Consider the following 72089-nt stretch of genomic DNA (forward strand, 5'->3'; position numbering starts at 1 on the left):
CAATCATCTGGAACCATTGGTGGCTCACAGAATATACATACCTTACAATTTACTCATTTGAAGTATACCATTAAATCGATTTTAATATATTCAGAGAACTGTGCATCCCTCACTGCAATCAAATTTAGAACATTTCCATTACCTTCAAAACAAATCCTGTGTCTCTTAGCTATGACTTCAAGTATCCCCATCTCCCCCCAGCTCCTGGCAGCCGCTAATCTATTTTCTTCTCCATAGATTTGCTTATTTTGGATGCTATATATATATATATATATATATATATATATATATAATCACCTATCTTATGACTCCCCCATATATATATATGTGTGTGTGTGTGTGTGTGTGTATACAGAATCAATAGTGTTTTAGTGGAGTTTCAGCGAGAAAACAACTTGCATGAAATAAACCACTGTTCAAGCACCACTACTTTGTGTGGTGCATGAAGGAAATAATCATCAATACTTGCAGGTCTCACTGTCCTATGTGGTTGCAAATCTACCAGTCTCCTTCCTAATACCTGCTTTAGGTTGCTGGGATTGCTGTAATAACGGTCAGCAGAGTGGATAATTTAAATAGTAGGAATTTATTTTCTCACAGTGTTTGAGGCTAGAAGTCTGAGACCAAGATATTAGCAGAGTGGATTCCTTACGAAGGCCATGAATGAAGGATCCGTCCCAGGCTCGTAGATGGCTCTCTTCTTCCCATGTCTTCTCATAATTTTCCCTCTTTAAGTGTCTATGACCATATTTCCTCTTCTTATAAGGAAACCATTCATATTGAATTAGGGCCCACTGTAATGGACCTCATTTTAACTTAATTGCCTCTTCAAAGACCTTGTCTCCAAACAAGGTCACTTTCTGAGGTACTGGTGGTTAGAACTTTAACATATGAATGTTGCAGAGACACAGTTCAGCCCAAAACATTACCTGTATCTGTTGAATTGTGAGAGGACTGGATTCAATAAGATTTTTCTAGCTCAAAAGTAAACTGAAGTCAATTTGAGGTAACAGCAGGCCAGTGCTTGCAATGTGACTGACGGAGTGTTGAAGAACTACCTTCTCACATTTTTATCCATAAGAACACAAGACAAGGTGCCCATATTCATTATACAACTATATATTTGCATTGATCTTTTCATACTTTGAGATTTCTCCCCTGTAAATTCATGGGAAGGAGCTGTGATTATGTAAAGAGGTATTTGTTATTCTTCTACAGACATCAAAACTGGCTGAAGTGTCAATTGACTTGCCTAAGGCTGCAAGGTAGGTCAGTGATTTCCCGAATGCCCTGATTACTTTTATAATGACTGTCATTTACAATCTGATCAGTTTGTTCATTAGGAGCTATATGAAGAGATTAAGAAAAAATTCCACTCTCTTTTCCTTAAATTGTTTTGCAATTGGATCACAGTATTTGCCTTTTTGCTAAGAAACAGTTGCTTAGAAGGTTAATTCAAAGAAAAACTATATTTCTAAGATTAGGGTTTAATTATAATACACTGCTCATCGTCCTGCATTTCCTGGGGCAGGTAAAATAGTGGCACCCCAGAGATGTCTCTGTCCTTGTCCCTGGAAACTGTGAACATGCTACGTTATATGGCAAAGAAGAATTAAGGTCATAGATGGAATTAAGGTTGCTAATCAACTGACTGGAAATAAGCAAATTCTCCTAGGTTATGTGAGTGGACCCAGTATAATCACAGGGTTCTTTCAAAATGGAAGAGAGAGGCAAAAGCAGAGTCAGGAGAATGTGATGGGAGACAGACCCAACCCATTGTTGCTGGCTGTGAAGATTTAGGAGAAGAGCTATAATCTAAGGAAAAGGGATGGTGTCTGCAAACTGGAAAATAAGGAAATGTGTTTCTTCCTCAAGCCTCTAGATGGAAATACAGCCTGACTGACCCCTGGGTTCTAACCCAGTAGGTTTAAACCTCCAATCCACGGAACTATCAGCCAATACAGTTGTATTATTTAAGCCACCAAGTTTGTAATAAATTTTTACAACAGCTATAGAAAAATAATACAGTGAATTAATTTACTCTCTTGTTCCATCTGTGACTACTATTAATTTAATCAATAAAGACCTGATGAAGATCTCCTGTGTACAAAGACTGTTTACAGGCATTGAAGCCCTGTTCTTCTGAATCAGCTTCCTCCTCCCTGCTGCTCAGGCATGACAGACATCAATTTTCCATTATATTTTATGTATATTGCCCTGTTATTCCACATAAAACATTTACTTTCTGGAGCCCCACATTGGTTCCACTGATCCAGATCCATGTCATTTAGATAACCATATGAGGATCTCTTGTTCCAGCTGAAGGGGAGGGAACAGTCCTTTGAAATAACACAACAACAGAAGCAGAAGAGCGAATATTTACTGAACCCTTACATATGCCAGGCATTGTGGTAGCCCTTTATATATATCATATTATCTTTGCAGCAACCTGATGAAATAGGTTGTGATACTATATTTCTTTCACACTTGAGAAAGCTGAAGAGCAGAGAGGTTATGTTACATCTCCAATGCCATGAAAATAATAAGAGATATAGCCTGTTCTCCAAGATGGGCTGTTTAATTCAAGAGCCTTTAGTTAACCACTGTACTCCCTGCCTTGCAAGGTCAACATCACAAACACACTTGAGAAAAAAATGGTATGTAATGACAACATGCTAAGTATGCAAGGGAAGAAAGAGCATACCTGAATAATGGCACACATTGATTTGTTACATTTGATGAAAATCCTAACTATAATAGCATTATTCTCCAGAGTTGCTTAGATTATTTTAAAAAATTCTTCAATCTTATTTAACAGTTTAATTAAGGATGGTCAAGAGGGGTGGATTAATACATGTTCAGTGTTGCAATTTTGAGAAAGACCTGGGTGTTGTATTTAATTTGTGCTAGCTCATTTAAATCAAAAGCACCCTTTTGGTGAAAAAAAAAAATTAAAGTCTTGGCATTTCAAAAATGATTGAAAGCACAACATTGAAATTACAAAACCTGAAGCAAATTGTTCATGTAGTTAGCATCAGAATTAGGTTCAATAATAGGTACCTCTGTCTCCAAAGATCAGAAAGATCCTGCTGTTTACTTTATTACCCTCCCTACCAAGAGACTCTGCTCAATAGCTTCCTGCTGTCCCAGTTCATCCACGTACCACTATTACTGGCTTGATAGAGAAGTGAGATGGTGGTTTATAAACGGATGGGTTAGAAAAACTAAAATGTAAGATACCTCATAATTATTCAGAAAGTATATTTGTATAACTATATAGTTTGTAAATATGTACATAATATATGCTTTTATGATTGTGCATCATATAAACTTTACATATATGTTACATATATGTTAAATACCTATTTAAAGTAAAATATGTTAGTTATAATGGTAAATATATGTTAAATATATGTATACATACATGCTACATATATGTTACACATGTGTTAAAATACACATTTTAAAATAAAATACAAAGAAATTGGAAACTGTGACTACCTTTTAATATCAAGAATCTTGATTATTTCCACACGAGGTGGAAATGAATAGCAGAATGTGGTCTTTTATGTGAATGAATGTCACCCAGACATTCATTTTCATCCTCGAAGTCAAAGCCAAAATGTCACTTCATAAGCTTATGCCTCTTAAGGGCAATTGTTTTATTGACAGCTCTGGGTTGAGTTGAGCTGTCATCCCTCTGTGCTTCTTCTGAACTCATGCTCTCCTGACAATATAGCACCTATCAAAATCAATGAATTTTGTCTCCCTGCTAAATTTGAATCAAGTCGAGGAAAGAAAGGAGACCTAGTAACCTCTATAAGTAAGTCGCTCAATAATGTAGGCCAAAGTATATGCAAATATACCTACATCTGAATATTTTTACCCCTTCACATAATATTACACCTTTGCTCTAAATCTGCCAGTTTCTTCTGAGACCCTGATGCATTAATTTTATACCTTATCCTTTATCTTCACTATTATTTTGTCACCTCTGGCTTTTCATTCCAGCATCTATGTATTGAGGCTTTTGTAGGTTGTTGAGTATCTTTGAAAGCTGTAGGAGGTAATCACAGGTGGTCGGGGTATGCTTTGGAAAAATACTTTAAGGTTATAGACTTTAGATTAAAGGTAGTAATGAAGTGAGTATGCTGCAGGAGGTGAGATGAAACTGAAGTAGTCAGGGGCTATTGCTGTAGCTCAGGTACAAGGTGATGAATCAGCAATGGGAAGTGTTTTCTCAGAAGTGCCTGAATTATGACATGGAACAAGAGCTTGGTAAATGAGAGGTAAGCAAAATGAAATCTAGAATGACTTCTACATCATCAGCCCATGTTAAAGAACTAGGCCCTTTATTAGAAAATGTTTTATTATTAAAACTCTCCAGCAACTCTTAAAGTCTTAAAGAACACTTGATGTTTCTGAAGACTTTCTCTTTCATGTGTGTGTGTGTGTGTGTGTGTGTGTGTGTGTATAAATTAATATGTATCTTTTCCTTGCTATGTCCATTGTCAAGTGAGAATTGAAGTGGCACCAACTTTTTCCTTGCCTGTATCTTCATCCACGTAAATAGAATTTAAAAAATTAAATTCTGGTGTAGTAGTGACCTGATTGTAAAGAGCTCTTTTATGAAATTTCTGAGCTCATTTGAGCTGTTTGTATTTCTGTATTTTCTGTGAAAGTGTCTTGATTTGAGTTTTATTAAATGGTTGTGTCATACAGTATCTGTAATAATTTTGGTTTTGAAAGACTTGATAAAGCATGGTACATTTAAAGAATGATATTATTTCAATTGGGTATTTCCAGCATGGTGATATCTCATGAGGTCAGAGGGAGTTAGTGTGACTTATCTAATATCACTTTGAAAAAAAACTAATTTTTATCTTCTTTTTTAGGAAATGGAATTTTATAGGTAGAGTCCAATAAGATCATCTATCACAATTTACAATTTTATAATGTACTATTTAATTTACATTAAGATGTAAAGTAAAAGATGGATAAATCAATTTGTTCCAATAGCAACATCAGTTCTTTCTGCTATATTAGAACATCCTGGCTTCAGAATGCTAATTCTAGACACTATTTATAAATTGTCAACCTCAAGTGGATTACTTTCCATTACTTTTTTTTAATAGGAGCACATCACACATAAAAGTATGGAGGTATGACCAGCTAATATAAAGGTTAATATCAAGCCTTATCCCTTCATGTTGAAATATGTTTGCACAATTTAAAAAACCCTGGTTCCCTGCATCCCAAATATAGATACAGGACTTGTTGAGTAGAAACATCTATTTTTAAGAATGATAAATGCAAATATTCATGTAATATTTTTCAGACACAGGTCCATATCAGTAAAACATAATGATTAGAAAATAATAATGGATTGGTACAACTTGATAAATAATGGAATAACTAGGCTTTAATTTTTGTTTCCATAGTGATAACTGTTTCATGATCAAGTACAGAATGGTGTCGTAACAGAAAAATACACCATCCTAAATACCTTTGTAGAATAGGGTACTCTTTTTCTCTTTTTCCCTCCCAAGAAAGATTACAGTAATGATGAATAGCATCAAAATTGTATTGTACCTGGGGGTTTCCATAAGAGCTAGCTACTTCTCTTCTCCAAGCAAAAATTTCCACTTTTAGTACCATGAGAGTGGGGTGTGGTGAGAGACATGCCAGAGAACCAGTGAATGGAAGTGCAGTAACACTTAGGAGGTTACATTTACTGCATCAGTTTGTGTAACACTGACTTAGCTCTGAACAATCATTCTTGGTTGGTACTGTATTTTCATGATTGTATAGTTACACAGCTGCACTGTATCGCTCCATGGGGTCCCATGATGACCTCTTTGGAACTAGACTTTTCTTATGCTAGTATGCCTTACTACATGATTAATGGCTTTATTTATTTATTTATTTATTTATTTATTTATTTATTTTTCATTCATTCATTCATTCATTCATTCATCTAAAAACAGATGCTTTATTAAGATGAGTGTTCTTTTTTGTCCCCTAGTGATAGGTCTCCTTTCCAGATTCCATAGTCCTTTAGCCCCTTATAGTTATTATAAACTTATCCTTTCAGTATTTAAAACTCAACTCTATTAATTCTAAGTCTTCCATTTCAAAAGAAGTGTACAGTTGTTCTTGATTTCTGCCCCAACATGTTGGGCATTCGTGAAGTGTTCTGAGATCAATGGACTTCTCCTAATTCTTGTCTCCTGGAAGATTTTAATATGGTCATTATATACGTTAATCATCCTTAATTAACTTAATTTTTAATATACCAATTTGTTGACTTGAATGGCTGTTCATGTGAAAGTTATTATTTATTCTGCCATTGTTTTACTTTTACCTGAGTCATTTAGACATTAATTCTTCCAGTTTATTCCCACTATGCTTTTATTTTTTTTAAATCACTCACCTGATGTATAATAAGTTACCTTTATGTTGATAAATTGCAAATCAAGACTTGGGATGCTCCTTGTTCTTTTATGACTTATACTTCTTTAATTTAAACTTCACTTAAACTTCTTTAAGTTTCCAAACAAAAGGTTGGCAAATGCTATTTAAATCTAAGAATCAAAGTCAAGTGGTAACATGTGGAAAATATCAATTGCTGTACTGAATTCTGAAGACTTAAAAGAGTGTTTACCTAAATGAGAACATTATTAACATTAAAAATATCTAATTTTCATGAACAAGAAGAGAAATGTTATAGAATCCATAAGCAAGAATTAAATGTGGCTTTTAAAAGATTTGCTCCAAAAGTTGGTTAGTCAGAAGCTGTATTATTCTCCCAGTGCTCCAAGGCCACAAGAATCTTGGGCTTTTTTCAGAGAGGCTGCTTTATCATTTGGATTTTAGGTGTGCTTTGCTTCATTTGTCTCTGTTTTACACAACCTCTCAGGTCAAGAGCTCAGCGGTGTGTGTGTGTGTGTGTGTGTGTGTGTGTGTGTGTGTGCATCTGCACGTGTTTTAATTGTAATCCCAAAGCTTGAAGAAGGACAACCCTGTTGGCCCAGTTTATATTACATCTCATCTTCTTTTTTATAGAATTGTACCTGGGAAATGGAATCATTCCTTTTGCTTTCTACATGGCATAGGCTTTTGGAAAAGGATCTATAAAAAGAGGATAGATGTAGGCAAATTATCTAAGAATAGTTTATGTCGAGGGGGAAAATCTGTACGATTGCTAGGACAAATTACTGACATCCATAAAACAAATATTAGTAATCAAAAATTAGAAGGGATATTTCATTTTTGCTTTTTTTAAAAAGCTAAATCATATTATATTTTCAAATCTAAGTTTTTTAGGATTCCCCCTTTTTTAAAACTATGACTCTCATATCCAAATCTTATTACTCTTATTAATCTTATGATAAGTCCATTGACCTCAGTCTATTTAGTTCCACAAATAAGTGTACAGTCATATCTTACTGTGGTAAAAATATTTCCACTCTTACCAAGAGATTATAGATAGTTTTCAGAGCAAAAAAAGTTACTCACAAAAATATTCTTCCAAATCCTACTTTGGGGAAAATGAAGTGGATGCACTTTGCCCTATTATGCCCATAAAATGTAATTAACAATCCTGGACATTACAAATGAAACAAGGAGACTCTTAAAAATGGAGAGGATATGTAAAACATGTTAGGAAACTTGGTTCTGAGTTATGACATGGTGGTGAGTTCCCTGATTTTGCTTTTGCCTTGTCTGTCTCAGTCAGGATATTGGGAAAGCCAGCAAGCCAGAAAGCTCTCAAACAAAAATTGGAGTGGTAATCCTAGACTTCCGTACTCACTGTGCTGTAAAGAGGTACCCCCAAACTCCCAGCAAAGGGGTGGTGTCATTCGCAGTCAACAATACCAAGTCCCCCACCTTGCAGTACAGTGGAGACTATGTTGGAGGCTTGGACTTCAAGTCTTTGATAGTGGTAGCACAATGTCCCTCTCACTCCTCACTGGGGTGGCTTCAGGCAAGGCCTAGTGAAATGTCAGGATGTTGCAACAGCTCATTGGTAACTAAGACACTCCCCCCTTTGCAATGTGAATGGATGCCAAGTGAGGAATAGGAACAAGGTAGTCTTTTCCCTCCTAGTCAGGGAGGTATTAGTGGGGTCTTAGTAGAGTGCATGAACTTCCACTCCCATCCAACAGTATCAAGGATTTCCTTTTTCCTCAGGTGTCAAGAAAAGTCAAAGGGAAAACCTAGAATTCCTTTCCTCGATGACAGTAACTGGGTAGCATCTCCTTCTGCAAAACAGTATTTGAATATACAGCTAAAACAAACAATTTAAGTAAGATCCAGAGTTGTATGACATATTACCCCAAATGTCTAGAGTTCAACCAAAAATCTTGTATCATACAAAGAGCAATGAAGATCTCAACTTGAGTGAGAAAAGACAGTTATCAGAAGACAAAACCGAGATGACACAGATGTTAGAATTATTTGACAAGGATGTAAAGCAACATTATAATAATACTTCAGTGAACAATCACAGGCATATTTAAAACAAACAAAAAAATAAAAGTCTCGGCAAATCAGTAGGAGATATAAAGAAGACACAGATAGTTTAAGACTACGAAGTACAATGGAAAAAATGTCAATGAATGCCTCAACAGTGAATTGAAGAGGACAGGGAAAAAAGTATCAATGGAATTAAATAGAAACAATAGAAAATAGCCAATCTTAACAGGGACAATTAGACTAAGAAAAATTGAGAGTTTTAGACATATGATGAATTGTACTATCACAAGAATTTAACATTCATGTCCTTGAAGTTTCAGAAGCAGATGTATAACCTAAAAGCATTCAAATAATAGTGAAAATTTGGAAGACCTAAAGCAATACATACAAAAATCTGAGGAAACCCCAAGTTGGATATTCAAAAAATACAAGCCAAGATACACCATGGTTAATTTTTTTGAAAATTAAGAGACACAGAAAAAATCTTGAAAGCATCTATGAAGAACCAACACATTACTTATAAGAGAACAATAATTCTAAGTACGGGCATTTCAACAGAGACTATGGAGTCTGGAATAAAATGACACATTTCTCAAGTTCTAGAAGAACTGCCAACCGAGAATTCTATATTCAGGAAAAATATTCCTGAGTAATGGAGGGGAAATCAAGGCATTCTCAAGTGAGCAAAAATGGAGAGAATCTGTTGTTAGTAGACCTACCGAAAATGAGCAGCTGAAAAGCATTCTCTAAAAAAAAAACAAAAAACAAAAAACAAAAAACACTGACAAAGAATCTTGAACATCAGGAAGGAAAAAAAGTAATGGAAGGAGCAAAATTCTGAATAACTGAATTAGACTTTTCTTCTCTTGAGTTTTCTAAATTATACTTGATGGTTGAAGCAAAACTTATAAAATTATCTAATGTAGTTCTCCATATATAAAGAGGAAACATTTGTAAAAATTATATTATGAAAAGGGGGTAAAAGATCATAATGGAAGTAAGGTTTCTGCACTTCACTTAAACTGGTAGTATGGTAACATCAATAGAATGCTTGTTGTAAGCTGTATGTGTATAATAAATTCCTAGAGCAACGACTAAGAAATGCCATACATAGATAACACTGACATATATGATAGATAAATGAATATTGAATTATAAAAATGCTCAAGTAATCTACAGAAAGGCATAAAACAGGAGAGAAGAAATGAAAAAGCGAGAACAAGCAGAAAACAATAAAAAAGTAAATGACAGGGGCGCCTGGGTGGCGCAGTCGGTTAGGCGTCCGACTTCAGCCAGGTCGCGATCTCGCGGTCCGTGGGTTCGAGCCCCGCGTCAGGCTCTGGGCTGATGGCTCGGAGCCTGGAGCCTGTTTCCGATTCTGTGTCTCCCTCTCTCTCTGCCCCTCCCCCGTTCATGCTCTGTCTCTCTCTGTCCCAAAAATAAATAAACGTTGAAAAAAAAATTAAAAAAAAAAAAAGTAAATGACAGACTCCCTACCATACTAATAGTTGCATTATATATGTAAATGGTCAGAATACACCAATTAAAAGATATTGTCAGAGTGGAAACAAAAAAAAAAAAAAAAGAAAAAATACCCAACTATAGGTTTGTTTACAAGAACTTCAATTCACATATAATGAAATACATAAGTAAAAATATGATGAAAAGTTATACCATACAGGCAATCAAGGGAAAAGCAAGACTAACCTCATTAATATCATGTAAAATAAATTTTGGAATAAACAAGGGTATCATAAAAAGGAAACTTCAGTTCCCCAATGGTTTTATTGAAGAATTATTGGAGAATTGGGGCACCTGGGTGGCTCAGTGGGTTGAACGTCCCACTTCGGCTCAGGTCATGATCTCACAGTTCGTGAGTTTGAGCCCCACATAGGGCTCTGTGCTGAAAGCTCAGAGACTGGAGCCTGCTTCACATTCTGTGTGTGTGTGTCTCTCTCTCTGCTCCTTCCTTGCTCACGTGCTGTCTCTCTCTCTCTCTAAAAAAAAAAAAAAAAAAAGAATTATTGGAGAAATATATAATGCATATTTAATAAGGAATTAACACAAAATATTGTAATCTGTCCCAGAAAACAGAAGCAAACACTCCCCAATTCATTTACCTGGCACCTAAACTAGACAAAGGAAGGATTAAAAAAAGGAAACTACAGACCAATGTATTTCAATAACATGAATACGAAAAATATTAATAAAATATTGGCAAACTGAATTCAGCAATATGTAGAAATAATTATGTACCATGACCAATTGGGATTTATCCTAGGAATACAAGCATTACTCAATATTTAAAAAACAGCCAGTGTCATCTGCCATACCAACATGGTAATTAGGTAAATTCATATCAGTTGATCCAGAAAAATCATTTGACAAAATTCAACTTCCATTCATGAGGAAAACTCCAAGGAAAATAGAAATAGAGAGGATATTCCCCAACTTGAAAAATAACATTTATAAAAACCTACAGGTAACACCATAATTAATGGTGAACAACTGAAGGTTTTCTTCTCTAAGATCAGTTAGAAGGCAAAGATCTTTGCTCTAATCACTGATCTTCAGCATAAAACTGGAAGTTCTAATCACTGCAAGCAGAAAAGAAATAAAGACTTACAAATTGGAAAAAAAATAAAACACTTATCATAGGCAGATGATTTAGTAGTTTATGTGGAAAATTCCAATGAAAGCATAAGAAAAAAAACCCTAGAATTTATAAATGATTTCATCAAGGTCATAAAAGATCAATGCACAAGAATTAAATCCATATCAGCATACTAGCAGTGAGTATGCAGAAACCAAATTTAAAAATATGATAGCATTTGTAAATACATCAAATGAAATATGTAGATGTAATCTAACAAAACAAGTATAGGATTTGTATGCTGAAATCTAGAAAATGCTCTTGAAACAATTATCAAAAAGATGTAAATAAATACAGAAATATCCTATCTTAATGGATTAGAAGATTTAGCACAATGAAATGCTAATTATACCAAAATTGATTTACAGATTTAAAAGAAAATTTTTTTAATGTTTATTCATTTTTGAGACAGAGAGACAGAGCATGAGTGGGGGAGGGGCAGAGGGAGAGGAAGACCCAGAATCTGAAGCACTCTTCAGGCTCTGAGCTGTCAGTACTGAACCCACGAACTGTGAGATCATGACCTGAGCCCAAGTCAGAAGCTCAGTTGATTGAGCCACCCAAGCACCCCTGATTTACAGATTTAATGCAATTCTTACCAAAATCTTTTTGAAATTTTTTGAAGAAATAGATGAGTATGCCTTATAGTTTACATAAAAAGGAGAAAACACTAGAATATCTAAAATAATTTTGGAATAGATGAATGTAACAGAGGTAACATCTCCCAAATTCAAGACTTAAACAGCTATAGTACAGTAATTAAGACTGTGTGCTTTTGGCCTAAGGATAAACATATAAGTCAGCAGAGAATAGAGAACCAAAAAACAGAACCAAACAAATCTGCCCAGTTTACTTTAAAAAATGTACAAAGTCGGGGAGCTGGGTGGCTATGTTGGTTAAGTGTCTGACTTCAACTCAGGTCATGATCTCGCGGTTGGTGGGTTGAAGCTCTGCATCAGGCTCTGTGCTGAACAGCTTGGAGCCTGGAGCATGCTTCAGATTCTGTTCCCCGCCCCCCCCCCCCCCGGTCTCTCTCCCCACTCTCTCTGTGTCTCTTTCTCAAAAATAAATAAACATTATATATGTGTGTATATATAATATATATATATTATATATATACACACATGTATATAATATATATACACACATGTGTATATATATGTATATATATTATATATGTATATATAGTGTATATATACACACACACACACAGTCAATTAAATGAAATGATAGATTTTTCAGCAAATGAGGCTGGAATTATACATTTGTAAAAAAATGAACTGAGATGTAAATTTCATATGTTATATAGAAACTAACTGAAAATCAATAATGAAATTATATATTTACTTATGCATGTATTTAAGTATTTATTTGCAGGTAAATGGAATTTTACTGTTGTAAGATTTGTATAATTTATGTGAAGTGTAATAACATTAATTCTAAATGCACTGTATTAAGTGAATGATAGATACGGAAATTTGTAAAACAACATCTAAAAAATAATACAGAGGGATGGTAAAAAGCCAATAGAAGAACTGAAATCATTTTTATCAAACTATCTCCTTTAAAAAAAAAATGTTCCCGTATAATTAACATACAGTTGTATATTAGTTTCCGGTGATCAATATACTCATTCAACAATGCTATACTCAGTGCTTATCATGATAAGTACCATTAACCCCCTTTACCCATCTCCTCTTTAACCACCAATTCTCCATATTTAAGACTCTCTTTTTTTGTTTCTGTTTTTTTCATTTGTTTTGTTTCTTAAGTTCTGCGTATGAGTGAAATCATATGATATTTGTCTTATTTCACTTAGTACTGTACCCTCTAGATCCATCCATGCTGTTGCAAATGGGAAATTTTCATTTTTTAAGCCCAAGTAGTATTCCAATATACATATATTTATATATCACCAAATAGTATTAAATAATATATATTATATATATATATATATAATATATATTATAAATAAAATCGCTTCTTCTTCATCTATCAATGGAGACTTGGGTGGTTGCTTCCATATCTTGGCTACTGTAACAATGCTGCAATAAACATAGGGGTATGAGAATTAAAAGAACAAAAATAATAAACTAAAGGAGTGCTATTTAAAAAATAGGGGTACATATATTTTTTGAATTAGTGTTTTTGTTTTCTTTTGGAAGATACCTAATAGTGGAATTACTGAATCATATGTTAGTTTTATTTTTAATTTTTTGAGGAACCTCCATACTGTTTTCCAGAATGGCTGCACAAGTTGGCATTCCCACAAACAATGCACAAGCATTCTTTACCAACACTTGTTAGTTTTGTGTCTTTACAAACACTTGTGTTTTTGATTTTAGCCATCCCAAGAGCTGTGATGTGATATCTCATTGTGGTTTTGATTTGCATTTTCCTGATTATGAGTGATGTTGAACACCCTTTCACGTGTCTGTTGGTCATCTGTATATGTTCTTTGGAGAAATGTCTGTGCATGTCTTCTGCCTATATTTTAATTGGATTATACATTTCTTTGGTGTTGAGTTGTGTAAGTTCTTTATGTAGCTTGGATATTAACCCCTTATCAGATGTATCATTTGCAAATATCTTCTTCCATCAGTGGGTTGTCTTTTAGCTTTGCTGATGTTTTTCCTTTGCTATGATGAAGTTTTTATTTGATGTAGTCCCAGTAGTTTAGTTTTGCTTCTGTTTCCCTTGATTCTGGAGAAATACCTAGAAAAATGTTGCTCTGCCTGTTGTCAGTGAAATAACTGCTTAGGCTCTCTTCAAAGATTTTATGGTTTCACGTTTTACATTGATATCTTTAATCCATTTTGAGTTTATTTTTGTGTATGGTATAACAAAGTGGTCTGGTTGTATTCTTTTGCATGTTGCTGTCCAGTTTTCCCAACACCATTTTTTGAAGAGACTGTTTCCTATTGCATATACTTCCTGTGTCATAGATTGATTGACCCTATAATTGTGGGTTTGTTTCTAGGGTCTCTATCCTGTTCCACTGAAAAATCACTCATAAATTCAAATGTAAAACTATAAAACTTTTAGAAAAAAATAGGAGACAGTCTTCAGGATATAGAGCTAGATAAAGAGTTCTTAGACTTGACACCAAAAAAACATGGTCCATAAATGGAATGATTAATAAATAAATGACTGGGAATATCATTGCTAATAAAAAGTAAATAATAACTCTGGAGGACATAAAGATGCTTTATATTGAAGTTACTATTATCTGATGAAAACTAATAATCACTTGTAGGAAAAAAATATATTTGCATACCTCAATTTTTCTCAAACACGTGATGTGTATTAACAGAAAAATGCAGCATCTTTCTGTCTAGGATAGTTAACAAACCACAATTGGAATGGAAATATATTCTTTCTTATTAAATTAAAAGCGCTTTTTAAAAAGGTGAGAAGATTAGGAGCTTGACACGGGACTCAATCCCATGACCCCAGGATCATGAGCTGAGTTGAAATCAAGAGTCGGACGCTCAACTGACTGAGCCACCCAAGTGCCCTAAGTCAAAGCAATTTTTAAACAGTAGGCCACAAGGCCACAGAAAATTTACTGCTTTCTTCTTTGCCTTTATAAAATAAACAATTATAGACATGATGGCACTTCTTAAACTTGATGCTTTTTGTGTCCTAATACAACCCTATCTACAAAAAGGATGATGAGTTATCTCTTCCACAGGAAATTTCTTTGGAGTCAGGAATAATGTCTGGAGCTGATATTTTTCTGGTGTCTCACAACTCCCTAAGCGGAGCAGACACACCTGCAAATAAAGGGTGCTATTAGGGTTTTGGAAGCTTTGATAGCATGGTGCCATGAAACGCATCTCCAGTTCTTCCTTAAAGACCACCCATGGCTTCAGGAGAAAATAATTCAATGGCATTAAATAGCTAGGAGACTAATACTGAAGATCAGGGAGCTCATTGCTATAAATCCCAAAAGGAAATAATATATTTATAACATCACACATAAAAGTATGATCTTGACTAGGCCAAGGGAAAAAATGAATCTAGTGCAATGCGTAAGTGACTTTGATCCTTGCATAAGGACATGCACAGCTGCCATTTCATATGCTTACTTCTAAAGAGAGAGTTCTTAGATTCAGTCTTTAATCATTTTGTTTGTTTGTGATATAGCTGTTTCTAGCAGTCTGGTAAAACCTGTGAATCCTTGCTCTCAATAATGTTTTAAAATGCTTCAAATAGGGACACCTGGGTGGCTCAGTTAAGCATCCAACTTCGGCTCAGATCATGATCTCATGGTTCGTGGGTTCAAGCCCCATGTTGGGTTCTGCACTGACAGCTCCAAGCTTGGAGCCTGCTTCAGATTATCTGTCTCCCTCTCTTTCTGTCCCTCCCCCACTTGTGTTCTCTCTCTCTCTCTCTCTCTCTCTCTCTCTCTCTCTTAAAAATAAATAAACATTTACAAAATTATAAAATGCTTCAAATAAAATACATAGGATTATAAAGGAACATAATTGTTAAAATATATTTTAATCCCCAAGTTAAGAGCAACAGGCTTGCTAAGTGAGCCTGAAGATGGATTGAGAAGTGAGGACCCTGTAAAGAGTCACAGAAGGGTTCACACATTATACCTGATTTAGAATCCCAGACCAAGACATTTGAAGTTTATTCTGTGGATAAAAATACTGTGATTTAGAAGAAAAAAGTGACTTTGAAAAAGAACCTAATTTTAGTTGTTTTTTAAAGAAAATTAGAAAACTTAGTATAGCATAGGAAATTTTCATGACAGTTATGCCATTTAAGGAAATTGTGGTTGTTTTGAGTTCCACAGGGTTAAAGAGGAGTTTATGACAAATAAATTAAAATGCTCACATATTTTGGAGAAAGATGCATATCTACACCAAAACCAATTACATATTTTTGATACATAAAATCTCACTTTCTACCTAGTGATCAATTTCTTTTTATGTGACCTAAGATCACTGTAAGATCATCATAAAATGGTACACTTTTTTTTAAACAAAAGTGCATGGAAGTTCTAAAACTCAATTTTTAAGCAATAAACTAAAGAGAGAATTTTGTCACCAGGATAGATTAAAGTTTTTGACTAAATGAATTTTCTTGCCAAAGGGGCTTCTAGTACTTCATAGAATCTATTTTCCTGACAGAATAAATCATTGCATGTGACAAAATGTAGTTCCTCAGAAAGGATTTAGCTCCCCCTTCCCCAAATCCAAATCCATTATTTTTGTAGAAATATATTTTACAAGACAGTAGCAGTTCCGAATGTCAGGTTTCTTGGGGAGAAATGTATTACACTCATCAGTCTAATTGTTTACACGTGGTGAAAAGTTAGTGCCTAGGTTGGGGAAGGGTGAAAGGTACAGATACTAGGTGCTTGTCAGTTTTTATTTTGATCAGCATGTTGTTATTCATAGCTTGAAAAACAATTCTGTAACCTGAATTGTTCCCCTCTCATTAAGTTCTATATTAGGCACAATTTTATTAGTTATTTTATTTAATTAATCAATTATTTTATTTAATGAAGAATTAAAGTGATTATGGCATAGGGCAGAACAGAGCATATGATCAGAAGGAACAATGGATGTTCCTGACTAGAAATCTTGTAAATGTGGCTTCATGTTTTGGGATCCAACACATCTTGTATCAACTGTGTATACTAGTCTTACACACGTATGCACATATTTAGGGAGAGATTCATTATCTTAAATCCTCTTCTCAAAAGGGCTCATGACACAAAATATTAAAATTTAAATCCAGAAACACAGATTAAGACTTTTGGGGTGGGCAGGGGAAGGGATGTGGGAAGAAGAAAATGAGAAATCTTCAAACGTTGGCCAGGTATATCTGTGAGTTTTGTTCAAATGAAGGACATTAACCTCTAATTATATAACGTCATTATAATGGAGACATAAATTTGATAATAATGGTACTTTGGTTCTTGTTAGCAAGATTGAAAGATAAGAAATGTTATATAATACACACAGAAAAATTCTCAGTTAAGCAATTTAATACAAATAGTCTTGATTTAAAGACTATAAATGACAAAGAAAGAAACTTCTAATTTAGAGGCAGTAATTTTTTTTTTCTTCTTGATCCCTTAGTGATGAATGGCTACGTAATTTATGGGACTCATTGCAAAATGAAAATGTGGGACCTCTCGTTCAAAAAAAATTTTTTAAGTTTATTTATTTTGAGAAAGAACATGAGTGGGGGAGGGGTAGAGACAGAGAGAAGGAGAGAGAATTCCAAGCAGGCTTCCACACTGTCAGCACAGAGCTCAATGTGGGACTTAATCTCATGAACCACAAGATCATGACCTGAAGTGAATCAAGAGTCAGATGTTTAACCACCTGAGCCACCCAGGCATCCCTGGTTCAAAAAAACTTTTTAAGAATTTCAAGACTGCAATAGAAGAGCACTGTATCAAGTTTTGTTCTTCCTGAGCACACAGGATTCTGGATAACTGTATGTATGCCATGTCCATGATGCCAAGCCTCTCTATGTTTGAGAAACTTTGAAAGACCTATATAAAGAGAAACAAATATCATGAAGGAAATAAAGAAAAATTGAAGCCTCAATGTTTTCAACAAACCTGCTAGAGTTTACATAGTCAGATTTAGTTATTCTCTTTTTCTTTAGGAGTGTTTTGTCTTTTATATATTCATTATTGAACACCCATATGCAAGATATGATGTGACACTCTTGAGATATAACAGAGCATAGGATGGCCAGAGTGTGCCTGCACAGGGTCTTTAGATTCTGTCTCTTCTCTTGGCATTCAGAATCACATGTTCCTCCCTTATTTTGGAAAACAGTTCCAAATCATATGTCCCAGAAGAGTAATAGAGGATATCAGCCTAATTCTTAAGCAACAATTTGTTTTTCCACCTATAACCTTACTTATATCGTATCTCTGTTCCTTCCATTTTCCCAGGTGAGCAGTGCCCACCTATCCTCCTCCAGCCATGCTCTCCATTCTCATCTCTTCACAGACTTTGCTACTTTAGATAGTCTTCCTTCTCTGAGCTCACCAGTTAATAAAGTTGATAGTTATATCTATCAATCCTATTCACTGTGCAATTTGACTTAACTCATCTCCCTATTCTTGTCATTGGCAGTTTCCCCCTTGAAATCACACACATGTTCATTTTGGTTAAACTGTTCAAAATTCACTTTTATTAAAAAGAAGGGACTATTTTCACACAGTGTAGTTGTCTGTAGTTTTTACACTGTCTACCATACTCACATTCCCTTTTTGTTATTTGTCTTTTGTCTTCACTTTTTAAGTTTTTGTAGAATTTTTACAGAAAAGAAAGAAGTACAAAATCAAAATAGCAATTCCCTGGTCCTTCCCAATCTACTCAGGGTTGACAGCATGGATACGTTTATATTCTTATTTTTGGAATGATAAGACAAAGCAAGATTGAAGGTGGAAGTGGAGGCAACTAAATTGTCAGCTAAATCCTCATGTATAGCTTTCAGTATTTTTGACAGTTGATGGTATGCACTTCAGTATTTCTAAGCAACATCACTGTTATTTCATGCTTTATGAATTCACGTGAGGTACTTTGTTCTTCTAACTTATCCTCTTCCCTTAAAATGCATTCTTTCTCTAAAAGTTCTTATGGAGATAGTAATTTCTGAATCATTCATTTGACTCTAAGTCTGTTTGTTTTTGTACAGGAAAAAACTTTTTTGTTTTTATTGAAGTCAGTCCTTATTTTATTTAATTTCTTAGCTTTCTCTTAGCTTGCACTTATTACAGGTATTCAGAAAAAGAAATTACACTAACATATTCTAAAACTTCTCACATTATTTACTATCTTTATTATGTGGTATTGCAAAATATCCCTTTCTAGCAGCATGTTATATATCTTTCCTGATTTTTTTTTCTTTCACTGACCCGTATATAATATGAAGATACCTGGAAATGGAAAACTAGATGATTTGTAGAATATTTGATTACAAAATACAAACATATAAACATACTTTGTTCTTTGGACATTTACAATTGTACATAGAGTTTTTCTTGAATTTTGAACATTTGCTTTATGACTTGGTATATCATGATCTTCATCATCATTATCATCAAAATTATAAAATGTCTATCAGTTCCAGGCTGTGGCAACATTGACCCAGAGAGAATTATACCCTAATCAGTCTTGTTCCTCAGAAGAATCTAACAGATGAACTATTTTAATATTAAATTAAATATATTTTCCATTAAAAAAATTTAAAAAGGGGCACTGGTGTGGCTCAGTTGGTTGAGTGACCGACTTTTGATTTCAGTTCATGATCTCACAGTTCTTGGGATCCAGGCCCACATCGGGCTTTGTGCAGACAGTGCAGAGTCAGCTTGGGATTCTCCTTCTGTCTCCCTCTTTCTCTGCTCCTCCCCTAGTTGCACTAAATAAATAGATAAATAAGTAAATAAATATTTTAAATATATTTCCCTCAGATTAAAGTCCACTAAAAAGGCACTTAACAGAATGTTTGTTATATCATTGAGATCATTTAATGATGTCAGTATTCCCATATTTATACCTCTTTATGACTTTCCAGAAACTCCTATAGCATGGATATGAAATAAGTCAACCACATTGGGCCATACAACATTTACATGCAGTGGCAAAGTTGCTTATTTCAGACTTATGTCTATACCAGTGTAATGTAACAGAGATGGACCACTGTTAGCAATTGTGTAGTGTGCAGACAAGTAATTTGAATGATGAAAACCAGCAAATTTTTTCTCTACAGAAATAGAATAGGTATTTTTGTTTGTTAGGCTCTGGTGTGTGCAAGTGTGTGTGTGTGTGTGTGTGTGTGTGTGTGTGTATGTGTCTAGGTGTGGGAGTGCATGCATGTGTGTGTGTATTGTGAATCATCCTTGATAAAAGTTTAGTTCTTCCTTTTATACTTCATGGATAATCATAGATAGGAAGATACAGTTCAGAATATCCAGAAGTTTCAAGCATTTTGCTTCTCTTCTCCAGTGGCTGTAGTCTTTCTTCAGTAGAGTTTGGGTGATAAAATTCAATAACTCTATTCCAAAACTCATTCAGTTGGGAATCTCTGAAAATATAAAATTTTAGTATCAATCCAGGCTTACAAATGCATAGTTTTAAATTATTGACTTCTACATATATGGACACATTACCAAAAGATGTTTGAAAGAAGTATATAACAAACATGTATTGTTGGGTATATTTGGTATTCATGATTGTGTTTTGTAAGCCAGATATGTGAGAAGCAGCAGCGATTATCACAAACTATGTGCTTTTACATTCTTGTAGTCAATAGAAGGAGATGATAAATAAGATATTTCCTCAAGCCATCTACTCTTTCTCAAGAGAGGATTCAGCCTGTAGTCAGCACTCCTTGTTGTAATTTTATTCTACCATTAGCTACTTACTTTCTTTTATCCCCTATGTACAACAGACAGAAATGAGGATTTCTACATGAAGACATTAAACTTCTTTCAAATCTGAATTTTAGTTTTAATAGCAGTGATTATTTTTAAGGGTATGCCCTATATATAATAACCTACAAAATAAATTTCTGCATGAGTGTAGCTCTAGGCATAATGAAGTATATACAGAAGATTGTACGATCTGTTTGATAGCAGAAATAAAAACTGAAAACCAGCATACTTACCTTAACATCTAGGATTCTAATCCAAATCTCATCTGAGTTTGAATCTGAAGCCCACATAAAGGACTTATAGGTGTTTACTGCAATGCGTTTAAAATAAGAACTATCCACATGTGGATTTAATAAATGAATGAGATATTTAAATCTCTTACAATAGATTCATAAAGTAATTTAACTGACTCAAAGGATGGATTAATTAGTATTTTAATTTTATGTTAGTCTTGGAAATTTTGTGAAGAGTGAACAAAATTCTTAAAATTTTTTTTTTTATGTTTTTGTTTATTTTTGAGACAGAGAGAGACAGAGCATGAGGAGGGGAGGGGCAGAGAGAGAGGAAGACACAGAATCTGAAGCAGGCTCAAGGCTCTGAGCTGTCAGCACAGAGCCCCCGCAAACCCACAGACTGTGAGATCATAACCTGAGCCAAAGTTGGGATGCTTAACCGACAGCCACCTAGGAGCCCCAAGATTGAACAAGATTCTTAATATATTTCTGTTTTCACCCTTCCTATGGGTAATGGTGAAACTTTACCCATTTAATGTTGCACACTAAATCTTCTTTGTTCTTCAATTAGATGTGCCTAAAGCACCTAATCATCTGCTGATCCCATAAATGCAGTGGCCCCCCTTTATTTGGGAATATGAATAGTCATACCAACTCACTCTTACTCACACATTGAAGGAAGGTTGCTTAGAGTAAGTCAGTGGAAAGTGAATGACTCATTTAGTGCTATCAAAATCTAGTAATCCAGTTTCAATGTTGTATGCCTTCTTCTTCAGATACCAAGATGCTCTCAGTTTTAGAGTTTTGCATATAATTATTAATTTAGTTCTTGCATTAAACTATGATATAGGTAATATTATCATCACAAGTTTACAGAGAAAAAACTGAAGGCGTAGAAAGGTAAAGTAATTTCCAAAGCTTGTTGAGCTAGTAGCCAGATATCATGGCTATAGAGGTCATAGTTTTAATTACTGTACAATTCTATCTCTCTAAAGTTCTGAATTTTAAAAGAATTTGTCACTTTGGAAGTAATTTCTATTCTTTTTGTGACCAGCATTCAACTTTTACAGTAATTATATATTACTTCTTAGAAATCTAATGTATTTAGTACTCCACACCCATTATAATGAAGTTGCTTCAATTCTGATTGAGCATTCTCTCCTCTTTGCTATTGTTATCAAGAACCATGCTGTCCAATAGATTGTCCTGTGATGATGGAGATAACCTGTATCTTCAATGGTTGATACAGTAGATGCTGATTAACTCAATGTGGCTTTTGAGCACTTGAAATGTGTTTTGACTGAGGCAATGAATTTTAATTTAATCTTATTTAATGATAATTAAATTGAGATAGTCACATGTGTCTAGTGACTCTCATATTAGACACCGCTGGCCTTGAACTTTAGTTTTATCTTCTTTGAAGGAAAAAAAAGATAAATATAAATTCATTTTACAGTTAATAGTTAGGAAGTTTCCCTAGTATGTTTTATATATTTCCCCACATGCCAGTACTTCCTTATAGCCCGTTCACCCTCTAGTTCAATTTCTTCTTGCTGTTAGAGAGAGAATGGGAAACAAATAAGCAAACTTTAATTAAAAATAAATGCTCCATATGTTATAAAGTTGTTAAGTTCAAAAGAGAAAGGGAAACAAAGGGCGCCTGTGTGGCTGTCAGTTAAGTGTCCAACTCTTGATTTCAGCTCAGGTCATGATCTCATGGTTCATGGATCAAGCCGGACGTTGATACACTGTTAGTGCACAGCCTGCTTGGGATTCTCTCTCTCCCTCCCTTTCTGCCCCTCACTCACTCATGCACATACACTCTCTCTCAAAATAAATAAATATTTTTCAAGAAGAAAAAATAAGTAAATGAAAACAGAATGGGAGATAGGTAGGATCAGGTTATAAAAGTATATGTGGTTGTCTGGGTAAGACAACGTATGCTGCAAATGACCCCAAAATCACAGGGCCACAATACTGCAGAATTGGTTTGCCACTCAACTACAAGTTGAACAACAATTGGCCCTCTAGGTCTGTGCATCTTTTTTTTTTTTTTTTTTAATTTTTTTTTTCAACGTTGTTATTTATTTTTGGGACAGAGAGAGACAGAGCATGAACGGGGGAGGGGCAGAGAGAGAGGGAGACACAGAATCGGAAACAGGCTCCAGGCTCTGAGCCATCAGCCCAGAGCCTGACGCGGGGCTCGAACTCGCGGACCGCGAGATCGTGACCTGGCTGAAGTCGGACGCTTAACCGACTGCGCCACCCAGGCGCCCCGGTCTGTGCATCTTTATCAAGGATTCAGCCTAGTAGCATATCCTCTTGGACTTCTGCTTCTTTAATTACCATGGCAGTAGACGGAGAGAACACAAGCACAGTAGTGAGAGTGAGGCACATAGCATACCAACTCTTAAAGCATTTGCATGGAATTAACACACAGTATGCCTTCTTTTATATATAGATAGATGGAGAGAGAGAGTCCAGTTGGCACACAATGTTACATTAGTTTCAGAGGTACAGCATAGTGATTCAAGAACTCTACATGTTATGCTATGCTCACCATAAGCATAGCTACCATCTGTCACCCTGCAGTACTATTATAATACCATTGTCTGTATTCCCTGTGGTGTACCTTTTATTCTATGACTTAATTCATTCCGTAACTGGAAGCTTGTATCTCCCACTCCCCTTTACCCATTCTGCCCAACTTTCTATCCCTCTCCTCTCTGGCAGTCGTCAGTTCTCTGTATTTCTGGGTCTGGTTTTGTTTATTTGTTTATTTGTTTATTTTTTTAGATTCTGTGTATAGTTGAAATTATTGAAAGAGAGAATCCCAGGCAGGCTCCTTACTACCAGCAAAGAGCCCAATGCGGGGCTCAAACACAGGAACCATGAGATCATGACCTGAGCTGAAACCAAAAGTTGGACGCTTAACTAACTGAGCCCCCAAAAAGCACCTCATTTGCTTTCTTTTGACCATACTACCTCATACAAGACTTGAATTTTTAGAAAAAAAACTTCATACATTGAACAGAGCCCTAATGGGTGGACACAATGAACATACAAAAGAAATAAAATGATACCTTAGATGATAAGCATGAAAATGGCAGAAAATATAGATGAAATCCCTTATCAACTATTTATCCCTTGCAATGTGTCATGCATTAAGACAAGCAGAAGATACATATACAAGATAGGAAACTCTGATTATATTCATGCAAAGGTATTTATCATGGAGGAAATGGGTGGCCTATGTTTTGAAGGATGATAGTGTTTTATCAAGTAACAAAAATATGAAGGAATGAAGAGGGAATATTTTATTAATATCTGTAGAATGTGTGGTTTATTTTGTAAATGTAGGAAACTGAGTTTAGATAGGAGTAATGAGAAACACACAAAAACAGGAAGAGCATTTTTTTGTCATTCAGAAATTACATTATAGTGGGCTCTTGAATTCATGGAGACAACTCTTATCTCATAGGCCAGTTGGTAAATCCGGCACTGCCAGTGACATGATAGGAAGTCTTACTCCATCTGTGAAGTATTTTGCAAACCTCACTCTCTTCCATGGGATTTAATATCCATTTAAAGTAATCTTTTCCACTGCAATGAATAATTCATTGACCACACAGAGGGTCATTGAGTTACATACCTCCACAGTTGTCCATTTAACAGCCATGTGTTCTCTCAGATAAATGAAACAGAATACCTTATGTTGAACCCCTGGTGATTTTAACAGAAAGCATATTAATTGAATGACTAACATATTATTTGACTTCATTAAATGGTAACAGTAATTATATGGCTTTTAATTCAAAGGACAGGCATCAGTGACTAATCTAATGAGGTACAAATGACCACACACTAATTCTGCATTTGTTTTATAACTAGAAATAGGAGCGGTGTTGTCAAGTGTAGAATTCATTTGAATAAAAAGTTACTATGTTACTGTAAAAAAGAAAAACAAACACTTTGAACATTTTTCTTATACTTTGAAATGAGAATGTTGATGATATTAGTTCAGTTTTTCTTTTTTTATATGCATATGTGTACTTAAAATCATAATGCATTAGGAAAAAAAATCTCTATTCTTTCTCAGTGTGAGTTCTTCTGATGTAACCAATTAAATTACCACGTAGACTTTTGTCTCCCTGACTCACTTTTTCATTTATCACCTAGGAACCCTTGGTGCCCCATACCCATACTTACTTGCAGAAGATCTTGTTTCCTTCTCTTCCCTGTATCCCATCTCAGAGAATCTGTAGTGGTAATTTCCACTTAATGTACAATTATGTTAATGAACTTTCTCTTTCCCTGTAATTGGAACTCTTGTGAATCATCCTGGGAGGTAGTTTCATGACTTACATAGATTTCCCATTCACTCTGATCAGGAAGTTAGAAAGATTCAGGACAAGTATAAGAACCTTTTTGAAGCTCCTTAATATATGTAATGTAATAAAACTGTGTAATACTAATGATTTCTAAATTGCAATAATACTGTTGAAAGAATGAAATACTCAGGAAATATTCCACTTTGAATACAGTTGTTACATATACCAAGATTACTGTAGAAATGTAGTTATCACCTTAGGCAGGGGAAACAAAACAAGACCTTGCCTTCCTATGAGATATAAACATTTTTCAAGTATTTTGGATATCAAGAAAAGAGAACATTTTACCCAAAGAGAAAAGTGATTAGGGAATGCTTTACAAATAAGGGGAAATTTGAGCTAATTCTTCAGTGATGAAATTCAGCAGGCTGGCAAGGAGAGGATAGAAGAGATTTCTGTACCTCAGGACTAACATGTGAAATACCATAGAGTGAAAATCAAGTTTAGAAATTGTGATTCATTCATTATAGCTGAATAGTATGTGATATACAACAGTGGGAGGGAACACTGAAATAATTAGTACATGTTAAAAAGAAATGTTGTAGGACACCAGAGAGGCTCAGTGTGTTAAGCGCCCGACTCTTGATTTGGGCTTAGGTCATAATCTCATGGTTTGTGAGTTCAAGCTCCACTTCTGGCTCTGCACTGACAGTGTGGAGCCTCCTTGGGATTCTCTCTCTCCCCCTTGCTTTCTGCCCCTCCCCCACTCACACTCTCTGTCTCAAAATAAACAAAAAAAGAAATATAAATACCATATCAATACCATGGCAAGATACTTAATATTAATCTCTGTGTGGCAGAGAACAGAGGTTAGCAAGACACTCCACAATAAAAAATTCATTATAGACATAACCTTTTGCAGCACCATTGAAGACAGACTTGAGTAATAAGGCAGAGGTATATAAGTAGATCAGTCAAGAAATGATAGAATTATTTATTTAGCACTACATATTCAATGGGAAGGAAAATATTCAGCTTGTTTTTTTTTTTGTTTGTTTGTTTGTTTTGAAGAAGGGTGTAGAATGCTTTATAGCTGCTGGAAAAAAAGATCAAGTGGACAAAAGAATTTGATATTGCTAAAGAAAATTTCAGAATGTAACGGTTGGAAAAATTTGAAATCCAATAGCTTAAAAATCACACACTTTCTATCAAGCAAGAAAATAAACTTTCATAATCAATATAAATAATCGTTATTCACTACAGTATCTTAATACTCCAGACTTATTAAGATTTTAAAAAATTCTAATAAAGAAGACAAAATTAAGCGTAAAGCAAGCAGAGAAAAAATAATAAAAATTATAAAAGAAATCAATAAAATTAAAACAAGAAATAATAGAGAATATAAAGAAACCAAAACATATTCTGCTGAAAAAATAAATAAAATTGGTCAACCTGTAGGTAGGCTAACCAAGAAAAAAAAAATAAGAGTAAAGTAAAAGAGAGTTCATCACTGCTAAACTCACAGATGCTAAAAGGATAACAAGGATTATTATAAACAACTACAACCAAAATTTGATATCCTATATGAAATAGACCTGTTTCTTTAAAGACAAACTACCAAACTCACACAAAAAGAAATAGTTTGCTTCAGTATTCTATACCTATTTAAGAAATTGAGTCAGTAATTAATGTCCTTTCATTATAAAAAAGGCCCAAGTAATTTCACTTCTACATTGTATCAAACATTTATAAAAAATATGAATTTTCCATAATCTATTCCAGAAATAAGATAAAATACTTCCTAAACCAAAACCAAATGAATAATTCCAAGAAAACTGTCCAATATTACTCATGAACTGTCCAATGTATTCATAGATACAAAACCTCAAAAAAAAGGTAAATGAAATCCAACGATATAGAAGAATTATATACCTCAAGTGGAATTCATTCTAGATATGCAAGTCTTGTTCAATATTCAAATCAGTTACTGAAATCTATGTCTAAAGAAGAAAAATTACATAATCATACCAGTTGATACAAGCAAAAACATATGGCAAAATGCAACATATCTGCATGATAAAAATGATACACAAACTGGAAATTGATGGGGACTTTCTCAACCTCATAAAGAGTAATCTGCAAGATCACCTGCAGTTAACATCATTCTTAATGGTAATAGAGTAGGCAGTTTCCTCCTGAGACAGGGAAAAAGGCACAGAGATCCTCTTTCACCACCAGCATTGTATTGAGTGTGCTACCTAGAAAACAAGAAACATAAAATGTAAACAGATTGATAAAAAAGAAAGAAAATTGTCTTTGTTAATTGCTGACATTTTTTATGTAGAAAATTACAAAGATTCCATAGTAAAACTCCTGGAAACAATGACTTGTCAAGGTCACAGAATAGAAGATCAATATACAAAAGCCAATCACTTTCCTGTTTACTGGCAATAAGCAAGTTGACTTTGAAATTAGAAGCTATGTATCATTTACAGTAGCAGCACAAATTGAAATATGTAGCTATAAATCTAACAAAATACAAACAGGATCCATACGCCAAAATGAAACAAAACAACAAAACGGAAAAAGACTGATGAAATAAATCAAATGAGATCTAAATGGGAGATGTTCTCTGTTCATATATTGGAAGTATTGTTAAGGCATCAATTTTCCAAAATCAATCAATGAGATCAGTGTAATTCCAAGAAGAATTTCAGCCACTTTGTAGAGATCAATAAGTTATTCTAAAAAAAAAAACCTAGACTTAGACAACAGAATACTTGTTAGAAGAAGAAAGCTGGAATAGACACACTAAAAAAATTAAAGTCCAACTATAAAGCTACTGTAATCAAGATAACATTTTATTGATGAAAGAATGCATGCGTGGATGGAACAGAATAGACCCACACATGTATAGTAAACTGATTTGTGACAAAGGCACTCAGGCAGTGCAATAGGTATAGGATAGTCTTTCCAACATACAGTGGTAGAACACTTGGAAAATATACGCAAGAGAAGACCTGGACACAGAGCTTATACCTTCCACAAAAATTAACTCAAAATGGATCCTAGTTCTAAATGTAAAATGCAAACCTATAGAATTTTTATAGAAAAAATTAGAAAATATGTGGCTTTGGGTTTGGTCATAAATTTTACAATATGACAGGAAAACCCAATGCCTAAAACACTGATAAGTTGGACTCTATTAAATACCTGATCTTGAAAAGACAAGAGAATGAAAAGATAAGTCACAGACTGGGAGAAAATATTTGCAAAACATCTGTGTGATGAGGGACTTGTGCCCAAACTATACAAGCTGTTCTTAAAACTGAACAATAAGAAAATAAGAAACTCAATTAAAAAATGGGCATATATCTGAACATTTGCTTAACTAAAGAAGTTAGAAAAATAACTAAGAGTAAGAAAAGATTCTCAGGGTAGCTGAGTGGCTCAGTTGGCTCGACTTGGCTCGACTTCAGCTCAAGTCATGACTTCACAATTCGTGAGTTCAAGCCCCACATCAGGCTCTGCACTGACAGCTTGGAATCTGGAGTCCACTTCAGATTCTCTGTCTTCTTCTCTCTCTGCCTCTCCCCTGTTTGTGTTCTCTCTCTCTCTCTCTCTCTTTCTCCCTTTCTCTCTCTATTTCTGTCTCAAACATTTTAAGAAAAGAAAAACATTCTCAACATCATTTGCAATTTGAGAGATGCAAATTCAAATGAGGTATCAATACCTATTAGAATGGCTAAAATCCTAAAAACTGTAATCTCAATTGCCAAAGATATTGCAGAATAGTAGAAGCCTTATTCATTTGGTGAGGATGTAAAATCATACATCATTTAAGAAGAGGTTTTGGCAATTTCTTGCAAAGCTGAGAATACTCTTATCATATGATCCACCAATCAAGCTCCTAGAAATTCTAGATGTACACACTCCTATCAGTATTCTTTATTTCTCATTCTTGTTAAACATATTCCTGTTCTGTGTTTAATACAGTTGTGGGATACATATTACATAGTTTCATTATTCCTTCAATTTGGTTCCATGCAAACCAATTTAAACTTGCTTCCAGGATGAAGCTACCATCAGAATGAAACATACTGCAGAATGCCAATAGCTGAAGATGAAGATTTGAGAATGATCACAAATTAAAATGTATGGATATTGTGTGTGTGCATGTGTATGTGTGTGTGAATATATTTCCTTTATATAGGAATAAACCCCATTGTATATGACTTCCATTGCATACATGGGCAAAGATAGAACCTTGATTTTAAAATTTTGTCTAGTTTAAATTTTTGCATTGAAAATATAATTACATTCAAAGACTCATCTTCACTTTCCTCCCATGAATTTCTTTTTTTAATTTTTTAATAAATTTATTTATTTATTTATTTTAATTTACATCCTAGTTAGTTAGCATATAGTGCAACAGTTAACTTCAGAAGTAGATTCCAGTGATTGTTCCCCTGTGTATAATACCCAGTGCTCATCTCAACAAGTGTCTTCCTTAATGCCCCTTACCCATTTAGCCCATCCTTCTTCCCATAACCCCTCCAGCAACACTGTTTGTTCTCTATACTTAAGTATCTTATGTTTTGTCCCCCCCCCGTTTTTATATTATTTTTGCTTCCCTTCCCTTATGTTCGTCTGTTTTGTAGCTTAAAATCCTCATATGAGTGAAGTCATATGCTATTTGTCTTTCTCTGACTAATTTCGCTTAGCATAATACCCTCTTGTTCCATCCATGTAGTTGCGAATGGCAAGATTTCATTCTTTTTGATTGCTGAGTAATACCCCATTGTATATATATACACCACATCTTCTTTATCTGTTCATCAGTCGAGGACATTTGGGCTTTTTCCATACTTTGGCTATTGTCGATAGCACTGCTATAAACATTGGAGTGCATGTGTCCCTTCGAAACAGCTCACCTGTATCCCTTGGATAAATACCTAGTAGTGCAATTGCTGGGTCATAGGGTAGTTCTATTTTTAATTTTTTGAGGAAGCTTCATACTATTTTCTGAGTAGCTGCACCAGTTAGCATTCCCACCAGCAGTGCAAAAGAGATCCTCATTCTCCGCATCCTCACCAACATCATTTATTGCCTGAGTTGTTAATTTTAGCCATTCTGACTGCTGTGAGGTGGCAACTTATTGTTTTAATTTGAATTTCCCTGATGATGAGGGATGTTGAGCATTTTTTTCATGTGTCTGTTAGCCATATGAATGTCTTATGTTCATGTCTTTTGCCCATTTCTTCACTGGATTATTTATTTTTTGGGTGCTGAGTTTGATAAATTCTTTATAGATTTGGATACTAACGCTTTCTCTAATATGTCATTTGCAAATATCTTCTCTCATTCCGTCGGTTGCCTTTTAGTTTTGCTGATTGTTCCTTCGCTGTGCAGAAGCTTTTTATTTTGATGAGGTCCAAATAGTTCATTTTTACTTTTGTTTCCCTTTTCTCTGGAGACGTGTTGAGTAAGAAATGGCTGCTTCCGAGGTCAAAGAGGTTTTTGCTTGCTCGCTCCTCTAGAATTTTGATGGCTTCCTGTCTTACATTGAGGTCTTTCATCCATTTTGAGTTTATTTTTGTGAATGGTGTAAGAAAGTGGTCCAGGTCCATTTTTCTGCATGTCGCTGTCCAGTTTTCCCAGCACTATTTGCTAAAGAGATTTTTATTGCATTGGATATTCTCTCCTGCTTTGTCAAAGATTAGTTGGCCATATGTTTGTGGGTCCATTTCTGGGTTCTCTATTCTGTTCCATTGAGACGAGTGTCTGTTTTTGTGCCATTACCATCCTGTCTTGATGAGTATAGCTTTGTAATACGTCTTGAAATCCGGGAGTGTGATGCCTCCAGCTCTGGTTTTCTTTTTCAGGATTTCTTGGACTATTGGGGTGTTTTCTGTTCCATACAAATTTTAGGATTGTTTCTTCTAGCTCTATGAAGAATACTGGCATTAGTTTGATAGGAATTGCATTGACTTTGTAGATTGCATTGTATAGTATCGACATGTTAACAATATTTGTTCTGCCAATCCAGGAATATGGAATCTTTTACCATTTTTTTTGTGTCTTCTTTAATTTATTTCATAAGCTTTCTATAGTTTTCAGTGTATAGATTTTTCACCTCTTTGGTTAGGTTTATTCCTAGGTATTTTGTGGTTTTTGGTGCAATTGTAAATGGGATCGATACCTTGATTTCTCCTGTTGCTTCATTATTTGTGTGTAGGAATGGATGCAACTGATTTCTGTGCATTGATTTTATATCTTGCAACACTGCTGAATTCATGGATCAGTTCTAGCAGTTTTTGGTGGCATATTTCGGGTTTTCCATATAGAGTATCATGTCATCTGCAAACAGTGAAAGTTTGATTACCTCCTGGCTGGTGTGGATGCCTTTTATTCCTTTGTGTTGTCTGACTGCTGAGGCTGAGACTTCCAATCCTATGTTGAATAACAGTGGCGAGAGTGGACATCCTTGTCGTGTTCCTGACCTTAGGGGGAAAGCTGTCAGTTTTTTCCCATTGAGAATATTAGCAGTGGGTCTTTCATGTATGGCTTTTATGATCTTGAGGTATGATCCTTCTGTCCCTACTTTCTTGAGGGTTTTTATCAAGAAAGAATGCTGTGTTTTGTCAAATGCTTTCTCTGCATCTACTGTGAGGATCATGTGGTTCTTGTCCTTTGTTTTATTAATGTGATGTATCACATTGATTGTTTTGCCGATATTGAACCGGCCCTGCATCCCAGGTATAAATCCCACTTGGTTGTGGTGAATAATTGTTTTAATGTATTGTTGGATGTGGTTGGCTAGTATATCTTTGAGGATTTTTGCATCCATGTTCATCAGGGAAATTGGTCTGTAGTTCTCCTTTTTAGTGGGGTCTTTGGTTTTGGAATCAAGCTAATGCTGGCTTCATAGAATGTGTTTGGAAGTTTTCCTTCCATTTCTATTTTTTGGAACAGCTTCAAAAGAATAGGTGTTAACTCTTCCTTAAATGTTGGATAGAATTCCCATGGAAAGCCATCTGGCCTTGGACTCTTATTTTTTGGGAGATTTTTGGTTACTAATTTGATTTCTTTACTGATTATGGGTCTATTCAAATTTTCTATTTGTTCCTGTTTCAGTTTTGGTGGTTTACATGTTTCTAGCAATTTGTCCATTTCTGCCATGTTGCCCAATTTATTGGCATATAATTGCTCATAATATTCTTTTATTATTGTTTGTATTTCTGCTGTGTTGGTTGTGATCTCTCCTCTTTCATTCTTGATTATATTTATTTGGATCTTTTCCTTTTTCTTTTTGATCAAACTGGTAGAGGTTTATCAACTTTGTTAATTCTTTTGACAAACCACCTCCTGGTATTGTTTTTTTGTTTGTTTCAATAGCATTGATTTCTTCTCTGTATTATTTTCTGTCTTCTGCTGGTTTTGGATTTTATTTGCTATTCATTTTCCAGATTTTTAAGTATAAGGTTAGGTTGTGTATCTGAGACTTTTTCTCCTTCTTTAGGAAGGCCTGGGTTGCTATATACTTCCCTCTTATGACTGTTTTGCTGTATCCCAGACGTTTTGGGTTGTGGTGTTATCATTTTCATTGGCTTCTGTGTACTTTTTAATTTCCTCTTTAACTTCTTGGTTAGCCAGTTCATTCTTTAGTAGGATGTTCCTTAGTCTCCAATTATTTGTTACCTTTCCAGTTTTTTTCTTGTGGTTGATTGAGAGTTTCATAGTGTTGTGATCTGAAAATATGCACGGTATGATCTCGATTGTTTTGTACTTGTTGAGGGCTGATTTGTGTGCCAGTATGTGATCTATTCTGGAGAATATTCCTGTGCACTTGGAAGAATGTGTATTCTGCTTTAGGATGAAACGTTCTGAATATATCTGTTAAGTCGATCTGTCTAGTGTGTCATTCCAAGCCATTGTTTCCTTGTTGATTATCTGTTTAGTTGATCTGTCCTTTGCTGTTAGTGGGGTGTTGAAGTCCCTTACTATTATGGTCATATTATCAATGAGTTTCTTTATGTTTGTGATTAATTGATTTATGTATTTGGGACCTCTCACGTTTGGAGCATAAATGTTTACAATTGTTAGATGTTCCTAGTGGATAGACCCCTTAATTATGATATAACGCCCTTCTTCATCTGTTGTTACAGTCTTTATTTTAAAATCTAGTTTGTCTGATAAAAGTATGGCTACTCTGGCTTTCTTTTGGTGACCATTAGCATGATAGATGGTTCTGCATCCCCTTACTTGCAAGTGTGTTTTGGTCTAAAATGGCTCTGTTGTAAACAGCATATAAATAGGTCTTGTTTTCTTATCCATTGTTACCCTATGTCTTTTTATTGGAGCATTTAGTCCATTGACATTTAGAGTCAGTACTTAAAGATATGAATTTATTGCCATTATGTTCCACGTTGAGTTGGAATTTCTGGTGGTGTTCTCTGGTCCCTTCTAGTCTTTCTTGCTTTTGGTGTTTGTTTGTTTGTTTGTTTGTTTTTGTCCTTTCTCCCCTCACAGAGTCCTCCTTAAAATTGCAAGGCTGGTTGAGTAGTCACGAGCTCCTTTAATTTTTGTCTGGGAAATGTTTTATCTCTCCTATTCTGAAAGACTGTCTTCTGGTTAAAGAATTCTTTGCTGCATGTTTTTCCAGTTCAGCACATTGAATATACTCCTTTTAGGCCTGCCAGGTTTCTGTGGATAGGTCTGCTGCGAACATGATCTGTCTTCCCTTGTAGGTTAAGGACTTGTTTTTCCCTTGATGCTTTCATGATTCTTTCCTCACCTGAGGATTTGTGAATTTGACTATAATATGCCTTGTTTATGGGTGCTTTTGTTGAATCTAATGGGAGTTCTCTGTGTTTCCTGGATTTGATGTCTGTGTCTTTCCCAGGTTAGGAAAGTTTTCCGCTGTGATATGCTCACATGAACTTCTACCCTTTTTCCCCTCTCTTCATCTTCTGGGATCCCTATGATTCTGATGTTATTCTTCTTTAACAAGTCACTAAGTTCTCTAATTCTTGTATCATGTTCCTTTGCCTTAGCCTCCCTCTTTTTTTTCTGCTTCATTATTCTCCATAAGCTTGTCCTCTGTATCACTGTTTCGCTGCTCTATTTCATCCATCCTTGCCTCTGTGACATCCATTCAAGATTGCAGCTCAGTTATAGCATTTTTAATTTCATCCTGAGTAGCTTTTACATCTTTTATCTCCACAGAAAGGGAATTTAATCTATTTTCAACCCCAGCTAGTATTCTTTTGGGGTGAATTCCTTCATTTCATCATTTTGAAGGAAGAAAGGAATTAATAAAGTGAAAAAAATTAAAGTTAAAAAATTAAAAACAACACAGAGAAATCAAATAAAGGATGCTAGATCCTAGGTGTGTTTTGGTCTGGTTGTTGAAAGAAGTTTGATCAAATGGAGAAAAAAAGGAAAGAAAAATAAAGGAAGAAAAAAAATGAAAACATTTGAAAATTTGAAAAAAATGAACATAATAAAATTGAATAAAATGAAATGATGAAAGTAAAATAGAATTTAAAAAATGACCATAAAGTAAAGCTATAGTAGAAAAAATTAAATAAAAATATATTTTATATAAATATGGAAAATAAAAGTAATATTTTTTCTCTTTCTGTATTCAAGAATAAAAAAATAAAAGAAAAAAGAAGAAGAAATTGAATAGATGGACCAGCAAATAGAATGAAATATGATTGAAATTACATCCAGTTTCCCCTAGAAGTCAAACTAGGAAGCACTTTATAATCCGTAAATTAAGTAGGAGAAGAGACTTATGGTGTTCATCAAGAGTGCACTTGGCCCACTTGCAGAGTGGCCCATTAGGGCAGAGCCTAATGTAATGGCTGTGTTCTTCACTAGATGGCACTGCTTAGCTTACTGGGGTGGATTGTTGTGGCATGTGTAGGCGTGTATGCACGTGCATGGAAGGGGTGAAAATGGCTTCACCAAGCTACCCAGTCTCTAGTTTCAGAACTCTGTGCTCTCCCGATTAGCACTCAAGCTCCTCTCCTTTGTCTGTGTCTTCTGTCCACTCCCCACTTCTATACCATCTGTGACCAAGCTGTCAGGCTGCCTGGCACATTCCTCTGGAGTTTTATCTGAGATGGGGCTATGTTTCCCAACCCCTCACTTATGAGGGTCTGAGGCCTTGACCCACTCAGACCCTTGGGGGGAGGTTCTCATCGAGCAATGGTCAGGTGCTGGCCCACCCCCAGGAACATTTGCACAACCGTGTAGCTGCTGATGCCCAGAGACTGCAGCTAAGTGCCAGCCTGCCCCAGAAAAAGTTTGCATAATTGTGTAGCATCAGCGTTTCAGGGACCATGGCAAATCACAACACACATCTGTCACCAGGCTTTACCCCAAACGTTCTTGTTCAAACACCAACGAATGTGGCTGATTTCCAGGGTCTTCAGGGACCCTTGCCTGTGTGAAGGCTGCACAGCTTTTACCAAATGTCCTCCAAGCAGGGGGGCTACCTCTCTCCGTGTGGCCCTTAGACCCCTCAGACCTTGGACTCTGCTCTTGGGTATTCTCTCTTTATACCAGAGCTCTGCCAGGTATTGACCTGTGGAGTTTCAGACTCTCCGCTCCCCCTGTTTATAAGAGTCTTAATGGAATTTAAATCCTCTCCTTTCTCCTTTTTCCTTTCTCCCTTTTTTTGTTCAGTCCCTTATGGCTGTTTCCACTCTTCCTCTATGTTTTCAGCTGCTTTTTGGGGGGAGGGGTTGCTTTTCCTATACTCTACCCCCATCTCTGTCCTCTCTCCACAAGCAAAAACAGCTCCCTCCCTCCATGGCTTCTTTCTCCACCAGTTCACCTCTCCATGCTGCATACCTACTGAGTTCTGTGGTTCATGTTGTGCTGATTGTTGTGTTAATCCTCAAATCAGTTTTCTAGGTGTACAAGGTGGTTTGGTGTTGATCTGGCTGCATTTCAGGGATGAGAGATGTGAAATAACTTCCATGCTGTTACCGTCTTGGCCCCCTCCACCTCCCATGAATTTCTTATAGCATAATGAAAATACTCTATGACAATACATTGTAAACCTCTGTCTATTCAGTCAACTATACATATTTATTTATAGCATTATGCAGATGTGTAATTTTGGGGTAAAGAATATTCAAACCAAACCAGCCTAAGGCCTACTTTTATCAAGTTTTTAGTGACCATATGAATCATTTGTGTGAAAGCTAATTTTATGTGTCAGCTTGGCTATCCTGTGGTACTGTTTTTGTTGTTGTTGTTGTTGTTGTTGCTGTGGTTGTTTTCTTTTTGGTCTAACACTTGTCTAAATGTCACTGTGAAAGTATATTTTAGATGTGATTAACACATAAATAGGTAGACTTTGAATAAATTAATCTCCATAACTTGGGTAGATCCATCCAGTCAGTTGGAGGCCTTAACAAAAAATACTGAAGGACCCCAAAAAGTGGTTTAACTTCCAAACTTCCTTGGAGTTAAACCTGCAATATTGACTGCTGGTAGAATTTCTAGCCTGTACTGCAAATTTCAGACTTGTCAGTCCCCCAGTCATGTGATTCAGTTCCTTAAAAGAAATTTATCTCCTAATGTATATCCTATTGGTTCTGTTTTTCTGGAGAACCTTGACTAATATAGACTGTAACATCATGTTAAGCAAAATACTGAAAAAAAAGGGAAAAACTGCAGGTTGTTTCCAGAGATGTGACTGCTTGGTCACATGTAGGTAATGGGTATTACTTAGATTAGAAAGCCCTTTAACTTTGATGCCAGGTAGGGAGGACAGGGCTCTTTTGTAAGCATGGTGTCAAATATTCTAAACCTTTTAGCTTGGATAATAAACACATATGATTAGCTGAGTGAAAGAGGAAATTCTACAATATAGTTTATTTCATCATTTATACAGTATTGTTTTACATACATACATATCTTGTTAGTTCACTTTTTTGAGTATTTATTTCACACAGGCCACATTTTTGCCTATCTGGGAAATACACTTCTGTTGATTTCATACTTGAAAGGGAACATTACTGGATGAGAACTTATTGGCACAAAAACAGTCTTCCTCCATGAATCTGTTGCAGATGCTTAGCTGCTTTCCAACATGGAGTGATAATCAGAAGTGTGATGCCAACTGAGTTTTTACTTCTTTGTAGGCCACTTGTTTTCTTTTTATAATGCCTATAAATCTAAAGGCATTTATCTTTGTAATAATGTCTTTTGAAAGCATAGAGTTATGACAAGATATAGTTCTTTTATTTTCCTTGGATGTGAGCAACTCTTTTTAGTTGATATAGTCAGAAATTTTAGGAAAGGTTTGTAGTAATATTATTGATGATGATGATGATGATGATGATGATGATTTTAATTTGGTTCATTTTTTTTTTTTACCATATCAAGCACGCTCTGATCATTTTCTGGAGAAAAAAAATCATTCAAAAATGAGTCCTAAGTAATTTCAATTACTATTTTCCATTTATTTTGGTGTTTGTAATTCGTTTGCTATTCTTATCTTCCCTATCTTCTTTTCATTTCATCTAGTCGGCTTTTTCTCTCATTTCCAACTTGTGTTTTTCTACAAAGGTGATACCTTCACATGTAGTTTTTCTTCCTCTATATTTTGTAGTCAATTATTTTTAAGTTATTTTTAAATTAAATTCGTTTCACTTTTGTAGTAAATTGTTTTTAGTTATCTACCTCTACTTAGTGTATAGTGACATGCCTTTTTTCTCAGTCTGGCTTGATTTTTAATAAGCCTTATATTGTTAGTTTTTTTTTTTTTGGTGTGTTTCTTCATCATTCAGTAAGAAGAACCTTCTGCATCAATTTTGTCTATAAATAGGCTTTGATTATTGCGCTTCACATACCTCTGATCAGTAAGTACTGATCAGATCTCTTTATTAGATCTAGAGAGATGATAGGCAGATATTTAATGACTTTATACCAGTTCTAAATTCCTGTAGCAGTCTTTGATTCAATATAATTCTGTTGCTTTGAAACATAAGACTTCTCCTGCTTAACTCTGAACACATAAAGAAATAAATAATTAGTGTCACTAATTCTTTGCCAAAATTATCATTATGCTTCCTTTCTGTCTTGTGGCAATTGTAAATGATTATCAATCACCCAGATTGTGATACAGTCCATCTAAATGGACCCATACAAATACTTTCTTACAATTTTCCAGATATTGATATGACTGACTAAGATACATATATGTGAGGAGATAAGGGAGATGGTTTTCTGGTGGCCAAAGGCCATTTGGTCGAGGAATCAATTTCAGGGCTATGGGCATATGTTAAGGCTTTGTCTTTCTGATCCAGGTGGTGGAAGGAGAAAAAAAGTGGAATGGACTACTTCCTAGTGTTTCTTTTTACTTCCTAATTTCTGACAGAGGATTTCACTCAGCTACAGATAGACTATGTACTATATAACCTGCTGAACTTTGATGATAGATTTCTAACTAGTCTTATTTAGACTGGTGATGTGAGTTTTCATCTTCTATACTGTCTCCATATAAAATCTGATGAAAAGTTAGCAAAGAATATGCTGGGGGCTCCTGCCTAGAACCCAAGTGACATTTTTAAATAAAAGTCCAATTTTCATTTATTACATTATTCTACAGTTATTAAATTTTATCTTATATAATTATTTTGTCTTTTTTTAAACCTCTGTTGTCATTTTTAAGTAACTTATTCAATGTGTTTGAATGAAAAGCTATTATGTATAAAAGTTGAGAACAATGTAATACAGATTCTGAAATAATTTTCCTAACAAGGACCTTACAAACTGAACAGATTTGAACTCATATATTAATAAAAAATATGGACAATAAAACAAAGGAAAGATATCTCACATCTAAAATATATTAAGTTTGCATGTAAACATACTTATTTAACTGAATTCATTAAAAGGAAGGTATTATTAAGAGCCTGGATGTACATCGTAATTTACTGTACATTAGGAAACTAGAAAAATCAATATGAACATATGTGTGTGTATGTGTGTGTATATATACATATATATTTATATATATATATATAAATACATATATACGTAGGTTATATATACTTTACATATATACACGTATAATTTTACCAAATATGCACACATATTCATACATAAATTTTACCAGTTGGCTTGCATTTATTATGTTGGAGAATATTATTATAAAGTAAAGGGATGCATAAACTTGATAAGTCCAATGCTTTAAGGATAACAAAACTAAAATTTCTGATGCATAAACATAGTTATAGATCAAGTGCAATGGTCACATTTATTTTCTTAAATAATACTTACTTACAAGAAATCGAAAAGGAGTCTATATCAGCCATTGTTGAGAAATTTGGATGACATTCATTTGACAGTTAATGGTAAAGACCAGTATACATTATTTTCAGACACATTTGCCATCACCTTGATGTTATACAGATTATATATATGATCTGTTATTTTAGATCTTTTTAAATCTCCTTACCCACACCCATCAGTAACAGAAGCTATCATATTGGTCTGAACTTTTTAGGTCTTCAGTAAATAACTTATGGTTGATTAATTGTGTTTGTATATGTGTGTGTGTATATGTGTGTATATGTATATATATATACATATATATGTGTGTGTATATACCACATGTATATACATATGGGGTGTGTGTGTGTGTATACATATATATATATATATATATATATATATATATGTTAAAATTTGTTTTTGCATGTCTTTTAAATATAAAAAGATAAACTGTGGGATAAACCACTCTCATTTACACCTAGTCTTCCTCATCAACTTTTTATTGTATAAATCTTTGTCCATAGAGTCTTCATCTTACAACAGAATGGAGACCTTCAGGTATTTGGCAAGATGCATTGCCAAGTTTTAATAAAATTCTGCTGACAATAGAGTTTAGAGCTACTCCTCTTCTGACTTTCCTAACTATAAATCCTTCAGATTTAGCCATCTTTCAAGCCAAAGCTGCTCAAATTATTCATGCTTGTGATGTTGTTTCAAAACTGAATCTTTCCTACAAATACCTTGCAGAGAAATAAGAAAATAGTTCAAAATAAAAGTCCTGACAAAATCAAGGCAGTATTATTATCATTTGTTTCACTTGTCTGTTTAAAGAGCGGTACACCACTGTAAGATTTTCACTTAACAAGCTCTTACCCACCCCCACCAAAATATAAAAATATCCGTAACTGAATACTACACATTGTGAGATCAAATTTTCAAACTCTAATCTCTTTTTATTTAAAATAAACCAGTGGTACTCCACTAGGGAAAAATTCTCCCAGGGCATGTTTTGCAATGTCTGGAGACATTTTGGTTTATAACAACCTTGTGGGGATTGCCTCTAGAGGGTAGAGACCAAGGATGCTGCTGAGTATCCTACAATACACTGGACTTACCTCAGAAAAAGAATTATACAACCATAATGTCTGTAGTGCTGAGATGGAATCAATTAATTAAACTAAATCTTGTTATTTAAAAAAAAATAATATTCATTTTGAGAGACAGAGCGTGAATGGGGGAAGGGCAGAGACATAGGCAGACACAGAATCCGAAGCAGGATACAGGCCCTGAGCTGTCAGCACAGAACCTGATGTGGGGCTCGAACCCACAAACCTTGAGATCTTGACCTAAGCCGAAGCTGGTTGTTTAACCAACTGAGCCACCCAGGTGCCCCAAAATCTTGTTATTTTTTTAAATTGAATTAAATTAAATTAAATTAAATTATTAGAGAGTGTGCAAGTGTTGGGTAGTGGGGTAGAGGGGCAGAGGGAGAGGGAGAGAATCTTAAGCAGGCTCCATGCTCAACATGCATCCCGACACCTCCATCTCATGACTGTGAGATCATGACCTGAGCTGAAATCAGGGATCAGGTGCTTAATCGACTGAGCCACCCAGGTGCTCCTAAATCTTGCTATTTTTAATAGTACAACTGTCTCAGTGGCTTCAGCTTTTACGAAACTCTGAGATCATGCAGTACCCAGTATTTGAACATCCTCATTACTTGCTTCAAATCTTTTTAAGCTGCTCAGTATAAAATTCACGGACTGGCATTCCCTACACTAGGGAACACAGGACCCTTTGGACTGAGATGTTTATGTATAGGTACGTAGCATTTCAAATTCTAGGAAATGTGAAATTTCTAAACAGATAATGCCTGGCTAGGCGCTACTGGTGAACTTAAACATTTACTAGCTCCTATTTGTTGCATCATCTGTGATATAGTAGGTATTGATGAGAGTCAATGCCTGCTATAAAAGTAGAAAAATGCTTCCTGTCCTCATTCTACAAGCACGGAAGAAGCATGTGCTTGGTACAGTCAAGGCACAGACTCTGAGCTCCAGGTGATGAGAAACAAAGAGAAAGTCAGTGATTGTTTACTTTAACCTAATAGGTTTTAGTAGTGCTCAAGGTGTGGGGTAGGAGAGGGAATTGGGTGAAGCATATTTTTATGTTTTTGTAAATTAATGGTAGGCATATAAATGTTACAAGTTTCAAAAACTGTTGTAGTGAAGCTATTTAAAATTTAAAATTATATAATATTCTAATGATTCTGTTATTGGGGATCTATCCCATAGAAATAAAAAGTATCAATTCCTAATGACATACGTACAAAATGTTTACTATACAAACTTAGTAGAGCCCCCACAATTGGAATACCCATTTAAAGAAGGTAGATTAATAATTTATGGTATGTGGAATATTATGTAGCTATTGGAAAAATAAAGCACTAGAGCTGTATCAGATATGGAAGAAAGGAATTGTTGAGGCATCACGAGTGAGAAAAATACAATAAAGATTATATAATACAATTCCCTTTACAAAATATGATCAGATGTGTGTGTACATGTGCACAGAATGTGCATTGCCCGTGTGTCTGTTTAGGTGTACGTAAGATTGCATAATGGTTTTGTTTCACATACAAGGTAGTTCTAGTGCTTCCTGTTTCTTGGCTTTGCAGGACTACCTTGCCTCCCACCTATTTCCCAATTCTGGTTCTCTAGGCAACTACCCATTCTGTGAGGCTGTGTACAGTCTGTTTATTTAGTTTAAGATAACCAACATAGTTTTAAATGCTTGCAACCAATAACTCTGACAAACACAGGTATATTTCTTTTCTGACTTGTACAATCAGCCCCCAAATTGTCCCTGTTGTGTTTTCTCAGTCTTCGGCCTTAAGTCCTCACTCCCTGTCAGGTTCCAGCTTGTGATGTCTTTTCCTGTCCCTGCATTGAGCCGTATTGCTCATTAGTAGTTCTGTTATATTAGCCACAGAAGAGCCATCTCTTCTTTCTGGAAGGTAGAGAAAAATGCTGTGGTGGGGAAAAAAAATTGGTATGTCAGGTAATTTTAAAATTGGAATAAATCTTAACCTAAATATTACTTTATATGTTGTGATGCTCTACAGCCACAGTGAGAAAAATCTGGAGGAAAAAACATATTTTTTGTCTTCCGATGTGTTTCATCTTTACAGTCTTGAACAGACTGAAGAAGTGTTTAAAGTTTAGGAGCATGTCATTTAAAGAGTGCAATTCTTAAGTCACTCCTAGTCTGGTTCATTAGAGGAAACATGTAAAAATGCTTGGGTATCTTTAAAGGAATGTGTTACCTTGCTGACTACTGTCACTAAATATATCTTTTTCTGACTTGTAATTTATCTTCAGTTTCTTTCATTGCCCCACTACCAGGTAATAGGGATTATCATTTCCTTAGACTCCCATTCAATAATACAAAACATTTTAATTAACTCAGCCATAACAGTGCACTCATTTGCCAGAGATATCTTGAGTTGAACAATTTTCTAGTCCAGACAGCTACATTTTAAGTTGTCATCAAGCCTCAGACAGTGCCTTTGTAACCATGCACATTTAAGAAATTAAAATACCAGCAGGAATGCTCTTGACACAATATAAAGAAAAAATTTAGAGTATCTGTTTTTAATTCTTCCCCTTCTCAGGTATATTGGTTTACCTATATGCCTAATTATTTATCTCATCTTGCATTGTCAAGAATAAATCATTATTTTATTGGTTTTAATAATTAAAAAAATAGATTTGGTGTTAGAGCTACAACCAGATTTCATCACCCTTCATTTGACAAATACCAAAAATTAACCCCAGTAACTTTTCATAATACATACCAGGAACATTGGTATAATTCATAACTTAAGTTTTTTGCTGTTTTCTAACAAGATACTGGTGGGTTTTTTTATTACCCAAAAGTGATGAGTTCCTAAAGAATTAATTTTAGAATTAATTTTAATTAATTTTAGCAAATATTAAACAACATAACCTGTTGTGGACAAATGATACAGTCAAGCCTGATTGGGCTTAGTATTACTTTGCAGTGTGTTTTCAATTAACAGGAATCCAACAATAAATAACAATTTCCTCAAATAGGAAATTAAGTCAATAAAGCATATGGTTTTTCTACTCTTATTATTAAATATATAACAGAGGGGTGAAATCAACTGAGGAAGTTTCAGATCTCTAAAGTGACATGGTGTCCTTGGACCAGACATTTTAATCTAAAAGTGAGGATTCTTAAGTTTTATCTGTGTGATACAGGACTCTATCTTTTTTATGATTAAATGTTTTTAATGGGCAAAAGTAATTTCATGGGTGACTAATTCCACAGATGGAAATAATGCCTACCACCTGTTCAAGATAGATGACAACTGATACAGTTGTCCAAACACCTCGGTTTAAGTCCTTGTTTTTTGGTTTGCTTGCTTTATGACCTTGGGGGGGGGGTGTCAATTGCCTCAGATCAGCCTTCTCGGCAAGAATATGAAAATAATGTGATAATAAGATATCCCCTACCTATTATGGTTTCTGATCTGAAGTTTAACATATAAATCAAACTATTATACAAATAAAGTAATAATAATTTACAGACATTGTCCGCAGACATGAGGCATAGGAGAAACATCACACTGAAATTCTGTTAGCAGCCTTTCTTTTAGAACTACAGACTAAAATTTGAGTTTACCTTCAAATATACAATATATACCTAGCAATAGAAAATACAAATGGCAAACTTTTGTTCAATGTCACCTTCTCAAAATACCGCCAAGGCAATGTGTTGCTAAGTCAAAGCTGGGTTCCTTGAATATTCCAGTAAGGAAAAGTCCTACCTGGACAGAGTTTCAGTATCAGTAGGGGATATTTGTGGGGTTTTGGAGTTTGGCTTAAGGTAGCTGTTTGAGTTCAGGAATTTGATTAAGATTGAGTAAGGAACATAATATATTTTAGAATTCATGGATGTAATAGCAAAGCACTCATTTCAGAAGCTTTGGAGAGTAAACAGTTATTTCATGGTATCTACTGAAAAGTTGAACAGTCTTATGCATATTCAAGTGGATTATTCAGAAAGTCTGTGGAACATACAGTAATGTTATTTACAACCTTTGTCTTGCTGGACAAGAATTTCCTGGAATAGCAAAATCATATTGATGAAGACTGTAGAATTTTATTAGTGAAGAGAGATGAAGAGTAAAATGCTGTTGATGTGGACAATAAACTGAGTGAGTATAGATGGTTATAGTTTCAACTATACAAAATGTTCAAATTAAAAAATGTTTATTATAGACACACTTTATATCTTCCTAATAAAAGAATTCCTATACGTTTGCAGATCTTAACTAAACTCAGTATAAATCCTCTATATTTATCCCTGAAAATGAGGTCAGCCCAATTTTTAGAATAATCCACTGGGAAAATACTAGATTAGTAGAAAGAGATGTTCTGTAGCTTTGGCACTGACTTTGAATTACTTAGAGCTAAATAGAAATGTTATGTTTCTTAGCCCTCCCACATTCTGAGTCTTGGAGGATGACGGGAGCAAGTATCAGGGAAATAGCTTTTTATTTACTTTGATTTTTATTATTGGGCACATATATTACCTTTTCTTAGGGAGAGATTATATTTCTTTAAAATTGTCTAGATATGTCTAGAAATATGATGCTATTTCTCTGTTAATAATACTAATAGTAAAGAAAAAAAGAGCTCCAGCAGACTAGAGTTAAGCTGTAGAAATTTTAAAAAGAGTAAAATTATTGTTTTTTATAAATATCAATATGGGTCAGTAAAGATATGACCCATATACTCCAAATTAATGTCATTATTTATTATATATGCAAGTAATCTAATAGGTATTTTAATTAAATTTACAAATCAATCTAATAAATTACATCTAAAAGATTAAATCTAATATTTATAGTTCAGAAAAGGGCAGAGAGGAGGATTTAGGGACTCGGTGATAGTTTCTTTTTCTTGTAAACATCAGTGAGTCCTGTTATTACTATAGCTTCCTTTCCAGTAATCTGATGTACACTAAGAGGCTAAAGTTATAATTTTGAGAGTATAAGATTTTCAAGGAAAAAAACAATATGCATAAATATTTCACTTTGTACTGTTACTAATTTAATTGTAAGATGTTTATTGCCTAGTCTATATAATCCCAAAATCACATCTATAAATTCCAATTAATAGCTATTTAGTTAGAAAGTATAATATCTTCTACCAAATGAAATGTGACCTAATTAATTTGTTTGAGTAAGCTGTGGCTGAAAAAACTTGTCTTAAGTTCAAAATAATAATAATGATAATAGTGATGATGATGGTGTCTAGCTGCATTTATAAAGAATAATTTTGGCCTAATCAAATGTCTCATCTCTGGTAGTTTCGTTTTAGCTTCAAATTGTCTTGCAGTTGTATCACTTTCAAATGCTAATGTGTTGGATGGCCAGATTCAAATTGTCCAAAGCAAAACTTTACATGCCAAGGATTATCCCAATTTTTCACACTGTATAACTGGATAATTTCATTAAAAATCATTTTTTAAAGAGTAAATATTTAGGGAAACATTTTAAAACAATTTTCTGGTGATGAATGTATAGAAATAGTTCTTTAAAAAAATTTTTTAATATAATTTATTGTCAAATTGGCTAACATACAGTGTATACAGTGTGCTCTTGATTTTGGGGGTAGATTCCTGTGATTCATTGCTTATGTACACCACCCAGTGCTCATCGCAACAAGTGCCCTCATCCATGCCCATCACCCATTTTCCCCTCTCCCCCGACCCCTCCCAATCAACCCTCAGTTTGTTCTCTGTATTTAAGAGTCTGTTATGGTATGCCTCCCTCCCTCTCTGTTTGTAACTATTTTTTCCCCTTCAGTTCCCCTATGGTCTTCTGTTAAGTTTCTCAAGTTCCACGTATGAGTGAAAACATATGATATGTGCCTTTCTCTGACTGACTTATTTCACTTAACACCATACCTTCCAGTTCCATCCACATTGCTGCAAATGGCAGGGTTTCATTCTTTCTCATTGCCAAGTAGTATTCCATTGTATATATAAGCCACGTCTTCTTTATCCATTCATCATTTGATGGACACTTAAGTCTTTACATAACTTGGCTATTGTTGAAAGCACTGCTGTAATTATTGGGGTACACGTGCCCCTATGAATCAGCACTCCTGTATCCTTTGGATAAATTCCTGGTAGTGCTATTGCTGGTTCATAGGGTAGTTCTATTTTTAATTTTTTTGAGGAACCTCCACACTGTTTTTCAGAGTGGCTGCACCAGTTTGTATTCCTACCAACAGTGCAAGAGGGTTCCCGTTATGTATAGAAATAGTTTAAATTAAATATACACACATCATAAATTTTGGCCCAACTATAACACTGCTTTGTAGTTAAAATACACAATATTTATGGTGATAAATACGGTATAACCTTTTACTCTTTTTTTCAAGTTTATTTTTATTTATTTATTTTGAGAGAGAGACAGAGAAAGCAGGGGAGTGGCAGAGAGAGGGAGAGAGAGAATCCCAAGCAGGCTGTGCACTGTCAGCGTGAAGCTTGATGCAGGGCTTGAACTCAGAACTGTAAGATCATGACCTGAGCCCAAACCAAAAGTTGGACGCTTAACTGACTCAGCCACCGGGATGCCCCATGGTATGACCTTTTTTAAATTGAAATATACTTGACACACAATGTTATGCTAGTTTCAGGTGTGCAGCATAGTGATTCAGCAACTGTATATGCTGTACTCATAACTGTAGCTATCATCTGCCACCAGACAACACTATTATGATACCATTGACTATATTTCTTATGCTGTACCTTTTATCCCCTTGACTTATTTATTCCCTAATAAAGGACAGCAATTAAAAGGGGAGAAGCAAAATGGGTAAAGGGGAGTGGGAGATACCCCTTTACCTATTTTGCTTCTCCCCTTTTAATTGTTGTTTTAAAATTGTAAATATGAGCTAAAGCAATGCCTGGGAATCTGAGCCATGACTTAGACTTTAGGGAGAAGAAGAATGGTTACCGATGATAACAGAGACCCAGGTCTCATACCATTTAATAATCCAGGTGAAGTGGATGGAAGCCACTACCATTATAGTCTGGCAAAAGCACTGATTTTGTCCTGAATCTTTCACCTGTAGTTGGTTAAACACTTTGGCAAGTTAAGTATCTTTCATTAGTATCAGTGTGCTTATTTGCACACCTATTTGAGGGTAACAATTCTGCCTTCTAGGAGTTGTAAAAAAAAATGTACAAAGTTTAGAGTGATATATAATAAGTAATTGATAGTAAATTGTTAATCTATTAAACTGCTTTCTATACTATTATTTTCTTAAAAACTAACATTTTATGTTTGCTTAATACAGAATATGATTTACCCAGGAGTCCTTGCCTCCTTGGAAGTCCATTTTATATAAACCCATTGGATTTAATATATTTGCATCAGGAAGCATAAGCCAGTTGCAATCTCTTATTTTACCACATATTAGTGATATAATAATGATGACGATGATCATGATAGCAATAACAGTAATAATAGTAAATAATAGCAGTGGTTGACATTTAGGTTAATGTTTGTCCATATTTGATAAAAGAGGGACTAAAACTTACGAACATTTGAAAAATATACTGCAGGCCACACACCTGGTAGATGGCTAGGCTGATATTTGAGCCCAGATTATCTCACTCCACAATTCATGATACTGATCATCATTTGTAGAGGTCAGTGCTGCTAACCTAATAGTAAAATAACTGTATCTGTACCTGTCCCACTTGCCTTCATTTCCGAGCAGACCCATGTGGCTAGACTGCCATTATTACCTTATGGACGGAAAGATCAGATTAGTTTTAACTATTTAGTTTTTCCTAAGTACCTTCAAAGTTTGTACTGACTACTACTTTCAAGAAATTCTTAAAGTTCTGTCCTCAGAATGCAAGCCTAATATTCACTCAGCTAGGGCAAGAAACAGCTAAAAAGAGATAACGATTCCAAATAAATAAGAAAAAGATGTTTTGTTTTTCTTTTTTCAAGGTGGTACCAGTCTTAAGGGTACTGCTGTGGAATGTGTCCCAATGAACGGGATAAAGTAATTGTCTCTGCAGCAGTGATATCACTGGAACAATATTGGATATGTTGCACATGTGCTGTTTAAAGGTCATTTTTTCCTCTTTTTTTTAATGTTTATGTATTTATTTAGAGAGAACATGCACATGAATGGGGCAGAAGTAGAGAGAGAGGGAGACAGAATCTCAAGCAGGCTCTACACTGTCAGTGCAAAGCCTGACATGTGGGGCTTGATCTCGTGAAACGAGATCATGACCTGAGCCAAAATCAAGAGACGCTTAAACAACTGAGCCACCCAGGAGGCCCTTTCCTCCTCTTTCTAACTGATGATATTTGTTCTTTCTTGGTTTACTACTCAACATTCTGATCACTACATTGGTAAAATCTCTCAAAGGCTATGACTGTCACTTCTGGTTGTAGCATACAAGATTTCCAATATTTATGGGGTCAAGTTTCTAGTTTCAACAATAATTGTGGTCTTTTCCAGTCAACTTCAGCTAAATAGCAAGTAAAAGTAAGGATATTATTATTTTGTATCTTTATATTTTTATTTCTGAGAGAGAGAGAGAGAGCAAGCAGGGGAGGAGCAGAGAGAGAGGGAGAGAGAGAGAGAATCCGAAGCAGGCTCCACACTCTCAGCACAGAATGTGACGTGGGGCTTAAACTCATGAACCATGAGATCATGACTTCAGCCAAAATTAAGAGTTGCATGCTTAACAGACTGAGCCACCCAGGCCCCTTAAGGATATTGTTACCATGGTATGATTTTAGGTTGGGCACTAGCTGTACTAACCAGCCCTGGCAAGGCCAGGAACAATGCCCAGAGACAAGGGAGGGACAGAATAGCCATTTTTCTGAATCACATTCATGTAAGACCTCCTGAGGCATTTCCCCAAGAACTAAAGTTACAGAGAAATGGTACATTTCTGAAAAATGCTCATGATGTATTTTAAAACTGCCCACTAAAGATGACATTACCTGTCCTGGACTGTATTTTATTTCATATATGAAATTCTTATGATTATTTTATAGATTGAACATTATACTTTTAGTTTTTGTGCTAATTTTTCAATTCATTAAATTTTTCAATGTAAGTTGATATTATAGATTTGTAAAACTTGGTTTTCCTTTATTTAATACTGTTATTTTGGGGGAGAGAGGAAAGAGGAAGAGGAGGAGTTAGAAGAGGGGGAGGGAGGGGTTGGAGGAGAAAGGAAAGGAGGAGGAGAGACACATCATCAGTAAAGGCAGCCTGGGATTCTCTCAGGCTCTGCAGCATCCTGGCTGGAAATGTTCTGGCATCTCTGTCTCTTTTGAAAATTTAAATAAGCAGATAAAAATTAAAAACAAAAAAAAAATGAAGGAATGAAGTAGGAGGAAGGGAGGGAAAAATAAGGATATTTATAATGTACTTTTGTATCTTTGGGTGAAAGAACCTTTCAGGCAAGCATATATAGAGACAAATTAAATTATTATTCCAATTAGCCTGCATTTAAAGCCATTATCTTCAAGGCCAAAGAAAGTCTTTGTAATACTATACATAATGCAGTTAATTTTTAAAATTCCCAAACTTGCTTGCCTTGCTGTGCAGGCTTTTAAATAATACAACATATTTAAACTTTTTTTTAATACTTCAAAGACATTAAGCATTTGGCAGTGCCAATCCCAACAAAAGTGTTGAAATAGATGGAAATTTAAAACAAAATAAGAAAATTCAATGGAAAAGCAAACAAGTCAAAAATACAATATTAAAAAAAAAAAGACATTTCCTAGTAGTAGCACTGAATATAAGTTACCTATGTCTGTAACCAGAGATACTCAAAATTGGTATGTATAGAAAGTGTAGAACTTAAATAAGTAAAATTAACAATTTAGATAACTGAAAAGATATACAATGTTTAGTAAAGAGAAGGCAAGTTTATAAAGTTGTTGTTTAATGTCAGATTGATAAAGAGATTCAATATAATTCCAGTAATATCAGTAGATTTTTCATGGAAAATGATTACGTGATTTATTTTTTTTAAATTTATTTATTTTGAGAGAAAGAGAAAGCCAAGGAGGTGAGGGGCAGAGAAAGAGTGAAAGAGAGAGAATCCCAAGCAGGCTTCCCACAATCAGCATGGAGCCTGATGCAGGGCTTGAACTCATGAACTGTGCGATCATGACCTGAGCTGAAGTCAGATGCATGACTGTCTGAGCCACGCAGGTGCCCATAATTTTTTTTAAGCCCAAATTACTGACAAAAATATTAACAAGAAATGAAGGACTTTGCCTCCAGATATATTACCAAGTTATGTTTATTAATACATATTAAGTATGATATTAGTATATTTGTCACCAAGTTGATAAGTGTATGAGAATGACTGCCTTAAAACAGGTCTATATAGGGATTGAATTTTGGTATATGTTCAAAAAAAGTATGTAAAATTAGTATGGAAAAAAGATTTTTTTCAATAAAATAGTTACAAAAATATTTATATTTTAATAATATGACATTGGATCCCTTCCTCAGAAAAATTAAGGATTTGTTGTTAAATACTGTCATTAGAGAATGTAGGTTAATACATTTTACAACCTGGAATATGCAATAATTTCTTAAACATGACCCAAAAGTACTGATTGTAAAGGAAATGACAGAAATTAGCCTTTCTTGTTCACCTAAGGACCCCTTCCACATAAGTGGAACTGTAGTAACAAATAGCAGAAAATATATTTTTGATACTCATAATTATCAAGGGATTGGCTATCAAGATGCTGTTCACAATCCTACAAATCAGTAAACTCATGTAACTAATAGAAAAAAAGGTAAAAAACATAAATATTTAATAGAAGAGGAAGCAATATACTTATAAACATAAGGTAAGATATTAAATATCATCCATAATTAGAAAATACAAATCATGACAGTAAAGAGATAGGATTTGGTGTTCATTACATGGGAAAAATTTAAATGATGTGTCCATATTGTTTAACTTATGCATTTCTTAGGAAGCATATAAATTTGTGTACTTCTTTGGAAAGTACATGGCATTGTCTCCTGTGGTGGACATTTTTATTTTTTATTTTGTTAAATTTTTTAGAGAAAGGGAGAGAGCAAGCATGAGCTGGGTTGAAGGGCAGAGGGAGAGAGATAGAGACAGAGAGTGAGAATCCCTCAGTGTGGAGCCTGACCCGGGGCTCGATCCCCCAACTCAGGGATCAAGACCCAGCCAAAATCAAGAGTCAGACACTCAACAGACTGAACCATCTAGATGCCCTGAATGGTTGACATTTTTATATGCCTTATGACTTCAACAATTTTCCTTCTTGCTGTATTCTTTTCAAGAATCTCTTACACACGTACAATAGGCAGCAGGTGCAAGAATATTCATGTTATTATTGTTCACAGTAGCAAAAACCACAAATCAACCCATATTAATTACCTATTGTGTCACAAATTACCGACAAATGTAGTGACTTAAAACAAACCACATTTATTACATAACAGTTTGAGTAAGAATGCTTGTGGTCATGGTCACTCAAAAGGCAGCAATCAAGATGATGGTCACAGCTGTAGTCATTTATAGGCTTAACTAGGGGAAAATCTGGTTTCATTCCCACTCATATGACCTTTGGCAGTTTTTCGGTCCTCATTCATTGTTGGCTGAACACATTACTTTTTTTTTTTTTTTTTGCTTTTATTTATTTTTTTATATTTTTTATTTTTTATTTATTTATTTATTTATTTATTTATTTTTTTTATATATATGGAGAGTGTGATGCTAAGTGAAATAAGCCATACAGAGAAAGACAGATACCATATGGTTTCACTCTTATGTGGATCCTGAGAAACTTAATAGGAACCCATGGGGGAGGGGAAGGAAAAAAAAAAAAAAAAAAAAGCACATTACTTTCTTATCATGTGAATCTGTCATTTGGCTACTGCTAATATGACAACTTGTCTTCCCTAGAATGAGGGCTCTGAAAAACAGGACAAGACAGAAATCATAATCTTTTTATAACCTGTTTTGGGAGATGATAGACTATCACTTTCGCTATATTTTATTTGTTAAAAGCAAGTCCATACCATAGTTAGATATCATGGTACAGGTATCATTGGGACAAACTTAAAGGCTGTGTACCACACAACTCAAATGCCTATCAAAGGGAGAATAAGTAAATTAACTATAGTATATTCAAACAGTGGAATATTATGCAATGCTCAAAATGAATGAACTCTAGAGATGCACATAATATTCCTAAATTTTAGCAATCCAATATTAACTGAAATAAAGTAAAAATAAAAACAAAAACAACCCATAAAGCATAATACCCACTACAAATTTTACAGCACTTCACATGAAAATTTACTATGTGTTTAAAGGAATATACATATATATTCACATACATATTTATTATATAAATGTAGTATTTATATATAAAAATATAACTATATTTAAAATTTATTTAGCTATATATTTAATTATACAATTTAAATTATATTTATATTTTAAAATAGTACAAATATACTACTTAATGTGTGTGCATATATATACATATACATATATATATATGTGTATATATATAAAGCTATATATAGGTTTATAACAAGGATAGAAAAGTATTCCAGGTAATGGTTAATTTAGAATGTGAGACAGGAGTGCCTGGGTGGCTCAGTCGGTTAAGCGTCCGACTTTGACTCAGGTCATGATCTCGCAGTTTGTGAGTTTGAGCCCCGCATCAGGCTCTGTGCTAACAGCTCAGAGTCTGGAGCCTGTTTCAGATTCTATGTCTCCTCCTGTCTCTGCCCCTCCCATGCTCATGCTCTGTCTCTCCCTGTCTCTCAATGATAAATGAATGTTAAAAAAAATAAATAAATAAAAAAAGGAAAAAGAACGTGAGACAGCAAGATGGGTTAATACAAGGGACCATGTGATTAGATATAGATTGTTACCAAGATCTCAGCTTTTTTGCTTATAGATTTGCAAATGCTAATACTTTGTTAAAAATTTAAGCCTAGGGATGCCTGGATGACTCAGTTGGTTAAGTGTCCAACTTTGGCACAGGTCATGATCTCACACTTCATGAGTTCGAGCCCCACATCAGGCTCTGTGCTGACAGTTCATAGCCTGGAGCCTGCTTTGGATTCTATGTGTCCCTCTCTCTCTGCCCCTTCACCACTCATGCTCTGTCTCTGTCTCTCTCTCTCAAGAATAAATAAAACATTAAAGAATTTAAAAAAATTATAGCCTAAACCACTGAAGAAAGTGCATGATAACCTAATGATTATGTATGCTAATGTGACCAGTTACACAGCCAGCAACACCACCAGTAACTATGAAAAGTGGTGATCAAATATGATCTAATGAACAAGGTAGTAAAAGAAATGTCAAAGAAGGAGACACATGTAAGAATTTTATTTTTGGTCATCACCATTGAGGAAAATATAATGAGTTCCTGATTTTTCTGCGAATAAAAAGGTGTCAGAGTAGGCAAGACAGGGCCAATGCATACCAGTTATTAGCATGGAAAATGAAAGACTCAAGAGCAGATGATCAAATTGCTTTTGGGATTAATATAGCTACAAGGACTGGGTCTTACCTCAAAGTTCAAGGGACTTGCATGAAGCCAGCATGAAGACAAAATCTATGTAATCTAGCATATGTGACATAGTAACTAAAAGAAATTACCAAGCAAGGAAATTAGATAGGATTATTGCCTTTCTGGGCTGCCAGTCTTTCAAAGGAAGAATTATGGCTAGGGACCAGAACAAGGTTCTGGGACCCCTTTAGAAACAAGGTTGGCAAGACACCGGCAGTCTCCTCCTCAAAACTTGTGATTCACTATCCATTTGCCAAGAAAACTGCTTCCAACCCTACTGGCTGTTTTGTATTGATCTTACCCAACCAGGCCAAGAGAAACTTCTGGAATTGAGCCTGCAGTTAGTCAATATTGGGAATTCTAGGTAGGTATCCCCATACCCTTTTGTGTGTTATTCAAGCTCAGAAGAGTGCAGTTTTCTGTATGAGTTTTAAATTCCTTCAAAGTACTGTTTGTGGCCTGCAGTCAGGAAAAATGACATAAAAGGTATGAAAGTCACCCGCCCATTTCCTTCTTTCAGGTACCTACTGCAAGGGGCTAGTGTTTGTGTTGTGATGGTGGTGGTGGTTTGATTTTTGTTTTGTTTTGTTCTTAATATAATTTAAATGAAATGAAATAAAAACAGTTCACACATTTCTCCTCCACTGCACCATCTCACCCCTGGTGACCACCATTCTGTTCTCTATATCTGTGAACTTATTTTTTCAATTTTATTATTATTATTTTTTAGATTCCATATATAAGAGAGCTCATATGGCATGTGTCTTTCTCAGTCTGTCCTATTTCACTTAGCTTAGGTACTTCCGGTCCACCCATGTCATTGCAAATGGCAAGATTTCATTATTTTTTATGACCAAACAGTATTCAATTGCATATGTATACCATAATTTCTTTATTCATTCATCCCTTGATGGACACTTAAGTTGTTTCCATATCTTGGCTATTGTAAATAATGCTGCAATAAACATGTGGGTGCATGTACCGTTACAAGTTAGTAGTTTTGTTTTGTTCAGATAAATACCCAGAAGTGGAATTGCTGGATCATATGGTAAGTCTATTTTTAATTTTTTGAGGAACCGCCATATATAGGCAGTAAGCTCTTTGTCATAGATCGTGATGATGATTTTTTTAAATCTGACACCAAAAGCAAAAACAACAAAAGCATAAATAAACAAGTGGGACTATGTCAAATTAAAAAGCTTCTGCACAGTAAAGGAAGCCATCAACAAAATGAAAAGGCAACCAACTGAATAGAGGACAATACTTGTAAATCATATATCTGATAAGGGGGCTGATATCCAAAATATATAAAGAATTCATACAACTCAGTAGGGAAAAAAAAGGAAGGAAAGTGATCAGATCAAAAAATGAGAAGATATGAATAGACATTTTTCCAAAGAAGACATATAGGTGGCCAACAGGTAAATGAGAAGATGCTCTATACTATTAATCATCAGGGGAGTGCAAATCAAAGCCACAAGTATTTAATTATACTGGAATTTTAAAAATCACTTACTTAAAAATAAGCATATAAAAATCTACTAATTAAAAAAAAAGTCACAATGAGGGCTGTTATGAAAAAGACTTTAAACAACAGGTATTGGTGAGGAATAAAGGGAACCCTTATGCACTTTGGTGAGATTGTAAACTGGTGCAGTCACTGTAGAAACAGTATGGAAGTTCCTCAAAAAATTAAAAATAGAACTACCCTATGAACCCAGCAATTCCACTGGTGGGTATTTATCCAGAAAAGTCCAGAGTTGACACTAGAATACAATTAAACAGTTTCTACTGAAATCAAGGATATGTTAAAAGCTTATGTTTTCTTTTAATCTAAAACCTAATAAAAACACTCATACCTCATATGTATATAATATAAAATATATTATCAAATAATTATATTAACAAATATCAATATAACAAAATAATACATATTTTATTATTACATAATGTTAGCATTATTATATACAGATATATATCTAATATTATTGAATGTTAATATTATATATTGTAAATATATTATCATACAACAATTATTGAGTCAACCTACATTTAGATTATTTTGCTATTTGTAAAAGCAAGTTAGAACTCCTCTAATACTGATACTAACCTTTAGATATTTTTAACATTAGCAAAGACACTAGTAACAAGGGATGAAAATAAGCATATGTAATAACTTATTATAGATATATGTTCAGGGTTCATGGAGGCAAATGTGTTTAATTCTATCTGGAGGGGTTAGTGAAGGATTTTATCAAAAATAGGTACACACATCAATAATAGGTACACACTGCATTTACCAAGAAAACTATGTGTAATTGAGTCACATAACAATTAGATATATGACTTTGATTCTACATAAACAGGAAATTTACCATCTTATCTCCCCTTCCCCCAGTCCAGAGCTCTATAAAGTAGACTGTACTGTTAAACAAATGCTTGATCCCCTTAATAAACCGACTCTAAAATGCTATTAATGTTGCACATAGGATTCTATGTAAGAGGAGGTGGGATGTCTTCTTAAACTTTAGAGCTTTAATTTTCAAGATTATTTGATATTTTCACTTTAGGGTTTACCATAAATACCTGGTAAATAATCTGGACATATTTTAGAAGAAAACTGGTAATATATATATAGAAAGTAATCAGAGTTAGTGGCTAAGATTCAGACAAATACACTTTATAAGATAAACTACAGGTATTTCTTATGTCTTAAAGGAATAAGATCAAGAAATCATTCCCTAAGTCAAGATGAGATTAGACTTGAGGTTAGATCAGATTGGTTAGACAATATCAGAAGAGGTCAGATCTGATAGGATAGGTCTATTAATCTGATAGGATAATTTCCTGGGTGATATTATTCAACCAAAGGAGGAAATAGTAGATGGGATTTTTAATAAAAAAATCATTCTTGATTTTGGTAGACTGGGGATTTTTCAAGTTAGTAACTCTTATACTCTGAGAGATCATAAGACAAAGTCTAGAGGAATATGTTAGAAAGCAAAAATAATGCCTTTTTCAGAGAGCAAATGATAGAAAAGGAAATAATGGCTCACTCAGTCCTAAAAAAACATAGTTCCAGTCACAATTGTGAGAGAATAAAATGGAACTAACTTAAGAAGTAGATGCAAGTAGTAGGATATCAAGTAATTGTCCTGAAGAGGATAGTAGAACATCATAGTAAAAGAGGATATTAGTAGAATATTGTACACATTTCATAAAAATTTTTAAACTGAAGAAAACATGCATATTTAAGTTCAAGGACGCTTGATATCAAAGAAAAAGCAGTGCTTCCTAGAAAATAATATGTCAGGTTTGGCCCTCTATTAACCACTAAGAACATTTTTGGTTTGTAACTGCTGGTCCTTGTATGCAGAGGACAAAGAGAGACCAAAGAAATAGGCAGGACACTCCAGATTGGTAGGTGGCAACTTTTGTGTTTTGTGTGTGTGTGTGTGTGTGTGTGTGTGTGTGTGTGTTTAAGTTTTTACATTTTTTCATCATATTTTGTGTACTCTTTAGTCCTCATCCTTGTGTTTTTTGTTAAGTTTGTAGATTTTTTTCATAAAAATAAGTGTACTCTTTAATTTTCATCCCCTATGTCTCCCCCATCTCACCTACCTCCCCTCTGGTAACCATCAGTTTGTTCTTTATAGTTAAGAGTTAGCTTCTTGGTTTGTCTCTCTCTCTCTCTTACTTTTTTCCTCTTTGCTCATTTGTCTCTTAAATTCCACATATGAGTGCGATCATATGATGTTTGTCTTTGGTTTATTTTGCTTATCATTATACTCTCTAGCTCTATCCACATTGTTGCAAATGGCAAGATTTCCTTATTTTTTATGGCTGAATAATATTATATTATTCTATTCTATTCTACATGTGGACTGCTTCCATAGTTTGGCTATTGTAAGTAATGCTGCAATAAAAATAGGGGTGCATATATCACTTTGAATTAGTGTTTTTGTATTCTTTGGGTAAATACCTAGTAGTGTGATTCCTGGATCACAGGGTAGTTCTATTTTTAATCTTTTGAGGAACCTCCATGCTGTTTTCCAGAGTGGCTGTACCAGTTTGCATTCCCACCAACAGTGCAAGAGGGTTCCCCTTTCTTCACATCCTTGCCAACACCTGTCATTTCTTGTGTTTTTGATTTTAGCCATTCTGACAGGTGTGAGATAATATATCATTGTAGTTTTGATTTGTATTTTCCTGGTGATAAGTGATGGTGAACATCTTTTCATGCATCTGCTAGCCATGTATATGTCTTCTTTGGAGAAATGTCTGTGCATGTCTTCTGCCCATTTTGTAATTGGATTGTTTTCTGGGTGTTGAGTCAGATCAGTTCGTTATATATTTTGAATACTAACCTTTTATCAGATATGCCGTTTGCAAATATCTTCTCCCATTCCATAGGCTGCCTTTTAGTTTTGTTAATTGTTTCCTTTGCTGTGCAGAAGGGTGTGTGTGTGTGTGTGTGTGTGTGTGTGTGTGTGTGTGTGTGTGTTTTGTTTTTTGGATTTTGTTTTTGTTTTTCTGATGTAGTTCCAATTGTTCATTTTTGCTTTTGTTTCCCTTGCCTTAGGAGATATATCTAGAAAAATGTTGCTATGGTCAGTATCAGAGAAAATACTGCCTGGGCTCTGTTCTAAGATTTCCATGGTTTCAGGTCTCACATGTAGGTCTTTAATCCATTTTGACTTTATTTTTGTGAATGGTGAAAGAACGTGTTCCAATTTTATTCTTTTGCATGTAGAGGTCCAATTTTCCCAACACCATGTGTTGAAGAGACTGTGTTTTTCCCATTGGATATTCCTCTTTTGGAATATCCTCTTTTGTGGAAGTTAATAGACCATATAATTGTGGATTTACTTCTGAGTTTTCTGTTCCATTCCATTGATCTGTGTTTCTATTTTTTTTAATGTTTATTTATTTTTGAGAGAGAGAGAGAGAGAGAGAGAGAGAGAGAGAGAGAGAGAGAGTCAGAGTATAAGCAAGGGAGGGGCAGAGAGACAGGGAGACACAGAATCCGAATCAGGCTCCAGGCTCTGAGCTGTCAGCACAGAGCCCGATGCGGGGCTCAAACTCATAGACCTCGAGATCATTACCTGAGCTGAAGTCGGATGCTTAACCAACTGTGCCACCCATGCACCCCTGTATTTCTATTTTTTATGTTAGTGCCATACTGTTTTAATTACTACTGCTTTGTAATATAACTTAAATTCTGAAATTGTTATACTTCCAGTTTTGTTTTTCTTTTTCAGGATTTGTCAAGTTGAGGTCTTTTTTGCTCTAGTTCTGTGAAACATGTTGTGGGTGTTTTGATAAGGATTGCATTAAATCTGTAGATTGCTTTGGGTATTATAGAGATTTTAACAATTTTTATTCTCCCAGCCCATGAGCGTGGAATATCTTTCCATTTCTTTACATTGTGTTGAATTCCTGTCATCAATGTTTTATAGTTTTTAGAGTATACAGGTCTTTCACCTCTATGGTTAAGTTTATTCCTAGATCTTTATTGTGTTTGGTGCAATTGTAAATGGGATTTTTTTTTTAATTTCACTTTCTGCTGCTCTGTTAATAGTGTGTAGGAATGCAACAAATTTTTGTACATTGATTTTGTATTCTGTGACTTTACTGCATTCATTCATCAGTTCTAGTAGTGTTCTAGTGGAGTCTTTAGGAATTTCTATATATAGTATTATGTCATCTGCATATAGTAAGAGTTTTACTTCTTTCTTATCAGTTTGGATAGCATTTTTTTTATGTTGTCTAATTGCTGTGGCTAGGACTTCCACTAATATGTTGAATAAAGGGGTAAGAATGGACATCCTTGTCTTGTTCCTGACCTTATTGGAAAAGCTCTCAGTTTTTCAACATTGAGTATTGTTGCCTGTGGGTTTTTCATATAAGGCCCTTATTGTGTTGAGATATGTTTCCTCTAGACCTACTTTGCAGAGGGGTTTTATCATCAATGGATGTTGTACTTTGTCAAATGCCTTTTATGCATATTATTGAAATTATCTTAGTGGTTTTTATCCTTTTTCTTATTGATGTGATATATCACATCGATTGTTTTGTGAATATTGAACAAACCTTGCATCCCAGGAATAAAACTGACTTGATTGTGGTGTATGATTTTTTAAAGGTTTATTTATTAATTTTGTGATAGAGAGAGAAAGAGCAAGAACGAGCATGGGTGGGGCAGAGAGAGAGGGAGATAGAGAATCAGAATCTCAAGCAGCCTCCATACTGTGTGGAGCTGGACACCAGGCTCAATCTCAGGAACCAAGAGATCATGACCTGAGTTGCATGCTTAATTGATTGAGCCACCGGGCACCTCAATTGTGGTATATGATTTTTTAAATATATTTTTGGCTTCATATTGCTAATATTTTGTTGAGGATTTTTACATCTATAGTAATGAGAAATATTGGCTTGTAGTTCTCTTCTTTAGCGGTGTCTGTTTTTGGTATCAGATGATTTTGGTATCATAGAATGAATTTGGAAGTTTTCCTTCCTTTTGTATTTTTTTGGAATAGTTTGAGAAGAATGAGTGTTAACTCTTATTTAAATGTTTTGTAGAATTTGCCTGTGAAGCCATCTGGTCTTAGGCTTTTGTTTATTACTGATTCAGTTTCATTGCTAGTAATTAGTCTGTTCAAATTTTCTATTTCTTCCTGCTTTAGTTTTGGTAGGTTATATGTTTCTAGGAATTTATCAATTTCTTCTGAGTTGTCCAATTTGTTAGCATATAGGTTTTCATAATATTCTGTTACAATTGTATTTCTGTGGTGTTGGTTGTTTTTTCTTCTCTTTCATTAGTAATTTTGTTTGTTTGGGTTCTCTCTTTTTAATGAGTCTGGCTAGAGGTTTATAAATTTTGTTGACTTTTTTTCGAAGACCTAGCTTCTGGTTTCATTGATCTATTCGTGTGTGTGTGTGTGTGTGTGTGTGTGTGTGTGTGTGTGTGTGTTTTAGTTTTTGTATTATTTATTTTGGCTCTAATATTTATCATTTCCTTCCTTTTTCCAGTTTTGGATTTTATTTGTTCTTCTTTATCTAGCTCCCTTAAGTGTAAGGTTAGATTGTTTATTTGAGATTTTTCTTGTTTCCTGAGGTAGACTATAAACTTCCCCCTTAGAACCATTTTTGCTGCATCCCAAAGATTTTGGACCATTGTGTTTTCATTTTCATGTAATTTTATTTTCTTTTTCTGATTTCTTAGTTGATTCATTCACTGATTAATAGCATCTTATTTAACCGCATGTATTTGTGCTTTTCCCAGATTTTTTTCTTGTAGTTGATTTCTAGTTTCATAGTGTTTTTGTCATAAAAGAGGCATGGTATGACTTCATTTTTTAAATTTGTTGAAACTTGTGGCCTAATATGAGATCCCTTTTGGAGAATGTTCAATGTACATTTGAAAAGAAAGTGTATTCTGCAGTTTTAGGATGGAATGCTCTGCATATGTCTGTTAAATTCATCCGGTCCAATGTGCCATTCAAAGCCACTGTTTCTTCATTGATTTGCTGTTTGGATTATCTGTACATCAATGTAAGTGGGGTGTTAAAGTCCCTTACTATAATTGTATATTACTGTTGATTATTTCATGTTTAACTGTTTTGCGTATTTGGGTGCTCTGTGTTGGGTGCATAAACATTTACAGTTGTTATATCCTCTTGTTGGATTCTCCCCTTTATTATTATATAGTGTCCTTCTTTGTCTCTTCTTACAGTCTTTTTTTTTAAAACCTGTGTTGTCTGATGTAAGTATTGCTACTTGGGTTTCTTTTCAACTTCACATTTGCATAATAAAGACTTCTTCATCCCATCACTTTCAATCCAAAGGTGTCTCTTAGTCTGAAATGAGTGTCTTGTAGGCAGCGTAAAATAGGTCTTGTTTTTGTTTAGTCCACTGTCACCCTATATCTCCTGATTAGAACATTTACTCCCTTTACATTCTAAGTAATTATTGATAGGTATGTATTAATTGCTCTTTTGTTACTTGTTTTGTTTAATGAGCAAGGGCACTCACATGCTAGGCTTATATGGGTAGCTAGCTGCAAGATGAGTAGATCTCCACACCTGTCCACCAGAATCTTAAACGTTTATATAGAGGCCTTAACTGGGTTGAGTCACATATACTGTTCAGATGATCTCAACACCGTATTACTATCTCAAGACTATGTCCTTGGGGCAGCTTCTGGAAGCAGGGAAGGCAAGTGGGATGTATATCCTAAGGATATGGGAGCAGGAGAGGAGCCACAAGTTGCCTGCATCTAGCTCACAGGTAACTGCTGGTCCATCCTCTTGATGACCTCCCCCAACCCTGCACCCCTCTGGACTGAGTCTTACAATCTCACATGATCCTTTCTTTCATGACATGGCCTGAGTAGTCAGCAAGGGGTTTTACTATCTTAGAGGTAGCTCCTTTGGTGGCTGTTTGGCTGCATTAGAGGTAGATGTCACTGCAACAGTATAGGTGCATGCAAGAGAAAACACAGATTAAGGCAGTGATTTCCAAATCAATGACAACTTCTTCCACTAACAGTCCCCTGATTCGAAGCACTGATGTATTAAGTCCCATACCCAGGGGGTGGATCACTCATGGTGTTCACTTGTGTCCTCATGTGATTTAATAAAGATAATCCATTAGCAGGCTCATCGAGTATGAACATACAGTGTTCTGTTTAAATAATGGCACAGGTGCCTTCCTGTGAGGCAGTGATAAAATCCAAGGCCATCCTATTTTGTAGGATAGCTTTTCTCATTTAGGATATTTCAGTGTTCAATAAAAACAAGCTTTGTTGGCTATCATTTAAGGCTTGCTGGGTGAATTTAGTAAGGGCTTCTATGTGTGCTGTGATGTTCTCCAGGCCAATAGAAAGAATAAAGACAGCGGCCACATGATCATAGCAGTGAAAAACAGAACATACTCATCTGGTCTTGAGGAGAAAGAGAGGGAATTTGGAGAAAGAGACTCAGATTAAAACAAAACGAAACAAAATAAGCATGTTGCCCATACCTTGAATTGTTGAAGCCTGTAGATTGCTGGTATTTTATGAAAAACAATATTGGCATTATTTCCCATACTAATTTTACGTTTTGTGGGACTTGAATGTATACAGAAATTCTGGTGGCTGTGTAACATCAAACTTTTACTATGTACTCTCAGATAGCAGATAGAATGTGATGTGGTAGAAAGAGCACAAGCCAACTTAAGACATGGATTGGACTCTCATGCTCAACAACCATGAGGCAATGAACCTCTGAAGTCATTATTTCCTCTTCTGTAAAACTGGAAACACTGAGTTATCTGATTACTGCATTTCTTTTAACCTTGAATACTCTCCAGTATAACATGATATGGAGTGTTTTTATTTTCTTTTTTTTCCCCAAGTTACATGCAGATCTCTTAAGGTTGGCACTATGCTTTTCTTGCTTAACCAAGTGCACACGAAGTTACTATCCTTCACTTAGTGCTTACAGAATGAAAGAGTGAGTGATGTTATGCAAAATGGCGCTGTCTTTATCACAATGCAAAATAGTGTTTCTATTAGCAAGCAGTTTACTCATATGACATAATCATTTCTAACTGTAGAGAACACATGGCTTGGGGATTATGAATCTTTAATAGATTTTGAGGTTTAAAGGCATTGGGATAAAAATAGACCCTGGGACTGAGTACCGTTGATTATGCATTAAATTTTGCCATGCGTCAGAAGGATAATATGTTTCTATGAATTCCATTTCTATTTCTCATTATCTGCATCCTACATCATTAACTTTTAATGAATCTGGGCTTTTGTTTGCTGTCCCAACATTGGAAATGTTCGTTTTTCTTCTCCAATGCCTAGCACTTTAAAAAAAGTAGTTTCTTTTGGTATTCAATTCATATTTACAGCTGTGTTTTATTCTTTTGAGTTTGTTATAGCTGAAAACAGAAGGAGATAGAATCCTTGGCAGAAAGTCTCCAAGAATTTGTCATCAAACCATCATATCCTCGCTGCAAGAGCAAGAATTCTGTTTTCTCTGGAAACCAGGGAGATTATGTCCTGACATAAATTTCCTGATGCCCCAAAGAAAGACTAGAACAATGAATTTCAAAATGTTAAAAGCTGAAGGAATTATGCTCAGATATCATGCAGTCAGGCAACATGACATTCAATAGGGGAATATATTTAGGGCAAGTTTCTATTTCATTGATTCTTACCTTGTGCCAGAGAGTGGCTTCTCTATAATTGCCATGCATGAGAGTACATCTGACTTGTAGATGGTGAGCAGACTGATTCTAATTGAAGATCACCATGGCATGGGGCCTGACCTAGTGAAATGAGCAAAAGTAAGTGGAAAAAGAATATTTGTATTTCTTCTCTTTAAAGAGAGGTTGCATACAAAGGTAATTTCCAAGGGCCTGCGGCTTGATTCTACATATGAAGAATTCAATTATCATGTTCATAGAATGACCTCTTAAACTCAGACCCACATATGTGGCTCTGGCTTTTTATACTTTATTGATCTCTGCTCCTAAGAGCTGGGGAATCCAGAGAATTTTATTCAGTCTTTCATCCTGTGGACTGGAAAGCGTTTTCCTGCCATTGCAAGCACTTTGATTGCTACAAATCTGTTTAACCATGGATACTTAGGGATGGACTAGGATTTTTTTTTTTCACTTATCATTTAGCTTCCCACAAAAAGTTCTCAGTCTAACATTGAAGATTAAAGTTCTGTTTCTAGCCTAGATGTCTTTACACTGTGGTCCACAGGGTCTGAATGGGCTCATACAGAGCCATCAGGAGATATCAGGGGATATGAGGGGCAGACTTATGGGATCCTATTCTATTGAAGCAGAGCAGTTCTACCATTATTATCTGTTGCATATATTAGGATTGCCTTAGATTAAACTTCAAGAAAGGATTAACTGCAAGATCCTGGGCAATGACAGTTCTAATCTTCGTCTCTAATACCCTAAAAGATCTCTGCTCTGTTAAATTGTATTCTCTTTACTCAGAATATTGTTGTGCCTTATTGAGGCTTTGCCATATTTAATGGAAGGCCTCTGGCTGTGAACACTGTGGGGAGCAAGTTTCTGGTTTGAGGACACTCACACTCTCACTTCTTATCAGGGACATCAGTCCTTCTTTAAAATCCAGTCACTTGCTTCTCCAGCTCAGTCACATAAATACCTTCCATGCAAGAGGCCTCCTCCATCCTGTACCAACAGAAATTAAAGAGATTCAGCTCACATGTTTTCTGAATCTTGCATGTCCCAAATGGAAATTAGTAGCCATTGAATAATAGTGTTCAGGGTCCTCAGAGAGAGACTATTTTCATGTCTCCGGGTTAAAAACAATCATAATTCTCTCAGTTTACAAATAAACGTGGAATTAATGGAACACCTGGGTGGCTCATTCAGTTGAGTGTCCAGCTACGACTCAGGTCATGATCTCATGGCTCCTGGGTTCAAGCCCCGGGTCGGGCTCTGTGCTGACAGCTCAGAGCCTGGAGCCTGCTTTGGATTCTGTGTCTCCTTCACTCTCTGCCCCTCCTCTGTTCACATTCTGTCTGTCTCTCAAAAATGGATGAATATAAAAAAAAATTTTTAGGCTGTTGAGTTAATGTATTTTGGAGGATTTAGATTTTTGATGATCAAATGGCAGCCTCAGAAATATTGTCATAAGTAGTCACCTACTTACAGCTGAGAATGTCTTCCACTAACACGGACTTTCTCCTGAATAGTCCTCCCTTGCTTTCTAGTGCACTGTCCCATCTCCCTGTGAATCGCACGTCTTCCTTTCAGAGAAGTATTTAGATGCATGCTATATAGAAAAGAGTGTTGTAACAGTGACTTCGCACTCTATAAATTTGTGATTTCATATCACAGCCAATGGAATCCTCTCATCTCTTCTTAAATGCAGTACAACTGTGTATCAAGTAAATCCTCATCTTTGTAGAATGTGTGGTAGTGGTTTAGTGAATATGGCCTAATAGTAACTGATTGAATCCATGATCTATGAATTAGCAACTGGGTGGTCCTGGACATGATATCTACCCTTTCTTAGCCTAAAAATGAAATGATCATCAGCAGAGAAGTGGACAAAGCAGAAGCAGGGGTCTTTAGGCCTTGCTTTGTTACTCTCAAAATGCATGACCTTTATAAACCATTTCCTCTAGGGCTCCATTACCTCAACTGCAAATGAGGAGACTCTTTGGTCAAAGGTTTTTCTAGATCTAGATTTTATTTTCCATTCTGATTGGGAATAAGAGAGAAAGTCTGAAGGTGAGATTCAGGATTAGTTTCACAGAGAAGCTTGTGTGTGGTCCTTAAGATAGAATCGGGACTAGAACTATCCTGCACCATGAATAGACTAATCCAGATATGAGGGGGAGTGTTAGCTCAGGCACACAAGTGGAAAAGCACAGACCACCTATGTGCCAGTGCCCAACCTAGACATTTATCTAGGTGATATTTTATCCATGAGTCTAAATTAATCAGTTGTTGATAAGAGATTATGGAGGCTACATTTATTCAATATAAAGGACTTTATCTTATTATATATTGCTTGTTTGTTTTACAGTTAAATGTTCTTTTTATCTTTTCACTTTTTAAATTTTATTTTTTTAATTCCAGTACAATTAGCATATTGTCATATTAGTTTCTTGTGTACAATGTAGTTAGTCAGTAATTCTGTACATTACTCAGTGCTCATTGTGTTATGAGTACTCTTAATTCCCTTATCCTAGTTCACCCATCCCCCCACCCACTTTCCCTCTGGTAAGTATCAGTTTGTTCTCTATAAAATATTCTTTTTAAAAAATTTTTTAAATTTATTTATTTATTTTTGAGAGAGAGTGAGTGGGGGAGAAGCAGAGAGGGAGAGATTGAATCCAGAACAGGGTCCACACTGTCAGCAAGAGCCCAGTGTGGGGCTCGAACGCACAAACCGTAAGATCATGATCTGCACTGAAACTGAGAGTCAGATGTTTAACCAACTGAGCCACCCAGGCACCCTGTAAGATATTCTTTTTTAAATGGAGTATCACTAAAAAAAACACAGAATATATAGTCTAAAAAAATTCCTTATTATACAAAATTAAAAGTTGGTAACCATATAGTAGTCTCTGGAATGTTTCCTTAAACTTTACAAGTCCATTAAAAATTGGGAAATATTTGTGCAAATCAAATAGCAAACAATTCTGGTTGGAGCTCTGGTCTTTTTCTCTGACTGTATGATTAATAAGATAAAGTTTGAAGGCCATGAATGTCAAGGTAGCTTATTAATGAAGATACAGAGGCCCAGTGAAAACAGGTCCTTATCCAAAGTTTCATAGTCACTACTTTCTGATTTGAAAGCCTAATGACTTCAAAATAGGCAGTGGTCAAGAGCATTAACTTCTTAACCAGCGATCTGGTGAGAGTGTATCACTGGGGTAGTGAGGATGGAATTGATTTTTCTTAGCATTGTGGGGGAACAATAGAAAATTACTTAAAACAGAATGAATTTCAAAAACCCCTCTGTGAAGTACAGTGGCTTTGGGTTGTATATACATGTAAGGCATGGGTTAAATCAGAGTTACTACTTTTTAAAATGTTCATGCTTGTCTTTTATTAAAAATAGGGCAAGGAAAGACAACCTGTAGAAGAAGTGGAGATTGAAGAGCAAAAATACATAACTAAAGCAGTATGATCGATAATCAAGTTAGAGAGATGCTAATGAAATGGCATAGAGACTTTTGGTTTTACACTTATTTCAACTGACATCTCAGATCCACCCCTTATGTGCTATGTGAATTTGGTTCAGTGGTATAAATGTAAATATTAAAAATAAAACCACACAGGACTAACAGAAAACATAGGTGAATTCCCCTTCAAACTGGAATAGGGAAAGCCTTTCTAACTAGGACTCTGCCTCTTTTTTTTTTTTTTTTCTGGCAACAACACTAATTTTTGTTTGTTTGGATGATTACAAGTGACTTGGGTAAAACTCTCAAAGTGCATTGCTTTCCAAGAATATACAATAGGGAAAAGACAGTTTCTTCAATAAATAGTGCTGGGAAAACCAGGCCACTTTCTTACACCATACACAAAAATAAACTCAAAATGGATTAAAGACCTAAATGTGAGAGCTGAAACCATAAAAATCCTAAAAGAGAACATAGGCAGTAATTTCTCTGACTTTGGCCACAGCAACATATTTCTAGATAGGTCTCCTAAGGCAAGGGAAACAAAAGCAGAAATAAACTATTGCAACTGCCTAAAAATAAAAAGCTTTTTGCACAGTGGGAAAAAAAACATAAAAAAACACAGAAGGCAACCTCTTAAATGGGAGAAGATATTTGCAAAAGATATATCTGATAAGGGGTTAATATCCAAAATACATGAAGAACTTACACAATTCAACACCAAAAAATCAAGGCAAAACAAAACAAAAATCTGATTTAAAAGTGGGCAGCTGACCTGAACAGGCATTTTTCCAAAGAAGATATACAGATGGCCAAACACATGAGAAGATGTTCAATATCACTAACCATCAGGGAAACGCAAGCGAAACCACAGTGAGATATCACCTCACACCTGTCAGAATAGCTAAAATCAAAAAGACAAGGAATAACAAGTGTTTGCGAGGATGAAGAGAAAAAGGAACTCTTGTGCACTGTTGGTGGGTATGCCAGCTGGTGCAGCCACTATACAAAACAGTTTGGAGGCTCTTCAAAAAATTAAAAATAAAAATACCATATGATCCAGTAATTCCACTACTGGGTACTTACCCAAAGAAAATGAAAACACTAATTTGAAAAGATATATGTGCCCTTATGTTTATTGCAGCATGATTTACAATAGCCTAATTAGGGAAGCAATTCAAATACCCACTGATAGATGAATGGATAAAAGATGCACGCACACACACAAAATGGAGTATTACTCAGCCACAAAAATAGGGTGAGATCTTGCCATTTGCGACAACATGGATAGACCTGGAGAGTATTATGCTAAGTGAAATAAGTCACACTGAGAAAGACAAATATATGATTTCACTTATATGTAGAGTCCAAAAAAACACAAATGAATAAACAAAAAACCAACAGACTGATGGTTGGCAGAGGGAAGAGAAGGGAGGATGGGCAAAATGTGTGAAGGGGACTGGGAGATACAAGCTTCAATTATGGAATGAATAAGTCATGGAAATAAAAGGGGCAGCAGATGGAATATAGCCAATGACATTGTAATAGTGTTGCATGGTGACAGATGGTAACCATACTTGTGGTGAGCATAGCATAATGTATAGAAATGTTGAATCACTGTGTTGTACACTTGAAACTAATGTAACATTGTGTGTCAACTATACTCAAATAATTGTGTTTTTTTAATTAAAAAAAGTGCATTGCCTTCTCTGGGTAAAACTTGGGTTTGTGAGCAAAACTAGTCCAGTTAGACTTTCGCCCTTGAAATTTAAATTAGTTTTAACAGCTGTGGTCTGTATTATTAAAGCATTAAATAGAAGGGCACAAGATACATACAAATTATTGAATCAGTTTCCTCCCTGAAAAAGCAGAAATTGATAGAATTACACTCACATTGAAAAACTCCATCTGGACTGAAGGGAGAGAAAGCAGTAAAAGGGCAAAGACTTTTTTCTTTTTTTGAAAATTTGAAAATTACGTAGGCTATAGGGGTTTGGAACTTGACAATTTAGATTTTGAAGGAAGTGGCGAAATTGGAAATGATAACAATAGAACAGGCGAAGGCACTTATCAGAACTTGGACAGATGATGAGTTCTGTTTTGAGGATTATTAGATATTGATATAAGGCATTTATACAGATTTAAGTATGCAAAATTATACAACATTCACAGTGAACAACAGATAGAGTAAGGTAATGAAAATGCTAGAACTGATCTGGGCAGTGGAGCTTATCTTTCCTGGGCACTTGATATACTCTGTAATGGATGAATAGTTCCACAGGTTAATCAAAAATTCAATCATCTAACAATTAAGAACAGAGGGATATTCTCAGTTTTGTACTGTTCATTCATTTACCTTTCAGGATTTTGTTTGAATTTCATTGAAATAATTCACACTGCTGACCAAATTCTATTGATAATAATCATGAAGCAGAGTTCTTATTTGCATATTCCTTCAAACACAGGATTAAATTTCAATTGTGGCTAATTACAGTAAGTTGTATACTTTATCATATGTCTCACTAAACACAATGCGCAATTCACATATCGGTCTGAAACAAGAAAAAAAGAAACTGGCAGTCTAGTGGAAAAAAACAAAACAATGAACTCAAGGGACTAAGGATGGGATAAAGAAAAAAGACCAGAAATTTTAAAAGGAAAAAAAAAATTAGAGCATAAGAAATGAGAGAATGGGAGGTTTCAATGTCATTGAATAAAAGGTAACTCAGAGTTTTGAAGATTTCTGAGGTAGTACAGGTACTTGTGATGACCAGTCTTATATATAACCATCGTTTTATAGAGCTGAAATTATGTTGAAATCCATATTGTTTATAGGATGAAAGGATGCCCATTCCGTAACAAGTTCTCTCAAAATGATGGCAGAAGCTGGGTTAGATAGGAAGCTTGTGAACCAAGTTGTGGGATTAACTAAGAGGGTGGAAATAACAGCGATGAGAAAGAAGCACCATTCAAGTTCTTTATTTTAGCTATATCCCTTTCAGCATCCCCAGATTGTCACCCAGCCAACAATGTTGCTACTCCTACTTTAGAGGATTAGGATCAAATGTGAAAAAACATTGAAAGGCAGGCAGCAGCTATCAGATGTAGCTATTCTCTCTGCCCGTACTTCTAAATAACACCAGACTGGTCTTTAAATTCTGGTCCCAAAGTGATTCTGTGTCTTCTCCTGCCATCTATCAATGTTGTTCAAATTGAACACCAGTGCATCCTTCCTTATGAAGATATTTGAGGTTTCAGAAAGAAGAAAATGACTTTATGAAAGAAAGGTTACTTTGTTAATCATGAGCATTTGCTAAAGAGTAATAAACAAGTGGATGTGTTTTGATGTGCCAACGAAGGGTTATGCCTCTGCCTGATAAAATATAGTTACCGTTTTGTTCCTGTAAAACTAACCTATATTTGTAAGGGTATTTTTTTTTCCCACTTTCATAGTACAGACTAATACCAGGGAAAGGGACATATAGGCTTAAACCAGAGAAGAATTTAGGAGGGTTACCTTAGGAATTTCATTAGTTGAATGAACTTTTGTGGAAGAAATTATTGCTACTCATGGATGCTGCAAAGGGATGATTGGTTGGAGGAAGTAAGACATTTTGAGGGACCTGGAGCCTAACAAGCAATACTTTATCACTCTTGCATGAATCGCTTGATTTCTCCATGGATTAAACTCAGAATTTGTGATTTTTGAAAAGTGTTGCCTAAGTAGGGAAATCCACAGGCTGTCAAGTAAAGGAAACTGGTACATCTGTGTTTCCCATTTTAAAGAAGAGACTTATTATTGTGCTCTAGCATATAAAATTTCAATTGTAGATTTATATACTCTGAATGAATCCAATACTATGTAGTTCATAGGATATACAATGTATTGTCTGAAAAGAAGCATTGTAAAGACTTATAAATACAGGATTTTTTTTTCTTTATTTGTCACCTAGTAATTTATCTTGGTACAACTTTATGTAATTAAATCATCACTACCATTAAATAATACAACTGAGTTAATGCTACATGGGATGGTAATAGTAACTAGAAATGTATGATTTCTTATTTAGTTACCAAGTGACAGCAGCTTGGGGGTAGGTAGGATACTAAGAGAAGGAGCTTGGAAATGTGAAAAGAAGATATTCACCAAACTCTAATTTTGTCCATAATTATATGTTCTAATCTTTCACACAAAATTTTGACATCTATTAACAGTCCAACATGTATTTATTTTTTCATCACAAATGTTCTCATTCAAATGGGTGAGGTGAAAGAATTATATATTTAGGGAAAATATGAGAAGTTTATAG

The sequence above is a fragment of the Lynx canadensis genome, chromosome A3 (assembly GCF_007474595.2).
Source record: "Lynx canadensis isolate LIC74 chromosome A3, mLynCan4.pri.v2, whole genome shotgun sequence".
Taxonomy (NCBI): Eukaryota; Metazoa; Chordata; class Mammalia; order Carnivora; family Felidae; genus Lynx; species Lynx canadensis.